The sequence below is a fragment of the Dufourea novaeangliae genome, unplaced genomic scaffold (assembly GCF_001272555.1).
Source record: "Dufourea novaeangliae isolate 0120121106 unplaced genomic scaffold, ASM127255v1 scaffold11, whole genome shotgun sequence".
NCBI lineage: Eukaryota > Metazoa > Arthropoda > Insecta > Hymenoptera > Halictidae > Dufourea > Dufourea novaeangliae.
The window spans coordinates 3124870-3196958 of NW_015373895.1; the positions used below are offsets into that span (position 1 = coordinate 3124870).

At 34.4% G+C, this 72089-nt stretch overlaps 1 protein-coding gene across 1 annotated transcript; it reads right to left on the bottom strand.

The window, feature by feature from the left end:
* Nucleotides 1–35191: 35191 nt before the first annotated feature.
* On the bottom strand, nucleotides 35192–56411 carry LOC107190130 (poly(A)-specific ribonuclease PARN-like). The gene is made up of 11 exons (XM_015578883.1): nucleotides 56319–56411; nucleotides 52639–52852; nucleotides 51737–52012; nucleotides 51389–51671; nucleotides 51196–51317; nucleotides 50891–51117; nucleotides 50731–50801; nucleotides 50501–50645; nucleotides 48938–49130; nucleotides 35748–35836; nucleotides 35192–35277 (listed from the first exon to the last, which is right to left on the bottom strand). Exons 1-11 carry the CDS (start codon nucleotides 56335–56337, stop codon nucleotides 35192–35194), a joined length of 1725 nt encoding a protein of 574 aa, XP_015434369.1. The 5' UTR covers nucleotides 56338–56411.
* Between the last annotated feature and the right edge of the window lie 15678 nt (nucleotides 56412–72089).

Consider the following 72089-nt stretch of genomic DNA (forward strand, 5'->3'; position numbering starts at 1 on the left):
ATTCCGTATTCTTAACGACGACCTATGAGCATATCCGAACCCATTGTTTCCCAGTCTCGAGTTCGCCGAAAGCGCGTGTATATCGCGTATATCGCTAGCGAAAAACAGTCGACATGTTCCTCCGAGAAACTTTTTAGGCTGCTGAATATGGAGAAAGTTAAGTCGTTTGGGAAGGAAGACGCTTTTCTATAAAGTACTTAAAGTGTTTCTCAGTTAACATTATTCATTAAATGCCAGCAGACAGGGTTACAAATAGGGAATGAAACTTGAAAGTTTACTCGTGAACAACTGATTTGTTTTTAAATTTAAGCATGCCAGATTCGTTCTAATGAAATTCCATATTTTATTTGTTACGTTCGAACAGCGTGTCGTGAATAGGTTACTTCGTACTAATGCTCATAATTTTATGTAAATGATAACGAAGGTATAATTATATAAAATTATGGAATAAAGAATTTTGTTCATGGTTAGCTTTTCGTTTGCTCCTTAAAAAGTGGTTATAATGATGAAGGGATTAAAAATATAATATGAATTAGATTAGGTTAGGATGATCATAACAACCAGAGCAGCTTCTGTTGCTAGAATTGGTATACAAGTTAATCCTATATATGAATGCACCCAAGGACAAGAAGTCCTGAACCACTTAATATGGCAGTGCTGTCTCTACAACAGTCAAAGAAAAGACTTAATTAACAATCTTAGAAAACTTAAACTCTCATTACCTCTGCAAATCGAATACTTAAGAGTCCAAACATACAAGCTTGTAAGAATATCATGTAATAAAACTGTATAAAGTTCCACTATGCATAAATCGCAAGGCACAAAATGTAATATAATATGTAGAAATAATCAATGCAATGTAATAATTCTTACTTCTTAATATAAAGCAGATGTAAGCGTCCATTTAGGCTTGAAACGTTTAATACAGACTCCTCTCGATTATCGTCCCAAACCCTGGTCCGCGCTGGGACAATAATCTTATAGGGGGAAACGCTTCAGACCCTCGTAAATTCGTTTTTTGCCCGAAGAGCCTCTGCAACAAAAGAGAAAAGGCAGCAAAATATGCGCTTGACAATTTCCACGACCTGGACAATAATCGTGCAGAACAAGCCAGACAATAATCGAGAAGAGTCTGTAATTATAAAAAAAAAAAGATTAGGTTGGATGTTTACTTTAGCACGTTTTCTTAAACATGAATTATTTCCTTTGTAAGTTAAAGTAGAATTATCTTACAATTATTTATAGAAGATGGTAAAACGCGATGAATTTAAGGTCAGTCATTCATTATAAAGTGTCGACACCCAGTCACGGCATTACAGTCTCAAACTTCAAGATAGGCGGACATTCTACCAGCCCAGCACAAAGTGAAATTAATATATATCTAATTCAGCGGCGCAACCATTTCTTCCCACATTAAACGATAGCTCCAGGCAACAATGTCGACGCCAATCTTCTCTTGTAGTCTTTATTAAGTAACAATTCATCAAACCGCTGTATTCCCGATTCGAGCATCCATCCGCCCGGTTACGACACAGCCGCGTACGGCATAAATAAAAGATCGCATGATCAGCCGTCTGTTTTATCAGGCGGATTTCTCGTTCACGATAAATCCTGCGTTGCACTTACCTAACTATTAAACCGACACACAGTGGTACAGAACGCCTATTTAGGAGTTCAGAAGCTTATGTAATTTTGGTGTAAAAATAGGAATTTCAAAACCAAACTTGGTAAGCATGTATTTAATGTTCATATTTATTAAAAAAATATAAAATTATTAAGTAATGTTTTTTTAATAATAATACTTTTAAGACAACTTGTGATTGACAATGATAACTCCGTAAAAAAACATTTTTCCATTTTGTTTATAAAAAAATTATTATTAAAAAACATTACTTATTAATTTTGTATGTTTTTAATAAATATGAACATATATGCTTACCAAGTTTGGTTCCGAAAATCCCATGTTTACACCTAAATTAAGCTTCTAAACTAAATCAGCGTTCTGTACCACTGTGCAACATGGCGGCCGGTAAAACGCTTGCGATTTTCAAGCCTCGAACACGCTTCATTCCCACCATTTCTCCTCCTCCGTTCGTTCCTATTCTACGAGAATATTATGAAATTTCGCATGAGACGTATGCCGCCCGTAATGCTGAACCAGCGTTACCCGGTTAAATTCGGCAGAGAACCATCCACGCGGGTGATGTCTACTTGACGGTAGCTCAACAACCATTACAATAATAGACGATACATATGTATGCGAGGTTCTGGATTCATAATCGAGCAGCCCAAGCCGATGCTACTTGAGGCTCATGTCAGGCTCGTTCTCTACGCTCGTCCGTATGCAGAGCAGGGACGATTTCCTCGTGTCTGAATGGCATGAATAATATAGGTTTGACGTTAATGGTCTCCATTCAAGGCGCCTCCCATGCCTCTATATGTACATATACCTATATACGCCGTACACTACTCACCGACGCGCCGGTCCCACGTCCTATACCTATACGGTTCTCATGTGTCACTCAGGATCGCCGCGTATGTTACTTAAACTGGGCCTCCCAGCCCCAGGCCCGCGGTACACGTCGAGAATCGCGCTCCCGCGCTTCTAATCCTTCATGTTGCCAGCGTTACGAATGCACACTAGCGATACACACGCTGGCTCTGCGTTTTCATATAATACGGAAACCCATTTCATCCGCTGGGATGGACCTCTTGCTTTTTGTTGGATTTACGTGATCGTGACTTCGAATTGCAACGAAACAGAGATATTTTTGTCGGTGTTCTTCGTAATGGAGAAGTTTCAGGTTTTATCGGAGATCGTCGGGACGTGTTCAATGGTACATATTGGCATTTATCAGCTATGTTTCTTTGGACCCACGGAGTGTCCTTCGTTTAAGTCTTTTGGGTCGTTACAACCATTAGGTTATGTAGTGTTTGTTATTATAATAATTATACAATATATTTCGGGAACGTTCAAATATACAACTCCGGATACAACTATGGATTGTAACGTATAGAAACACGTGAACTATGGATCGCCAGGAACAGATCTAAGAAAAAAGTGCGCACTCCTCGTTTAAGGAGTCTTATATATACATCTTTTGACTGTTGTGGTGGGGAGAAGGTTGAATTGGCCCTTAGGTAAGGGTGACTCACTTAGCCTCCTCCAGGATTTTGGACTTTGAGAAGAGAGTGAAAGCGAGTATAACTAATTGTAAGATGTTTTGGAAGCAGCCGTTCGATTGTGTTTATCAGTTAGGGCGTCTTAATGAATCAGAAGGTTGGTCATCCAACGATAGTATGAAATTCATCTGTTTCTTTCATTTCGAGTGAGTATCCATTTTTCATGAAATTAACTTTAATCGTTAATAAAATTCAATATTCGAACATAATTTTTGTATAATTCTTTCGTATATTGTATAACTATTTCGTAATTATACGATCTATCGAGCAATCTTCTCAGTTTTTTGACAGATCTTAGTTTTTTTCGCAGCTGTTTGGTTTTAAGGTTTATTCTGCCAGAAGTCTGTAATGTTCGAAATATAGTATTATCGACTGAAAACATACTCTTACGCCGTGGGGGTCATAGATGACCGGCAGCAAGATTAATGTATTACGCGTGATAATTTTGCACAATACATATAATCATATTGTGTAATCTTATGATTCTAATAGGCAGTCACTCTTTGGCGCTGAAGACAAAGCTAGCAGAACACGCTCGGCAGTGAACTTGTTAAACATAAAAGCTTCGAGCTTCGAGGTCCGAGCCTTGAAGCTCGAGGTTCATATGATATTAGCCTTAAAGACTGAGTATTTAAGGCTAAGCTTTATAGCTTCGAAGACTCGAGCTTTGTACCCTCACGGCTTCCACTAGGGGAAAAAGCAATGTAGGGTTAGGGCCTCCTACTACTTGGTAAATTTACTACAAATACTGAAATAAATGTTAAACCAAATGTTAATTTCATACAGGTTTCAGTAACTCCGAGAACAAGTGGTAGGAGGTCTTTCCCTTATATCACTTTTTCCCCTAGCGGAAGGACCTCCTGCTATTTGTTTCGGGAATAATTGAAGTGTATGTTAAATTAACATTTGATTTAACATTTATTTCAGTAATTGGAATAAGTTTACCAAGTAGTAGGAGGTCCTTCTCCTTCGTTACTTTTTTCACTAGGGGAAAAAGTGACGTGGGGAAGGACCTCCTGCTATTTATTTCGGGAATAATTAAAATGTATGTCAAATTCACATTCGATTTAACATTTATTTCAGTAATTGGAATAAGTTTACCAAGTAGTAGGAGGTCCTTCTCCTACGTTACTTTTTTCACTAGGGGAAAAAGTGACGTAGGGGAAGGACCTCCTACTATTTATTTCGGGAATAATTGAAATGTATGTCAAATTAACATTCGATTTAACATTTATTTCAGTAATTGGAATAAGTTTACCAAGTAGTAGGAGGTCCTTCTCCTACGTTACTTTTTTCCCTAGCGGAAGCCGAGTTTGCTCGCGAGTAAATCACTAGGCACAGCAGCCATTACGCCAGCGCTGGGCAGCGTAGGGGCACCTCACGCGCCTGTTTCCCCTTCCAACCTATCTTTCGCACCGTGTGCCTTCGTAGAAACAAAGAAGCCCAGACTCTTATCTCTGTCACTCCATGGTAACGGTGGACGGTGGTGGGGACAAGTATAACCTCTCGGGAATCAACTTTGCCCACCACTGCATTACGCCTTTGGCCTAAATGTTTTTCTTTACCTATCGATTTACTTGACCATAAAAGTGAACCCGAAGTCTACTAATTTTGGCCTACCCCGGACAGATCGGTTTCGCGGACACAGAATCTGAGAAACGTTAAGTAGATGTGTTTGCATAATCGCGTGACCCGACGGGTGAGAGGCACTCTCCACACTCTTTATCCGCTGCTTTATCCCGCCGCGCCGGCCGGTAATACCCGTGTCACTACAAGAGTGTCGCTCAAGACGATTCCGACTGTAAGTTACTTACACTAGGTGGACGCTTTCGCGCGAGTCTTTCGCGTGTGTCTAGCTCTAGACAGACTTAGGTGCCTACCAACTTTTATGTCCAACTCCGGCAGACTTCTCTCGCGACCTCGCGATCTCGACCGTGAGAAAGGGCACGACTGTTCTTACAGAGACACCAACGCGAACGGAGACCTGCTCCGCCGTTATAATTGTATCAGCAAGTCGAGAGCATTTTCACTTTAACCAGGAGACGACGGTGACGCGTAGCGTACAGTATGTAACAAAAATATGTAAACTATGACGCGAAATATTAAAACCTATTTTTGTTTCAATTGTACAGGGTGTCCTAAAAATGTCCTCCGACCCGGAAATGGGGCACTGGGGGTGTGAATTGGAACAACTTTTTCCTTAGGAACAATGTAAACTGAGGCTGTATATTCAGCAACCCCAGGGCCGTTCCTGGGTTGTTGGCCGCCTGGGTGCAGAAACAATATGGTCGCCCTTATTAATTTAATATTATTTAATTACTGCTGCGTTTACTTTTATATCTACAGTAAAGTATGTTCAATTAGTTTTTATCTAAGCATCATATGGTACAAAAGTATGTGTAAGTAGTTTTAATCTATATACAGTATGTCCGTTTTAAGTGTCTACACTTGATTATTTATGTAGGTATCAGAAATACGAAAAAATTTTTTGAACATTAAACAAAAACATTTTGAAGATAATTGTTTGTCCTTGAGATAACCTTGGAATGTGTCGTGAAGGTCACCTCTGAATTTTTTAATAGAACCCTACATTTTTTATTATACATATATTCCAATAGCTGACATCAAGATGTATTCAAAACACTTGTATTTGTCGCAATATGTTGTTGAGTTATTAACACTCAAAGTTTACAATCGTTAATTTACAAGAATTAATAATCTAACATAAAATGGCTATCCCTCGATATGCCCTCCATTATTAAGAATAATTTTTTGTAGTTGCATGGAAGTTATAATTTCAGGAAACAAACGGTCAATAAGGGATGATTTAATTTTTCAACAGAATAATACTCCAATTCATAAAGTAAAAATTATTACAAATTCTTTAAAAGAAAATTGTATAATTCCTGATTTATCTCCTATTCAAAATATGTGGTCCGTTGTTAAATCAAGGATAGCAAAAAGTAAGTCGAAGAATATTAACGATTTAAAACATTTAGAATGCAAGTGATACGCACTTCTTTACCTAATTGTTTAACAGAAACGACTTTGCAAAATGGTTACCATTCTGGATATTAAATAATTAAATAGGTGTACTAAATCTATCATTCGAAAGACACATGCTGTCGGCGCATTAGGGTCCTTTAGATGTTTGCAGAATCTATACTTCTGCGAATTTTTGACTGAAACTGTGACATAGCATTATGGAGATGTACGATAAAAGCACACAATAAAAAATCGATTTTTCCACAAATTATTTACGGGGGGTACCCTCAACAGACACAACACACGAAGAAATTTTATTTCACGCTTGTACTTTTTTTTCGTGATACATTATTAGTGTAAGTGGTGAGATTCCTTTTCATCCTAATTAGTTTCTTGTGTATTTTAAATATCATGCTTTCATAGATCTATTGTACTATCTTACAATATTTTATTAAAGAAGTTTACATGAAAGTATTAGAAGTGAGATACGTTAGAAAGAAAATACGCAGCCTGGTTGACTAATATAAACATTGTGTCGTTGTTAGAAATATTTATATATTTAATTACATTGTCTGACCAAAAAAAAGAAATTGTTTGTGTTTCATGTAACGAAAGAATAGAACTGTTAAAATCTAAAGATTTTTTGAGCTGCGATTGGAAGAAACAAGATAAGCAAAAATCAGGATCGTGAAAAAGTGGATATAATATCGCCTATCTGAAAAATATTGATTACATCATGTATTCACGTACTTGTTAGATATATTTATATGTATCTTTTATATTTTTAACTATTATGAATAATTTGTAGGCATTTCGTCAAACTTTTTTTTAATCGGATTATGCTTGAAAATGTCTTTATTATAAAAAAGGAAACACAATTTCAAAACATTTATAATATTACATATTATTTTTGTAGACGATCACGTTTGCATGTTTGGCACAAGAAAATTGTGTCCATGAACAAAAATGTTGAACCTGATTAAATTGCTACAGTACATCATTAATTACTTACGTCCCAGTAAATATTCATGCATTCGCAGAATCTTTATACTTGCTTTCTCCCTATATGACGTGAAATTGTCAGGGTTTACCATCAAATGTTTTCCTACAGATGCTTGGCCATCAGTTCAGTTTTTTATCAGTAGATTATAACACATTCTTCGCGAAATATTATGAGTAGCGATATTACGTGCTAGGTTTCATTAGTTGCCATTACCCTACATGTACATTGAGTATACGAAAAACATTGAATGTATACAACGTGTGACGCAAAACGTTAATGTATTTCAGTCGATAATGACTTACTCAACATTAAGACAATTAAATTGTAATATCTCCAGCTACAGAACAATTCATCTCACAGCGTCTGTTTTCCGGGTAATATCAAGAGAGAACATTCGAAATGCTTCATGTAAGACTGTAAGCGGGTATTCTATAAATGCCGAGAATTTACTCCTGTGTGAATTACATACACAACAATTGTGTCTTGCTTGACTACCAAAAATATTTCATATACTTTAAAACAAATTAGGTCGATAAACAAAAACTCAATGTTTTAATGTTTATTCACACTTCTGTAGACAAGATTAAAGTTCTGTGGGGTCACCGACGACCCCATGGTGTCGTTCTAGGATTAAATCCGTCGCGCTTTCTGTGTTGCCTAAATTCTGCCAGACCTTTGCAGCACGCGTTTTATTGAAAATCCAAGGACTAAGGAATACAGAAAAAGATGTTCTATGCTTTTCATTAAATATCAGCGCTCAAACTGCTATATGCTAAAGTAAATTAAATAAAAAGCAAAAACTGTGTTTCACGCGTAATGCGGGAAAATGTATGTAACGTCTTAAAAAACCTTTTACCATCTTTTCAAAGCTGATACTACTACTTTTCCAAATTGATTGCATAATATCCCTGCGATATGGAACGACAGATTGTTTTTAATTTTGCTTTGGAACAAATGATTTCTTCAATGACAGTATATTGTGATGGTAACATATGGATAACAATTTTTTTAATAAGGCACACCTTTTTTAATGAAAGTTTGAATTTGATTTGAATTCGACAAAGAAATCTACAGAATACGCACACGGAATGTAAAAAAATGTTCTCTACTTTGAAAAACGTATATTGCACTGTTCGCCATATCGGTAAATATAAAACGAACAAAAACTTCTCGACTCTACACATTATATTATTCGGTTCCTTAAAACTCAAATACGAGATTAATGAAACTTGAAAATTCATACCTCATTCAGAAATATTATCATCAATTTTTATTGCCTTTTGTGCGAGAGACACATATACAACCTGTATTTTCAGCACAATTACACAATAATCAACTTTAATCGTTATAGGTTCTTCACCAAAAAATTTACTTTTCTACATTATGTATTACATGAACTCAAAATAAATACTCGTTCATTGAAATCGAAAGTTAATATGTATACAACCGCTCGTAATTTCAATTGCATCCGTTAAGATGCAATAAAACTGAAAGTAGGTAACAAATAGGAAAAAAAATGAACTATTTTGTATATCATAATATTATTTGAAACTGGGGGTAATGTGGTAGCGATAATTATCGATACAAATGTTATTGGAACATACCTTCAACAATAAGGATATTTGAATCTGCTAATAAATATCACGATCGTAATGAATACTTAATAAAAAAGTAAAGATATCCAGTAATTCTGTTCGTGAGTATTTTGCTTTTGACCTAATATGTATCAGAGACAATTCAGAAGACTCTAACTATATTTTAAACACACAAACAATATTGAAGTAACAATCGAGCTGGTGGCAAAATTATTACACGAGTATTGAGTTCGGTTCCAACTTTGTTTTACTACTATAAACTATAGCTAAAAGGCAACAATTAAAGTTGAAAACTAGAGCCAGAATATTTGTATTACATGATATGAAGATATCAAATCAAGCAATATCACAACTTCAAATATCCGAATATTGTGCGTGCGATTAAACTTATGAGCGGTAGTGTACACACAATTAAATCCCTAGAATCCGATGTGTACGTCTTGAAATATCTATCACTAGAAGCAGAATTACAAATTCTTATTATCCTATTCCGTCGCAACATAAGAAACTGTAAGGGTAACGTCCCATCAAAGCAAACGACTAACTTCGCACCCGATAAATAGACCAACGACACCCCACGAAGATTCATCTCCTAGTATTTTCCCAAAGCAAAATAAAAAGGGGGTTAAGAGAATACTGTATGACACCTGGATCGAAGAGCACAAAGATAACAAGGCATCGCATCGAGGATGTATGGAATAGATTTGACTATAGAACAGAAATAAAGACACCTCTTCGACGTGCCTTGATTCGCCTACTTCCCCTGCCATCGTTTCTGGTAGCGTGGCAACGGGAGTAAGAGGGGCAGGGAATCAAAGAAATCCGCCATGGCTACCCGTGACTCACCACCCGAACTCAAGGGAGGGATTCACAGGGAGAATAAAAAAAAAAAAAACTCCTGGCAGAAAGAGGATCAGGGGAGAAGGAAGGAGAAGGTATGACACCGAAGAGAAACCACCCTTCCCGGTATTCGCACAGAATCCATGCGAAATTTCTCGACCCCACTCCCAGAGACAGAATGAACGCGGGCGAAGGGTGGCCTTTCTGCCCGCCTCTCTGGAAGCTCCGACCCTTCCTCTGAAGGTAGGGTAGCGAAAGACGATGCTGACTGGTCATCGAGCCAGCAACCCTAAGCACCGACCCACTCCCGGATAGGTCGAAACTAACCGAGGGACTCAGAAAAGGGTGTGGCAAAATTTATGCTAATCACCGTGGCTTTTAAAGCCTTCGAAAAGCGCGGGTTAAAAAGAAGAAGGGACCCTGTGCGTAGCCTCTCTCCCTGCCCAGCTCCATCGATTTTTCTCCCTTCTATGAACATCGCGATGTATCGGTCGTGATGTGTGAGTCCGCCTGGGACGGCGTGTGGGTACAGAGAACGAAAGAAGAGACCCCGTGTGTATGTGTGCGCCGATACAGTCCCGTCCCTAAAAACTCCACATACACGGGAATCGTTCCGAGCGTCCGTATACACTGACGCACACACAGCCGCGGTGAACGCGATGGCACGAAAGCGAGAGGGATGTGCGTGCGGGGCAAAAATATTGCGTGCGTGGCCCGGTAGTGTCGGACCGACGAAAAACTCGGCCGGGCAAGCGACGAAATTGTACGCGAGACGCGCGATCGGCTGTCTTCCGTGGCGAGTTGTCAACTTTCGACCGAAATTCGTCGTTCTTGTTCGTGGCCCGGTGAACAACTGGCTTCGTCGCTGTTATATTTCCGTGGTTTCCCCGTTCTGGTGTTGGTGCATAACGGAGGAGGATCGCTGAACCACTTGACGTTTTGTCGCCTGCTGAAATACCGCTGCGCATTCGCACCTGCGTCTTCGCCGCGGTCAGCGGGGAACGCATGTGTCGATACGTCGGATGCACATACTGCACCGATGCTGCTGCTGCTGCTGCTGCTGATGAGGAGTGAGTAACCATGCACGGGCACGAACGGTGCCACTCGAAATTTTCCTGACGCTTCCATCGGACGGCTTGGCATCACGACGACAATTGCATGCAACGTTCGTTCATCGGCCAGACTACGTCACCGACCAATCTACGAGATATATCTGGAAAATTTGATTCACATCGGAATTGAAAAATAACTCGTAATTTTTTCCACGTTCCTTGAACGTGCGTTTATGTTCGTCCCGAGGAAATTCGGTGATCTGTAGTTTCGATGCGCCGAGATTTTTCCAGACATATCTTAAACGCGTGTGCTCCCACTTTCGATTGTTTTTTTGGTGTTCATGCATGCGTTTGTGAATTGCATCGAATATTGAAGTATTTCTATAGAATTTTCGTAGATAACCTTTAAGCGTCATCGACGATTTGCGATCATTGTCCTGCCTATGATGCGGTTCGGATTGTCAACTGTGCATTACAGTTTCCTGTGTTATGATGGAATCAACGACGACTACATTTTAGTAAATTTAATCACGATGGAAATAAGTGCCTTGTGCAATAAACAAATACGATGCATGTTATAGTTACGTGATAACCTGTAATCATTGTGACCACATTGGAGTTACTATTACATAAATCCGACATTCTGCAATTAATATAAAAAAAATGAAAGTATTCCGTTGTATACCTTCAAGAACACGAGGCTTCCATTGATCATCGGTAATGCGAGTTTATTCAAAATGGCGTACACCCCCACCACATCGTATAAGTGGCGTCCTATTGCACACGGTGTGATACATTATAAAACGAAATATTGTGCAATATTAGCAAATTTTCACAATATTCAAGATGAATGATACTTTCTACAATTATAGATATACATATATACATATAGCGATCAGGGAGTCGTATGAGTCACTCAGACACGCCATTACAAACAATCAATATCTGCACAGAAAACATTACCTAGTTCGGGCGTCATTGATCAATCAGGAAAATGCAATCAGAACGATAAATACGTATGAATGAATATAAATGCAATACGCGACGTGGACGATGATCAAGGACAAGGACGACGCGGGGAAACGAGGACGAAGGCAAAGCCAAAGGCGAAGGCAATGACGATGGCGAAGGCGAAAGCAAGGGGGAAGGCAAAGAGGGCGAAAGATGCACGAGCCATCTACGCGTAGGCGCATAGCACGCGTGCAAATAGTCGCACGCATAATGTACGCCGCCTGTGTGGGCCAGCCGACGTGACATGTCTCGCATTTACAATTCAATTTATATATTGCCGGTAAGATGGTGGCCACGAATAAATCCTCGCCGGTGAAAGATCTCGACGCATTTCCCCGCGTAGCCCACAACGACATGGCGTCGCACGGTTCATGTTCGCCCCAGCTTTTTTCACATCGCAAACGTTGGAAGTGATCTCAGCAAAGCTTCCTTAGCCGTACATTGAAATTGGTCCTGCTACGACAGAACCGGTACACATGCGAGAATTATGACTGATAGGAAAGTTCATCTATTGCATTAGGAAGTAAAAAGCAATCGATGATATATTTTGAATGTCATTTAAATGCTGAAAACTAGAAATATATTTTCGAAATGACATCAATTTTTAAAACACTGAAGTTATACAATATTTTCGTGGTATGGATAACAATATGTAACTTTATATCAAAGTGTTTTAAATTGTTAAGAATTTATTAAAAGATATATTCGAATGAGTTATTGAATAGGGCAAATGGCATAAAAACTGTAAACCTATGTCATATATAACTGAAGTATTTTTAAAGTAACAAATCAATGCATTATCATATTTTCTAATGAAAAATTTACGGAGCGATTATGACTATGTATTGTCAACTTAGTTATCGTATTTTAATGTGTCGAACGGCTTGTTATTTCGAATTGTGGCAATAGTGATTAATACGAAATATTTTGTGTGAATTATAATTACATTTTGGAAACCTAGTTTATAAACGATACGAAATATTATTTCGGCAATTTGTTTTTTCCCACCACTAACATTACTTCGACAACCTGGAATAAGACCTTATTTGACCAGAGTTGCTTGCAAATGAAAATTATTAGCTTCACTATTACACCAATTAAACCAGGTGAAAGGGGTGCGATGATAGATCATTAGTGCAGAATCGCAGAAAATATCTTAGAGGTGTATGACAGTTCACTCATGATTTATAGTTTAAGTATTTCTTCTGTCATCTCTGCAATTGCAATATTATCATATATTCAATTTTTATAAATCTACCGTACATTAAAATGTAATCAACTTAGTTTTAGAAATACGTGTAATCCGTAAAAAGACATGCACACTAACATGTGAATAAATTCAGGAATAACGAATTAAATGTTCCGCTGTCATTGTGAAAAAAAAAATTCAAATTATACATAAAAAAAACAATCATGAATTGTCACACAGAATTGATCTCGCTGGCTATATTATGTACCCATTTGTTAAAGATATTAACTTCACTATTTTATGACATAGTTGGTTAGAAGTTTTTTGCTATTATACTATATATGCATAACAATAAAAAATTCCATTTGCTACCATCTACTGACCCTATTGCCATCTATACCACGGTATTTCTTATCGAACATGAAGACGATTACTAGAAATATTTTGAATGGAATATAAATTTCAGATCAGTCTAAACGCATTTGATATTTAACATTTTTAATAAAACGCCATCCATAAAAAATTATATGAAACGCAGTAACTATAATACTTCTGAACCCATTAGTATAATAGATTATTACTGAATAGATAAATTTATGTTCAAAGTATATGAAAGCAAAATAATTTTGTTTAGAAGTGAAATGCATTATTTACATTGGGTCCTTCGTTTAAATATGTTTGATGAAATAAAATAATTTATAAAGAAAATTTTAAGAACTCCTGAACCAACAATGTTTACAAAGTAATTTTAAGTATATTGTTAAAAAAGGAAAAAGCTATTAAAATAAATTAATTTATTCATACAAAAGGTACTCAAGTTTAAAAAAAAAAAAGCGATGCAAGAATTTATGCAGTAGGTTATGAAAATAGGATATAGAGCAGAACGAATATGTAATTTCATTATTGCTGTGAATCCACTAAAATTCACAGTAAAATCAAGGACAATTAAATAGTTATGGAGAAACATTTCGAACCATACCTCTTTCGTACATTATGTGTATTTCGCGTCGAACGATCAGCCGGATCGTTCAGTGATTGCAGAAAACGTTCCAAGACTCCGTTTTCTCACGCAGATAAAATCTGATGGCGCGATGCACTCAGGGTACGGAAGATGGGCACACGTGCACACGTACGTCGTGTCGCAATTATTGGCTAAAATAAGTTAATTAATAATTGATTCGTAACCGTGGCTTCGACTCACGCAACGAGTGATCGCGAGTTAATAATAGGTACCTACCCTACCTAGACGGAAGGTACATAGTAGCAGCAGAACTTGCTGCTGGGAATTTTAATCGAGCCAATTACGCCAGGAAATGCGCGCAATATCTAGTGAATCGACCTGGCTATAACCTTTTCACAGCGGAGAAACGATAAGGAATAATTTTTTCAAAAAGAACGTACACATTTCCCACTTACAGAAAAAGAAAAGATCGCGGGGACTAAAAGCGATTCGATATTTCGTCATATAGGTATTATGGCCGAAGCAATGTAATAATGTCTTAAGTAACATACCATAATCTTGCGTTTATTAGAATAAAAACGGTTAAGCATCGTTTAATTTCTGGTCTCGTCGGTTAAACCTAGTCTAGTCGGCTGTGGACGATACAGGGTGTTCCAAAAATGTCCTTCGACCCGGAAATGAGGCACTCGGGGGGTGAATTGGAACAACTTTTTCCTTAGCAACAATGTAATCTGAGGCTTCGTTATCGAGATATTAACGAAAAATATGCAATATTCGAACTTACTGAGTCGTGTCTTTGTGATATGCACATGAAAAACATATAAATATTTGGGGTGTGCGAGTACTCGAATTTCGAGTCAAATAATAATCGGTCGGTTAAGCCGAGTCAAGCGTTCGAGTTCTTCAAGCTACTTAAAATCGAGGAACTATTCGCAAAAACTGCGAGCTACTCAAAAAACTTGAAAATGAATTTTCAGCTCGAATATTGTTCAATTACTCAATACATTACAACAGATCTTTAACTTTCGAGTTACTCGTAAATATTCGAATTGCTCGAATTACTGGAATATTTAGCTATTTACTATAAAATACTAATCTATCTGTAAGGTAGAAAAATATAACAGTCTAATTTAATGCTTCTGATTTATTTTCATGTTATCAAGAAGAAAACATACTTCTTCTACGTAATCAGTTAATAATTTTGTACGGGCAAAATTTGTATCTAAATAAAACTTTCGAATAACGAATAAAAGATAGAAAAATTTTATTTCTTATTCGAAGTTCGAATAAAAAAGTATCATTTTTCGACCAGCGTCGAATGAATAAATTTATTCGATGAGAATTATCCGATGAATAAAAGATACTTTTTTTATTCAAAGTCTCTTATTCGTAGCGTCGAATAAAATTTTCTTCTTTTATCTCTTCTATATAATTAGCGCAATTCGAATATTTACGAGTAACTCGAAAGTTGACAAAGAAAATTTTTGAAATCGACTTTCGGCCAGCTTTTCGGGTCCAATACTGTGTGGTGCAATGTACATACAGTAACGACCAAAGCTAGTTCTTGCTTCCACCTTTAATTGGCTGCACTTTACATACACAAACGGATCAGTACTACAGTTCTATGTAACATACTCCATGACCGTTCGTTTTACTTCAACGTTACCAACCTTTTGAAATGTGGAGAAAATAATTTCTCAGAGCTACCCTCTTGTTTCTCAAGTAATTAAATGTTTTTGTGGTATTGTATACACTATCTCCGATCTATTAGGTATAAATAAATCGAACTAGTTTTGCAATTTTTTTTGTACAGTACGCACCAGTACCTAAAATTCTCCACGTCCTTGTCATGCTGTACAAACCACCCAACTGTCGTCCAGTACCCTTTTTCAGATAAAGATCAACAGGCCTCGTACCGGACCCAGTCGAGGTATTTATAACATAAAAGAGTTCTATAAAATACAATTTTTTTAAATAAAATGTTTTTCTTATTTTCATGTGTTAGTCAAATAAAATAATTGTACGAAATGAAGCAAAAAATATATAGTTTAATGGTTAGTACGTATTTTGCATTTTCCGAGTTTTAATGTGAAGTACGTACATTTTTCATTTTGAACATGAACCAATATCTCATCAACTTTTGTATTTACAAAGATAAACTGTTAACTGCCGATAGAGAAATGATAGCACAATTTATTTTTTTCATTAAATGTACGGTTTTGTTCTTCCAATGTGCTTCCATTTTTCTTTTTGCCTTCGCCATAAACTCTTTGCTAAAGTGTTTCTATTGGTTGATGAGTGTCTCGAAGAAGTAGTAGATACGTTTACACGTGATTGGTGTATTGGTGCTTGCGTGGGTGTGACAGATTTGGAAATAAATATGGAAGAGGAAGCGATACACTCGAGATTTCCTTTCCCGTCGTACACCTGGAATTGCTGGAAGGGTCATTTCATATTAAGCGAATCACTTTTGTGCACGATGTCTGGGATTTTGCGCAAATTTAAATGTTACAGTCCATGTGAAAATAGGGGAAATTGTTTAAAAGATACAGGCCCTCAAGGTTGGCAATTTTATCTGATTTTTACGAAAACTATGTTCACAAAAGAATTTTTATCTCCTCTGTAACTATTACACATACGAATTTAGAATAATATTACGCCTACATCAACTGCTTAAATGTCTTGAACATGGTTTTTACCGGCCCAATAACTGCAGGTCTGGTCGTTATCGATTGCTAAAGGCGAATTCGGAACAAAGTGATCGGCTCGCCACGCGGGTAAAATTTTCCTATCATAAAATTCCGACCCTAAAAGAAACCGTGCTAATATAAGGTAGGCCGAATAAAGTGTTACAAACTCTTACCTCTGGTATTATGCATTTTTAAAAATGGAATAGAGCTTTACTTATTATTAATTTTTTTTTCTGTATATGTAGTTGAGCAGTTATGATGAAAAATTAAATTCAGTTGTGGTTACCTATGGAGACATGTATTATGTTTTAAGCGATTTCGATTCTGTTTATAATCATGTTCTCCTAGCTCTTTGTTTGGTAATGTTCTGTTTAAGTATAGACGAGAAGAAGTATGTAATTAGCAAGTTTTCGGAGAAAACAATTTGTGACATTTTATTCAGCCCACTCTGTATATTTGATTGTTGTCATCTTCATGTTTCATAAAGATCTTCGATGATTTTTTAACACTTTGACTGCCACAGTGAAAAAGGCCGTACGTAACCAGACACACTTTATTTCGTTTTTTAAGTCATGAATTGTCGAAAATATTTGAGTTTAGTTAATAGAGCCTGTAGGTCTTATTTTAAATTATGCTGTGATATTAATTTCATGCAAACATTTTATAACAGTGTTTAAATAATCCAGACACTTTTCAATGTACGTGTCACCCATATTTGGGTGACGTGGCAGTCAAAGTGTTAAATGGCAGCACATATTTTCTACTTTATGGCATAGTAGCTGATATTAAAGGAAGTTCAACGATATACTTAAGATCCTATAACTTTGAAATGACCTAGGACTAAAAAATTTATGACAAAACAATAACAGCTTGTGTTCCTTTGAGTAACGCATTCTTAAACATACGTATATCGATAAACTGTTAACTGATCGCTAACTGATAACTAACTGCAATCTGAACAATCTTGTCTTCCTTACTAGGAAAACATACACATCTGACGTTTGGTTTTAACATAGGTACGTATTTCTCTGGGTACAGTAATAGTGACTGATACACGGACTCTAAGGTGGTCTTCTATTAGAACGACTATCAATTTTTATACATACGTAATTATGGCGTTTTACTAATATTTATGCGTTTAATTTATAGTTTATAAATGAATTTACGGTGGCAATATCCAACACCTCAGAAAATATCTTTTCTGCCACTGATGGCTTCTAATATAACACTTTTGACGGCACAAAGTTATTTCAACAAACTAATTTAATTGCTCACGCTATTGGAATTTGACTGGAAACGAAAACAGTGATTCTAAAATAGTACCTAAATAACAGAATAATTTTTTTTAGAAAATTTCAAACAACTTTAGCATTCTAAATTATTTGAAGAAAAACATTTTTATACTTTAAAATTATTCGATTTTTAAAATAACTCTTCAATATTTTTTTTGAGTAATCCATCATTTGCTTTAAATGCTATATCTGGCTAATGATAAAGTTTCGTTACGTTAGAGACACCGTGGAATCGCCAGTAACCCCAAGGCTTATAAAACTACTGAAAATGCACACAACTTTTTTTTCCCTCTGTTATTTCATAAACTATGTCACATACTATGAGGGCAAACAAAAGCTGAATATTGTAATGTTTCTTTACACATCTGTAGCCAAGATTAAAATTTGGCGAGGTAACTGGTTACCTAACAGTGTCGTTCTAGGGTTAATGCTATCAATAATTAATTTGAATTTCGATCATTCTCATTGAACTATAATTCCATATGAAAAAAAGTATCTACCTATGTAGAGTTTAAAAAGTGGTTTATCCTCGTGAAAAATTCGAATAATTATTAGGTGGTACGAGGGGCATGGCTAACGGCAAACATGAAATTGAGCATTTGAAAAATATTTCTTCGTTCTGCGAAATCTATGAACTAGTTTCACGACTCATTGATAACACGTGTATTTCCAGCGAGCAGCTTGCGAAATCATTGAGAAAATTTAAGAGCATTCCACGATGGAGCTCCGAGCTCGAAGCAGATAAAACGGCGATATAAATTCGCCCGGAGGCACCAGTTGCTCGCTAAAGAGTAATATCCGGTACATGCGCCGCGGCAACTGTACCATCGGATTTTTACGATTCCCAATTAGTCTCGTCGCTTCGCAACTAATTACGAATAAGCCGAGTCTCGACACAGTAAATGTGAATCTATTGGCCGATAAACACGGCGAGGCAGGTAGCACGGCAATCGTACAGAGGCATAAAACGTCTAAGCCTGATTCATGCTTCCAATCTGTCGAGTCTGTGCACGATGTCTTCTTATTCTTTTTGATCTTGTATCTTTTCCATGTACGCAATAAAATGTGTTCGTTTCACTTGCACTACTCTTCTGCAACAGTCGCGTTCCGCTATTAACTGATTACAGAGTCTTCTCGATTATTGTCTCTAACTCGGGTCCGTGAGGAGACAATAATCGTGGACTACGCGAAAGGCTTCTGAAGGGAAACGTGTATTTGTAACGATGGTGGATATGTTGAAGGATAAATGACGTAAAAAATTATTAATTAATTCTTGATACTACAAGTTAGATAGTGGTAAGTGAAATTTAAAATTCATTATTTATGCTTGACTCCTCATATTTGCTACAATATTGGTGTTGTTTCCATGCCAGGAATATTTGATTAAAAACGGAACAATCGGTCTGGTACGAGTAGATGGCACAGTCGCGTAGAGTTCAGCTGACCTACGACACACGATCCGTGTTGATCTGACTACTTTGTATTTAATTTATGATATTTTACAACTCGGAATGATATCATGTGGCAGTTCGTTGTATTCGTCTCAACAAACACTATCATAATATGAATAAAAAAATACAGAGTTCCGTTTAAAAAAATTAACTTGATTTGATATCTCCCCCACTACTACACTTACAGAAAAACTATGTATACCACGTAATGTCCCCCTTTGTGCCAAACAACTTTTGTTCGAACATTTTTTTGATAACTTTAATCCTTCGTGAGATATTCCACCGTTTCCAGTTAAACGAAACACCCTGTATGTATGTCAGTGGCCTTAGATGTCAAGATCTATCACTGCAAATAATGATATGAAAATTTGAATTATATGTACATGATACTTTTTCTTCTTGGAAATGAAAGAATTCTATCATCCAAGACCACTAAGAAAAATTTCTCGATGAGGAATCCCCCAATGGGATATTACGGAGGTCTATGCAAAGTGTAAATTAAATTTCTGTAACAATGAACGAGCTACACGGAGGAAAAGAAACTTGTTAAAAAGCTCGACAGCTCGAGCCAGCAAGTTGTACAGATTCCCACGTAAAAGGCTCAATGGTTTCTACTAATGTGCCGTGCATACGACGAAATATGATTATCTACATACGATTTCAGTTACCCACGTTGTCTTTTCAATCATCTTGTAACAAAAGAACCTGCGACTGTTTGGCTCGGATATACTAAAGGATATGTTAAGAAACTCGATTAGAATTCAGCTGTTAGTGGAGGGGGCTGCTACTTGCTTGAATCTCGTTAATAAGCGAGTCAGGATGCTCCCCCTTGTGAAAAGGAACTGCTATATGTATACATACATACCTCCGTGCGTCCTCGTTTTCGCTATGGCGTCTGGTACGGCACCTTAGCTCGCACCGATGCTCATTTACTATGTGCTTACTGTCCTACCTGACCACTTAAATCACCCCGTCCTCCTGCTTACTTCTCCGTCGTTGCGTCGGGAAAGGAAAGAAGGGTGGAAGAAAAGGCCGATTCAAGGAATGCCTCAGACATCGAGCATACTTAATGCGATCTCGAGCAACACCCTTCGTTGGACCTAAATCGATTTAGTTCTGCACGGTTTACATTATTTCTCGTGTCAACTGACAATAAGACACTTCTTTGTCCGCTCGCTATCGAAACTCAGTACTTGGTGTGAAACAGCGTTTGGATTCACAATGCTGAATTTAAATACTTATACTGGCCACATTCCACTCTTTTAGACTGACACAAATGTGCTGGGAATGTTTATGATAATCATATTGTGACAGACTAATTTATAAAGAGACGAAAAAATTAAGAGAAATGTATTTCTCCTACTGAAAGTAATGGTATTGTTGATTGAAAACGATGCATTACATATGCACAGACAATCAGAACTTAACTTCTTTTCTTTTCTTACCCATGCATTTGTTAATTTTGTTCGTTTCTTAATTATCAGAATAATTTCTAAGTCAATACAGCTGTATTATTGTTGCTATAATTTCGATTAAACATATTCAAAATATCTTTATTTTGAGACTGAATTCGTATGTATAACATACAAAAAATCAATATAAACATTTGATTTAGTAACGAGGATTACAAAACATTTGTCTCAAAAGTGTATGAAATTAAAAATAGCTAAATAATTTTTGTTGATGCGAACTGAACGTTCATATATGAACTACATTGATGCACTCGAAATTTTGTTATCCATATTTTCCAATTCCTTAATTTATTAATAATCAAGGATAATGTCACTTAAACTGAAGATTTCTGACATGTGGTAAAGATTATCAATCACAATTTTTTTAAAGGAGTCATGTTTATGTATTGTGCAAACATATTCATGATTTATTTAATATAGGCATATGATCACGATACATACAATTTTTACCGCAGGATTATAGATAATTTTTATTGAAAAAATAAGGTAGAATTATTATATAAATCGTTCTTGTCTAAATCTTTCCTAGAGAAAAGCATTTCTCAACTATGTATGTTTCCAAGTCACTCAATGGATATATACATATAATACAATTTAGTTCATCGCAATACGAAATGAGAATTCTTGAAACAGTCTAAGAAAGTCGTAATTGAACCATAAGGAGAGAAAATACAAATATTTAGACAATCATCTTGAGGCATTGCAGACGTTTTTCGATCACTTTTATTATCATTAATTGTGTTAAAAAAAACTAAAAATGCTGGAATACCTTACGATGCTTTATAGTAACGATTCATTCCACGTTTAATAATCCTATATTTCCTAAATAGATGCAATACATGTTTATAATATTTTTACAAATGTATTGGTACATTCAACGTTACTCTTAATTGTACTAATTCTTTATGGTATACATTTATTATTAGCTTCCTGTTTTTAAAATTCTTTCGATAAATTTTTGCATTTTTTCTCTTATAAAAACTAAAGAAACTTCAAAGTCTGCTTTATGTTGAAAGTTAGACGTTCTATGTAGACACAGTTTTCAAACATTTCTTTAATAATTTTGTCGAATGTTTTAGATTAGGCTGATAATGGTAATAATAATAAATATAATACAAATTATTCAAAAATCGATCAAATATATATAAATGTAAATAGGTTGTAAAGATGTTTTACTACTCCACAATATCGGTAGATTTGATCGATTTTTGTATAATTTGTATTATATTTATTATTATTACTAATGCGTACAAGGTGTCTGGAAAGTATATCGGAACACATGGAAATATATTTCGAATATATTCTTCTTTTACATGACTTTCAATGAAACTTGTAACATGAGTCAGAATCAACCCGGTATCGGCCTTCTGTGCACCGCTGTTAAATCTGATTACCAACAGGATTCCATTATTTCATCACGGAATACTAAAACGATCGAGAAAGATTTAAAAATCACCAGATAGTAAATACTCTAGTAGCAATTACTGTTAGCATTTTGATGGGCCTTTGATGCACTATTGGTTGGTCAACAATTAGAATTGTCACCCTTTTTTGCATCTAGGCCAACAATCATACCCAACGTAGGGCTCACGTCACTATACTACCAAGGGCCAACTGGAGGTTTCTTTCTGTAATCTACAATAAACCTACAATAGGAAGACCGTTGGATATTGGCAGCAAATATTGGCTATACTACACTTCCATAAAATCCTTTACAAATATTTGAAGGAGTATAACACTGGAAATAATATTTATAATAATTACTTGTTATAATAATATATGTATATTAAACAGGTAAACAAGTGTTTTACCATCAAAGTTTCCTTTACAATTTATACATTTAGTTAATTATTACAAATAATTATTATAAGTTATTTCCAATCTTCTGTCCTCTGACTCTACTTTCACAAAATGTCAAATGTCAAACGTGCTGCACAACAGTAACAAATTGTGAGTACATTCATAAATAAGAAAACAAAAAAATCAATTTGAAATGTAATAACAAGTTTTTGGTTGTAGCAACGTTTCTGAAGTCTTCAAGACTATATTCAAATGTTGGTCAACTTTGGGTGGGCCAATGTTGTATTATCATTATAAATTTCTTGTTAATTAACCAACTATAATAATTGTAGGCCCAACATTGGATGTTTGTTAGCAAATTGTCATAACTTTTTGAAGTAAAAACACCAACTATATCCCAACTAACTCCCAAATATTGGATACCGTTGGTCAACCATAAATGCTACTAGGGTACTTGTGAGATACTCGTCGTTGAAGTGCATGCGTGCGTCGGTTCAAGTCTTATCGAACACGAGTTACAATAAATAACAACAAACGGAGCTCGTTCTTTCCGCAAAAAGTCGTCCCACGATACAATGGACCGGGTGAATTATAAACGGTGCTCTTTCTGCATGCGAACATCGGGTCTCGTAAATTTCAACGAAACGCGGACTCCTTTCAGACAAGTTGTCGAATCATTGTATACGTAAATCGCTCGGTCGGGGACAGCTCTATGAATAACACTTTGGCATGGTACAAGGCAGACGTAAAGTTGCTCGGTCAGTTATTATTATTCTTAACGTATAATGTAATAAACAAGTATAGGGGCAACTGACTGGTGACATTATAATTACGCGGCATTTCGATGATATACGACGTGGAAGGAAGGAAGTCGCCTATGGAATGGTGTTGCCATTGAATTACAACTGTCTCGATCCAGGGCTTGAGTTCATACCGTGGGCAAAATTGCAGTGCATCAGGGTTAAGTCGTTAGATTACAACTACCGTGTTCGCTAATACCACAGCACAGCCTGAAATGTTACGTCACCGTTTACCGATTTATTGTATGATTCCGTTAGTGGATCGTTAAGCCTTCAATCGCGATGAAACCGATAGGATTGGACTTAATACATATGTACTGTCCCAAACGATCACGAAACCTTGAGTTTCGTAATAACAGGATACTACGATTAGAAAACCGTACTTTGAATCTTTACTTGCACGATTTGAATTTTATAGAACAAACACATTAATATATGTATATTATGTTTAATTTTTATGTGTATAATCTATTATATAATATAAAGAAATCTTGAAAGTGCAGATGATGCGTCTTAAAAATGAAACACGGTATGTACCTACAGTTTTCAAATGTTAAACTGTTTATGTTATAAAAATTGTCGAAATGAGATATTCAATTTCAGTTTACTTTTAATTATTAACTTTAAAATTATTATTCTTGTATTTTTGTAATATTACACGAATAATAATGTATAAAGTTGAAAATACAATATTTCTAAAATTAACAATTCTTGGAAATTAATAAACTTGGACTTTGTTCTATGTAAAACGGGAATGGGTTTGAGGATATCGAACTATACTAATTGTAAGACTTTGTACATTTTGACCGTTCCAACGACATCCATTGCTCCGGTTCTATAAAGCATTTATCCAATTCAATTCTTTCTAAGTTCTATAATTTTAAATCTTGACTATTTTCAAGGTGCTTCTAGTTTTATCGTACTGAGATATAAATTAATCGTCTTATTATTTGATTACTTATCTTTTCAGTGTAATAAATACCCAGCACACAGGCTGGTCGGAGCAAACGTTATTGGAATACACGTAATATTTATTACACTGAAAATATATGTGATATTTTTAATTGAAACGTGTGTTTTTCAGTATACACACTCTACTGTGTGTATAAAATATTTACGACAGATATGCATACATACATAGTACCTGTAAGATTACGTAATACATACGTAAAAGCTGAATAAATTTAAATAAATAATTGATTAAAAATGCGGTTTATGTACATTAAATAGGTATATACGATATGCTGTAATGCACAATGAAATGGTTACAATAAAATGGGAATGCTCGATTGAAAAAACAAACAGACGCCACTGAAATATTTTTATTTCTTAACATTACATCTACATACTTTTATGAATACAGTAATACGTATATGTATACAGGGTGTCTCAGCTAACACGATCACCTCGAATAATGACTTAACAGTACACTGTATGAAAATTTTGAGGCGTGGAACTTAAATGGCATGAAGGAGCATAATTCCCAAACGACCGTTTTGTTTCTTAACATTTGTCAGTAACTGTACATTCCGCCATTGAAATAATAAAAGCGAAAACATCCACAAGCTTATCCCCATTTCAATATAAAAACGTCACACCAGAAATCCAAGTCACATTTATATACATCCACGAAAACGTCCCAGAAATTATTCACCTCTAATTCAGTTAATACATTTCTTCGCAGAGGAATGCTGACAACTACAAGGAGGGTAACAATGCAAATATCATGAAATCAGGAGCTGTGAGAGTAGTAATCCAGTTTCGGGTGTTGCGACGTGCAAACGGACTAGCTAAAGCTGAGGGTGATTTGGGCCTTAGTGGTCCTGTGGTGGCTGTGTATGAATCCTACTGGCCTGCTAAGTCCCAAGTTGCCCTCAGCGCAGACTCCAATAAACGAGCGCGTACTTACTTACACGTGCAGTGCCGACGATGGATCGCCGGCTTGTGTTTACCGAGGTTGCCTACCGTTGCCCCGTGTCGAACAAAGAATCGCGAGATTGTTCGACTAATTGCACAGTGAAATCGCGCCGCGGGTGGCGTTTACAGTTCCGTCGTTGAAAAAACGTTTCGCGGCGAGCACGTATTTATCTGTCCCGAGTTTCGTATACGTGCTTATCCCCCAGCGGAGGTTCAACAAGACCGAATGAACTTACGCAAACATTCAGAAAGGATCCTCGTGAAATTTTGCGATTCTCGTTTCGACCAAATCACACCGATTCAGAATTTGTCGTAAGGATGTTCGCAACGGCTTATGTATCGATTTACATGCAAGATTCCACGATCGTTAACGGAAATTGACTGGAGAATGTATTTCTACAGAAAGAAGGGGATATTGTGTTTCAAAGTTCGTTCTTCAAAGTGAAATAGTGTAGATGGAATATGTACGTACATCATCGGAAGAAGTAATCTACGGCGAAGCTAATCACCAGCATCGTCTGTTGGTGCGTGTTACAGAAGCTTGGCGTTCTAAATGCACCATGGGGCGTTAGGACGCGGTGGACGAGTGAGTACGTTAATGACGACTCCATAATAATGTTCTTCGGCTATTTATCGACGACTTAATAACATTAGCATCGTATGATTGCAACAGGGTATGTTATTCTAGATTGCTATCAGACCGCGATAACTCGTAACAACCGATGACTTTCTGAGAAAATTGGGACACGATCGAACAGGAAGCGTTTAAAATGATTACCCAGTGCAGTGCTAACGATTAAGTATTAAACGGAAACCAGGAGTGGTATACGGCAAAAATTCGGCAGGATTAGTGATATCCAAGTACATATTATGGAGTCCCCAAGGAGTGGTGATCGTTTATCGTCGAATATATGTATCTATATAATATGTACGTACACCCACGTCCATAAATCATCGGACACTTATGCTACTAAATGTGAAAGAAGAAAAAGTTAAAGTTAAAGAATCGCTTAAATTATAAAATACACCACTTCTTATTAATTTGACACACCGTAGAGAAAATGTAAATAAGTGTTGTGAGCAATCTTAAATATATATCTGATTAGTGTGTTCAGTTCATTCAGAAATATTCATGCAAATGAATTGGGGCACTAAAACAGGGAATTTTTTTCGAACGATTCTCCCCTCATTTCACTGAAATCCGTTTGTAATCACATCCGTTAGTTTTTTTCTAAATTTTCAAGCCATAATTTTAGTGTTTTTAGAAATTACTACAAAGTTTACAGCTTACTATTATATTGTGATTTTTCTTAAGGGGTTGTGCCTACCTGTGAGCTTGAAAAAAGACATGTACTTTCGGAATTTATTTTTAAAAAACTTGAAGACTTTTTTAAACATACGTCATTGTATTCCAAAGTGTACATTTTAAAGTGCTTATAGTAATTTCTTCAATGCAAAATATGAATAAATAGGAAAAATATCAGCATTCTCCTGGGGGCGTTTTTATTTTAGGCGTTTTGCGGTGACCACTGTAACTTCGAGTTCGTTTATCAGCAATAAAAAATCCGAGCAAATTTAGTTAATATATTAAATTATCCAGTGCCCAATCGTTCATTATCCTGAAACATTAATTTACGACAAAACGGCGGTTGTTCAAAGTCAAAGTATCGAGTTTTGCCAAAAAAATCGTTCATTTTTGATCTATAAAATAAAAACTACGGAATGAAATACAAAAAGCCACGATCAGGCACTAGATTTTTATGTATAGAATGAGTCCACCAAAGCTGAATCAGTTCGGTGCAGCGGTTTTCGAGATATTTTGGTCACCGATTTAGAAAATGTGGTTTCGAGAAAAACACGTTTGAAGTTTGAAGTCAGGTTTACAACCGAATCAATGCAAATTTATTATATATAGTTATTCTTAGTATTACGGCTTCATATAGCTTTGTGTATTTACTAACACAACCTTAAATTGTATTGGGGAAATGTATTGATGACTTACGCACCCCTAGAAAGGGATTCTACCACTTTATATCTGCTCCGAAACTTCCAAGACCGTATACTTTAAATGGACGTAACACCTTAATTTTGGTCGGATCAGCCTCAAACTTTCACACAATATTTCTATAATTATGTACTGTAAGAAAATATTAAAACCCACAAATCGATTTTTTTTTAATTTATAGGTAGGCATAACTCCTTAAGGGGTCAGAAATTTTCAAAAAATCGATTTTGCACTTTCTACATTTTCTTTAAGTACATCTCGAGAATATTCTGTGCAAGTTTCAAGGTAATCCAATTAAAAATGACAGAGTTACCCTTAAGGGGTCACGCTCAGTCAGGAGGCCGAAAAAGAGTGTTCTTTAGGAATTTTTTTCTCGAAAACTATAAGACCTTTTTCAAAAAATGTGTTTGTGTTTCGAAGATTGTAGTGTCTAGATTATAAAGTAATTTTTTTACTTAAAAAAATATTTATTAGTAAATGAATGGTGAGCGATCTCCCTGATGTCTCTTCACAAAAAGTGGTCTGCCGTGATCACTGTAACTTCGTAACGGTTCATTTGAAATTAAAAATTTAGTAAGATTTATGTAATGGAAGAACCAATGTTGTCCTTGAATGAAGGATTTTTCGAAATATTGATTAGGAACAGAATGGCGGACATTTTTCTGAAAAAGTGCGGAACGAACAAAAGAATCTTTCGTTCAAGGACAAGTTTTTCTGAGTTGAAATAAGACGCAAAAGGCTTCATGTAAATCGACACAGTAGTTTTCGAGAAATATTGATCACCGATTTGAAAAATGTAATTTCGAGAAAAACGCGTTTAAACTTTCAAGTCAAGCTTACACTTATATAAAATGTTCATTTTTTAACACCTATAACTCTATCATTTTTAATTAGATTACCTTGAAACTTGCACAGAATATTCTCGAGATGTTGTACTCAAAGAAAATATAGAAAGTAAAAAATCGATTTTCTGAAAATTTCTGACTGAGCATGACCCCTTAAGCAATTCTGGAAGATGTTCAAGGTATGTTCAATATTACAGAAAAATAGCATAAATTAGTGAAATTTTTCCGAAGAAGTGTCTCATGGACGGGAATGTATGTAACGCGTGTAATCGGAAAAAAAATCGAGTCGCCGAAACATGGAATATACGGAGTAGTAACGTTCCTAAAGGTACCAGAGAATCGGTTATCCAGCAACCACCCGCTATGCGAACGATGTTCAAGCATATGCTGTATCGTTTGAACACGCTGCTCTCTACGACCGGACACCATTCTTGTAGCTGTTGCGAAAGACGGTATGCGAGAGACTTGTGTAGGTCGCACTGACGACCATGCAACAGGTATTGTATTGGGTTGGCCAGAAAAAGTTCTAGATTTTTTATTTTTACCGCGAAATTTACGTAACGGAAATAAAATCTGAATGTCCTCATTTCAATGCGTCGTTCGAAAGCAAAAGCATAAAGACTGGTTGTATTTATCGTATTTAACATAGCCTCGAAATGGAAGAAAATAAGACGTATTTTCGACACATTATGTTACATTACTATCGTGAAAGTATGATGCAAACCAGAAAAATAAAACATACGTAGTGACGGTGCTATCAATGATAGAGGATGTCAATTTTTGTTCGCCAATTTTTCTTAATGGAAAAAAATTCGAAAATCTGGAGGTTTATAGAACTCAGCTGTACTAATTCTTTGTTGAAGAGAAATGAGAAGTTCTTCGAGGGCGGAGTAATGAAACTGCTTAATAGTTGACAGAAAGTTATTGAAAAAATTAATTTTACGAGCAACAGTATGCGTCTTTAATATAATGCATTTACACGAATTTCTGCATTTAACGTATAATTATAATGATTTAATATAATTTCTTATTAACAAACAAGTTATTCGTGGTGATATTGAATGTGCAATATGTGGAAATATTATTACATATAAGAACTTATTTATGAATTTTACCATGCATTGCACTAACAAATTTTAAAAGGTAGTACGTGGTCGAAAACAATGACAAATAACACGCAACTTTAAAGTGAGCATGTTGAAAAACACATGGTTTGCTAAAACACACTTAGATATGGTAAAAACTTGTCGATATATTGCATATTTTGTGATAATGAAACCATCACGACAACACCTAGTGTGTGATAAATTAGTGAAAAATTTTTCTGTGACAAAATATTTATTGTGACAAATTTTTGTAGGGAGGTACCTATGTAAATTAATATGTATATTGGTCAAACTGTAGTTTACATATGATAACGTAAAAATAAATAAATCTGTAATATTTGTGAAGTTCATAATAACTTTCCCAAAGACAATATTTACGTATAAACGAAACAAATATTACGGATTTATTAAAACTGCAATGAACTAGTAAAAATTGGGAAAAGTCGCTTTACCTTTATATTCGTTATTTACATATTGATTTCTAATTTTTCTTTTTTCAATGCTCAGTTATTATCCGACTGGTTACTAAAAGAACAGCAACAACTTAGCGGACCAGGTTGTACACTATTCTGTAGAAATAGATGAAGTCAAATTTGGCGAAAGAAAATTGAATAAAGGTCGCATTTAAAAAGGCCAATCGATATTTTGAGGCATGGAACGCAAGCAAAATAAATTTTCATTATTCCTATAGAAGACCGGCATTCTGTAACTTTAATACCGTTAATTTGAAAATAGATCGCTGCTGGATCAATTATTTATAGCGATTGTTGGCATGGATATACTAATTTCAGAAATGAAAATTATACACACCAAACAGTTAATCATTCAAGAAATTTCATGGATCCAAACAGTCAAGCTCATACCCAAAATATAGAGGTTGTGAAGGGAAATGCGTGCTGATATTTTCAGTTTCGGCACTCGAGGTATCACTATGAACATTACATTGCTGAATTCTCATTTAAAAGACTTCACAATTTCGATAAACGTAGTGATATTTCTTTTTTAAATAATGAGCAAAATGTATTCAATAAATAATTATTCAACGTACTTATATTTTATTTTTAAACATCCCATATTAAAATTTGCAGAATGAAATCTGCTCGCAACCTAAGTTTCAAAAAAGTTCCCAAATTCGTCTATTGTTTTGGGAGAGGGGCCACCAACCAACTCCGAATATTCTTTCTTGACAATCTAATTCATGAAAATCGAATATTTTATGAAGTATATTAGTAACCTAAGCTTCACAAAAGTTTTCTGCGAATACCTAAAAAACTAAGTCCGAGCGACTGGTACATGTATAGAGAAAAGTTGTTCAGAATGTTGACATTGACAACATATGTCAAGGTCAAGGTCATCGGAACTGGGTCCCCTTTTGTAAATATTGCATTTACCGAAACTTTCAACAGATATTTTGTGATTTATACAATGTTTTATCGAGCATTCACAAGTCAACAGAAAAATGGTAAGTAGCTCATTTTAATCAGAATTTATTTACCTGTTTAGATATATATATACATTATCCATAGGTTGCTTGCTTAAGTAATGCCATGCCTTTTTCCTGCCGAAGGACAAAACAGAGTAGCAAACGGTCGGACAGAACAGGGGGTACTACACTGTTTCACTCAATTTTCAATATAAGGAATTTCATTCAAAATATTGTAATGTATATCTTTCCTCGGTATTATCATCTAATGAAAGCTGGATACAGTGTGAAGATTGACAAAATTGATCTCACAAATGGTGCTCCGGAGCTGCCAAAATAATGTAATATGTATTTGTAACTTCTATAGTTAAAAATAAAATAAGAATAATAGAAATTGATCTCTTTTTAAGAAATGTGTGTTTAAATGTGTTTTAATTATAATTTTGTTAAATTGTGTCTTTAATAGGTTGAGTGCTATGTCATCGGTGACTGACAGTAAACTTTCCGTTCAGGCCGCGTCGGTGAAAATGAGCAATACAGTAAGAGAGTAACATTTCTTTTAAAATTTTCTGACATTCGTATTCAACTATCGCATCGCTCGGTTAACGGCATCGCATACCGTAAATAGAAAGGTCATCAAATGCCGAGTAATGAATTGATTTTCTGTAGGTACACTATAATTAAAAAGTATTTTTTTAATTTCGATTATCTCTTACTTATTGTGATAGTATTATTCAGGTAACTTGTACACACTTGTATATACGGGAGTATTGTTACGTGGACATACAATTAAAATTTTTAAGACAGTTCTTAGTCATTTACAAGGATACGTATATCAAGCAACAATGACTACGCAATTTAATTTGAAGAATGAATAATTCGGAAACACGTGTCGAGTTTGTTGTGGCAGGGTTGGGGTTTCTATGCGGCATGTGCCTTGATTTTAAAAATGTAATGCCCTTCGAAACCTCAAAAATGTCCAACACTTGTCAACATCAACAAGAATGCAAGGAAGATTTTGATATTAATTATGTTTAATAAATGTAATATGTATGTATTATAAAAACGGTTACTCATAGTTTAACTTCCAATTTATTTATATTCGTCTTTGTTACTAATTCAAAATAAAAATCTTATCCGGTTTCATTACATTTTCACAAAATTCCTGCCAAGGTTTTGGTGAGCTTTTCCAGGTAGATCGCAAATATTACAAATTATTAACCTTGGAACATTAACACGGTGTCGCCGGTGACACCGCCAATGTTTAATTCGACCGGTATAATCGAGCGTGGAAAGGTGCGCAATTTACTGTACCTTTCGAGTAAGTAATATTGATTAGAACCTAGTAGAGTGCACTCCAGGTTTTTATACGGTGATGTAGAAAACATGTATGGTAAATGCAAGTGTGCATTATGTGCTGAACATAGATTAGCTATTTGTATTGATTACTTCAAATGTAACTTCTCAATACAAAAGTTCAAGTTTATCATAACCTTGTAAGTATAAATTATACAAACTGTGTTTTGTTATTAAAAATATATGTTTACGTTTTCTTAAGTTTCAAGTAAAAAATATATATTACAGTTCTGCTTTTTCAGCATCTGAAATTATTATTGTGAGCAAAGTAGATAAGTTGTAATTATAAGAACTAAGCTATTGTTTTTAAAAATACTTATAATTTTTATAATATTGAAAATGAATTTAAAAATGATTTACAGAAACAATAAGGTGTAAATCTTGTAAGATGATTTTCCACAGTTTCTGATGCAGCCCATCGAAAATATAGGCTTACCGTTCTCTTTTTGATATTTCTTTATAATATTAAAAATGAAAATAGTAACCTGATATGAAAAACATGTGCATATGCTATTTCATTTCTGTTAGCACGATCATAAAGTGAAACATATCATCTAATAAAATCCAATAAATTCTATCTATTAAATCAAATTATATTTTGAATATTAGTAATAACATTTACTATATTAACATGATTAGGAGACTTTCACTTTTTCTAACAGAAACAGATGTAAACGTTTAAATCTGTATGTAATTTATATGAAAACAAACAAAATTTATTTTGAGTAATTTTTCCTAAACTTTACTAAAAAATAAAACAGTATAACGAATGAATTATATGAGTTTGTCATAGAATATACGTTGCTCACCCTGTAAAGTATGCAAATAGAATCAATTTGTCACGAGTAAAATAAGAAAAAAATAAAATATGAAACTCACCGATGTTAAAAGCTTGTCCACCAATCGTCTCCTCTGTAACCTATTGAGACCTCTACTTAAAGGCGTGTTATAACTGTCCTCAGTTCCTTGATTTTGTGGTTGCAACAGCATCCTTCGCATTTTATAGCTTGAATCTCGATCTTCACACTTTTAACCGTACGCAGGTAATTATTAAATTTTAGACGTTTGTAAGTATAAATTTATATTTGTATAGGCTAATTTATAAAAACCGAAAATTAAACAGAATTTTACTTCGATTACTAAAAGTTCTATTACGACAAAATGAAATCTGTATTGAAGTTTTCATACGAATGTATACCTACAATAATTATAATATAATTCACTAAAAACTTCATAACAAATTAGTGTTACAATACTGTAAACACGAAACAACGCGACAATGAAGATTTTGTTACTCGAAACGAAAGAAACTTACATTGTTTATACTCAAATATATCTATGCGTGAAAACTAATATAAGTTGTTGAATATAATTCTGATAAATCTCCCGGATCTATGATCAAACATTTGCAACAGAAATCGCAGGCAATACATAAATTGTGTTTATTAAGTACGTACCGCGCTCATAACAGTGTTTCCTTATTTGTTAAACATTGAACATCCCGTTTAAAATATGCACAATAAAGTGATTTATAGTCGATTCGATAGACACACGTCACGAAGATGATACAAATTGTTCTAAACTCGCGATAGTATTCTCGAAACGTTGGAAAAGGTATTGCGAACTAATTCTCACGGTGGACAACGATCAACTGAACCATGAAATCAAACTTGAAAATGTAAACACTGCATCGTCAGAAATCTTGTATATTTATAGGTACCTGTTGAGGTCACTCTACATGACAGTTATAAGCATACTGTTAATATGCCAAATGTGAAGCTTCTGTTGTGCGTTTGAAGAAATATGTTATTATTATTTCGTCCCGGATAATACGACAAAAATTGTCGAACAGCACGTGTTTAATATCATGGACCGTTCTTTTATGTACTTAGAATTTAAGGGTTACACCAGTGTAACAGTGAAAGAAAATTAAAAAAATTTGTTTCATATTTCTCACTACCTTATAGAGTACGCACTCGATTAATGCACGGATTAATGTTCGGGCTGTGGAGGCCATTTCCAGAACTTATGCATTAAGTGGGAACAATAGAGACAATTTTTTAAAAATCAATTTTATTCTTACACTTTCTGAAAGATTTTAAAAATATTGTCTGAGTATTTCAGAAAGAAATTCGTAAAATTGGTTGAGTTATAGCCTTTCCCGTGAAGCAGTTCTAAGCACTCGGATCGAGAGTCGCGCAAGTATATGGATTATTCGGTACATAATTATTAATTAATGATTAATAATGACAAAAATATTAGTTATTAGTAATGGCAGTTTTTTTAGTCTTTGAAAGCCGACCGGTTAGCATCATACTGATCTTGTGGTTGCATTTTTGTGCTTTTCTGTGTTATCATGGATAGAAAAGGTAAAAGACGTTAAATGTATGATTTAAAGTAAAAAATAATTATTATTAACATTGCGCTTATAATATTTGTTGATAAAATTAATGGATCTCACGGAATTTGTTGTAGTAAATCTTAAAAGGTCGAAAGAAATCAGTTTTGTGACTATGTATATTTCGTAATTTTTTCAGATCCAATAATTAAGTATAGTAGGATCATGATGCCGAGGGAGCAAATTTTTAAAATGATTATTACGCTAAAGTGGTGATTCATTGTAACAGGTCTTTTATTGTATCAATCTTTTCATCATCATGTTTAGTAATAGACAGTCAGATCTACTACATAGAAAAAATGTTATGTATACCTGTATTTATAGTGAAGGGCACTTAATGATACAAAGCGATTTCTAGGCGGCACATCACGCTTTTAGAATTATAACACAATATGTAACTACAGTATTTAATTATGATTAACCACATTTATACTTCTACGTTCTCCTCACCAAATCTGATTCCAATTACACCACGGCCGACTGACTGTATTCCCCTAATTATCAGGAGAAAATGTATTACAAAGATTTAATTGATGTGATAATGCAAAGACATTATTGATCCATTAATTGTCATACATTGGATCTTTCGACAACCTGAATCCAATGAAAATTTATTGCAGTAATTCTGATTATGCAATTAGCACTGTTTACAGATCATATTTCCTTCGTTCTTTTGTATGTAGGTATCTATATACATAGAAGAAAATAATTATAGATTTCTAACTCACTACCAAAATTATAAAACGAGATATGATACAATAAAATATCATCGACCAGTTTTAAAATGTTTCAATTTATTCCATTTATTCAGTTCCAATCAATCCCAAGATGCCTCCGTGAAGGGCTTCTTCTTCACAGAATCTTCAGCATCTCCCTTGTCCTTCCGTCTCCGACGTCGTTTCCCTGTGCAAAGAATTAAATAACATTGGTTTATGCGCAACGACATAACCCTTCTAATTTATTAATTAACTCTAAATCCTTTACGTTCAGAGCATTAATATATTATAGTCCTGTATAATAGTTAGTAAGATAAAACTTCGAAAATAATTGAATATCGGAAATTCCTTGTATCAGAATGGAATGGTTTGTATTTTACTCATGTTGTTCTTTGAAAATTAAAAATACATCGTAGCACTGGATATCTCGATATTACGACAACAAACTTATTCTAAAACAAAGTTATATTTCAGAAGAAATTAATGGCTATTAATATTTTTCTTTTATTTTTATTTCATCTTCGCCGATATTCTATTAAATACTTCATTGTGATACAAATAATATCCCCTTCGCGTTACTCTTCAGCGTGGCTCTCGACTGTTCTCGAAGATAAGGACAACGGATGATGATCTCTAGCAATAATTTAAGTTCGTTACCTGTGGCCACTTCCCAACCATTGTCATCCTTCGTCGTCTTCGCGCCATTTGTTGAGATAGAGTTTTCTTCCGTTTTCGACGCGTCAGTCCTGCAATAAATACAGTGAATTAAACATTTTCAAAATCACAAATTTTCCCATTTCCTCTGCTTACTATATAGAGTGTAAGCAAACTTCAGAGAATTTTCTAATCTAGATCTTTAAAAAAATCGATTTTCCTTGTTGCATCCTCTTAAAACATAGGTTTTCGAAAGTATGCAGGATTTTTCCGAACTCGTAAAATGAATGAAGTAATAGATGTTTTAAAGAAAATGGCACACAGCCCGCAGCGTGGAACGTACAAAATTCAAACGCGTTTTTGTCGAAATCGTAATTTTTCTAAAAGGCTAAATCGATATCTTAAGTTCTAATTGACTAATTTCACATTCGTAAAGATAAAGAAGCTCAGACTGTTCTCTCTGTCACTCAATAACAGTGGACGGTGGTGGGGACAGCGTTTAGCTACCGGTAGTCAATTTCGTCCAGCGTTGATTTAAAGGTTAGTAAAAAATAGTACACCATACACATATTTTAAAAAACTAAAAATTTAACAAACAGATCTTTAAAAAATTCCTCCAACAAGGTTTGACGCTCCGACAAAAACAAGAGCGTATCAGCAGCCTTACAAACCCCACCATGTTCGTTTCCAGTAAACGTGGTCACATTATAAGATGATATGGGCCGACCGTAATTTTAACATTAAATAATTCGTAAACTATTGGTACAGAATTTCAAGCTCTACCATTGCGGAGAGGCTCATCAAAAAGTCAGTGTTACACCTCGGGATTTTCCCTCGTTTGCTCGGGCGTTCTCGGGTCTGCTACCGGCGAAACCTCTTGGGACCTATCATCCCCCTATGGGCCTTCTCGTAACGGCTTCAACCCCCACACTCATGCTCAGCAGAAGCCTCGTGCCACCGAGAAGACTGCCCACAAAGGGGCACCACAAGCTCCGATTTAACCACATACCACCGACCCCTTACACCACTTGAGTATAAAAGAAAGGAGAAACAAAACCAGACAAACAAAATATACAGGAGACACAATACACCAGGTACACATCAGTTAGGACACACATTAGACGAAGAGTTAAGACAACATAGAACTCATTGTAGTATTTAAGTTTGTGTGCACCTTTAAAAAAATATTACTGTAAATTACTTCTATCGTTAGTTGGCACTACCTGCACAATAGTTCAAGCGAGCGTAAACCCGAATTTTCAACCTGACGAGAATCAGAAGGCACGCTCTAACAACGATGATGCTTAATTTTTGTTTCCTTCCTGTACAAGAATATTTTGTATATAAAATAGCACGTGATCAGATTCTAAAATTAGTATATAAGTATATCACCTATTTTATTAGTCTACAAAAATGTGTACATTATTATCAAATTTAAGAACGTTTATTATTATTACTCTAATTTAATAAACTCCATTAAAAAATTTCCAACAAATATGATACGGAACGTTGTTGAAAGTGCACAGCATGTATCTACCACATTTATTCATTATGCGCATATTTCAATTCGAGTTCTTCCGTCATGTACGTATACAACAACGGAAATCTATCAGGAGAATAATGCGCGAGGTTTATCTGGCATGAAAAATACCTATACAAGACCCAGATACTGCTAACAAATAAGAAGAAAAAAAACCGAGATCAATTGCCTATACCCGTACACTATCGACCGTAACAGTACGAAGTATTTATTCGATGCACGTGTTGAAGCTTGCTACGGAAATGTAGTTGGCCGTAGTCACAACTTATGAATATGCAGCATCACGTGCGTGCATGCAGAATGCTCATCTGTACATCGTCGTTAAGTATAGCTGATCAGCGCAAGAATGCCGGATACCCTTGCAACGAAAGTTTTCATCCAACGCCCGCCTTTCGCAAAAACCATCAACGATTTCATCGATTTGAATAACCGAAGTTACGTAACAAATCGCTACAAACTGCTCAGCCATTCTTCGCAACGAGCGTAATTAAGGCCATACTTTAACTTCACGACAAATTCACAATATTTTTAATGCATTTAAGAAAAGTACCAATGAATACTGATGTGTAATATTCAGACCAGGCAGTAATGAATTAAATATGCATTGATTACAAGGTTAAAAAAGAAAATGTGTTTTATAAAGATTATTGTTACATTAGAATATTAATCAAATCATAATATGAATAAACCAATATTATATGAATTTTGAAGTATGGAAATAGACTCGATTTCTTTCTGATCATTTACTGGGTACATTTGCTTTTTTATAATAAAGCTTAAATAGTATTACAGATTGTTCTTACAAACCTATTTACACTTCCTTCGACGACAATTTTTAATGGCTTAAACGTAATGCAGTGTCTCCAAGAACTACCCTTGTATAATAATTACAAAAATAATAACAGAATACGTGTACATATTACATTATCCATTATTTATGTATAAGAATAACGGATAAAATTTGAAGTTACCGTGGCACAACAACTGGACTAAGTTAACCCTCAAATACACTGGCCAAATCTGGCCTATACAACTACACCCGCGTTTGTACTCCGCCAATGTAGTTAAGGGTTAATCGACAAGTTTACCATTTGTAACAAAATAGGAATTCGTTACATAATTATATTACCGAATAAAATCTGACGATTGAATGTTCTAAAAAGTGAAGTGTTCCGTTTTAAAATTCAAAAGAATTATTATATAAAGCGTACTGATAGAAATGTCAAAAAAAAAAAAAAAAAAAAATGAAATACTATCGTAAAGAATCACGGGCACTATCTATCATGGTAATGTAAATATAAACACATCTCAACGCAAATAAAAAAAGAGGCTCAAAGACTTTCCTCGAAGAAAACTTTTAAGGACCATTAATTAAATTATTTTCGAAAGAATTTGATTGTACAAAAGCTCTTGAAATTGATCATACGAGTATATCATTGTTGGAAGTTTAACTATAGATTCGAGTGTGCCATGAGATCATAAAAGGTGGAAAAACACTGTTCTAGACACAACAGAATGTTCCAAGAATATTTCATTGATAAGAGCTCACACAACAGTATTTTTTTCATATTAAGTTATTTTTCCAGAAGGTAGATGTCATGACTTAAAAATGAGTTTACCGTAAACATCGTGATCACTGTTCCAGAAATTCATTCAAGCATTCTCACACGCATTGTCACGACACTCACAGCAACCCTATAAAACACACGGGTCGGACACGCCGGCAACACGGTATTAATGAGGCGCCCACGTGCCAACCAATTACTACGTTCGTAACTCTCGTCATTCCACGGAATGGTAACTGCATTATAACTACAAACCCAGCAAGCGACCCATGCTTTTATTGCATCTTGTACGAAACCTTGCACTTCATGTAGCGGATATGTATCTCGTATTCCTGTGAACTTCCGCGAGGGCATTAAATAACAAGGAATTCAATGCGAGCGTGGCTCGAATTATTCCGGGGCATTCCGATAATTATTCAGAAAGCAGATATCCCTTTGCGTTCTTGCTTTAATGTACATAACTTTGCCTTGAGTGTATAAACTAAATCGTTGAATCATATAATCTTTATGGATTGATTTAGAAATGGATTAAATTTATAAATATTGCAATTATCTTCGTGTTTTAGATTTTTTTTTCATTACAGATATGAACAATTATCAGTTTAAAAATGGGACTTGACTTTAACATACAGAAATCTCTTTTTTTCGTATTGTTCAAGGAACGGTATAACAATTTTCTTCTACTCTTCGCCGTTCTTAAAAGTAAATCAACAGTCCACGAGACAAGATTACCCAATGTTTTTATAATAGATTAATAAGCTCCAAAGTATTTTTTTTATGACTGAACGTTAATTTATCCAGCAGTATCAATTAGATATTTTTGAATAATTTTGTTATTTCCCTTTTAATAAAACCATTTTTTTTATTAAATCGGTTAAATGTTTCCCCAAGCTACATGAAAATAAAAATTCCCGGCAACGAAAAATCAGGTTATTTAATTAAGTTTTAGTAACTCTTTATGTCATGATACTTTTCTTTTATGAAGCTGATTCTAGTAACTAGACCAGACCGTGGGTCTATTTTAAACGAAGATTTCAAAGAATCTAAGAAAATAATTTTTGTATGTATAATGGGTCTTGCTATGTACTGTGACACAATGTTTTGGCAAAATACAAATAGTACTTCTTTTAAATGGCACCGCGTAAATTATGTTTTTTGCATAAATCATTTTTTGTCATTCTGCTAATAAAAGGTATACAATAAGATCATCAACAATCTTAATATTTACGAGATATTTGATGCAATAATCTATAATGCGTCATTTTAACATTGTGTACTTTAACAATACAATAATTTTATAACTGGTGACATTTTTTTCTCACAATAGCTTGATAAATACGCGAAAAACGTTTGTTGAATACCCTATGAGCACGTGGTTCAGAATCTCAAATTTCATAAATTCTGTGTGTCTGTAAATATGTATACAGTATCTAACTAAAAAATAAAGGGATTGGCAGTGTATTCATTTACATATCAATCATATTTCTAAACATCGTTCATTTTATTCAAATTATGTTTATTCAACATTAACACAACGTTGGGCACGGTCAATCTATGTATGTATAGATTACTGGAGATCTGCTTTCAGAATCGTCTTGAGTATCTTTGCTTATGGTATCATATGCTTATGGTACTGCGACCGTACGTGAATTTTCGGCCGAAAAGCAAATAACACAACAATTTCTAAATTAATAAATTAGATTTTTTAAGGTTGCGGTTATAGCAGCCCTTACGGATTAAATCAATAACATTGACAGAAACTAAAAATAACCGATAATTGTACTACAACGAAGAAAATAAACGATACACCTTGTTCACAATTTTGATGCCTATAACATTTCAAGGTATATTAAAAATCTATAAAGTGATTTCAGAAGTTATCAAATATACTTTGTATAAATGAATTTTCCGATGATACAAACGATTTTTGTAAATCGAAAGTCAATTTGAAAGGAATGCAGGTAGCACGATACAACAGAGAATGTACATGTCCAGGAAAAAAGGTACTGACAGGAGAAAAGAAGCTGCAATAAGAAAAAAGAGGCTCGAAGCATGTTAAACTCATTATAGCCGCGCTCCCGAAGGTATAATCCAGATACAGCGGCTATGTTCACCGTATTGCTTGCACAAAAGTATTTGCATTATGCATGGAAATCTACTACCTATCTCTTACCAGGTTTACCTTTTTTTTAGAACGTAAACGTAATGTCAGATAATATGATCAGATATCTTCCTAAAATAGGATTAAAGAACGCGTGGTATACAATAAATATATTTATGATATCTGCTTTAAGAAAACAGCTACAACGTCATATAGCTCAGATTCAACAGGAATCACAGATTATATTTTTTATTAAACGTCAAAGGCTGCAGATTTTATACATGTATTAGGGTGAATCATATAAAGTGTCATTTTCTCAAAAATGATAGGAACTGAATTATTTAATATGCTAAATTATTATGTGAAGGGTAATAACTGTCGTGTTACCGAGTTGTCACCACCATTTTTGTTAAAAATGTGAATATTTTTTCAAAGTGAATAGTCATTCTGTAGGTCAATCTCTTCAATTTTCAAAGTTGCACCGTCCACCTATTTTCAGGTTCAACTTCTTTATAATCTTTAGCAGGCGCAAGAATTGTATGATATTTTATGATTCCAAAATAAGCATATTATTGCTAACAATGTAAGAAAAACATCAAATTTTTATATTACACATATACAGGGGTGAAAAAAATATTCACAATTTCTACGGCAGATAGTACTCGCCAAGAGATAAAAATGTCCTAATAAACTTGCGTCGAAAAATTAATATTTTCAAATTTATGTCAATATTATGTACCGTATGGATTTTTGGGATTGTCATACCGTCGTTATTTTGGTGATTGCAGAAAAATGAAACTTATTAGAGAAATCAAAAAAAAAAAAAAAAAAAAAAAAAAAAATTAATAACAAAAACAAGCTCATCGGACCACTAACCTGTCCGTAATTGGCTACACTTACCCTAGTGTAGCCGGTCAAAAAAAAGATTTTTTTTCTTGCATTTTTTGTATAGTTTCCGGTCTTGAAAATGTGTTACTAAAGCATTGTAGCAAATTTCGTATAACTGTCGAACCTCCAGAAAAATAATACGTGTAGAATATACTTCTGCATATCGTTTGGTTTATAAACTTTTTAATATCTTCAAAATGACTATTTTTCCGGACCACGAGAAATACAAATTTTGTAGTCAAAATCATACCTTCATTTTCAAAGTTCTGTAACTTTATCAATTTTTTATTTAAACTATTTATTTTAGCCTAAACGATAGCCACAATTCATGGAGAATAAAAAACAATGTTTATTTCTTTCAAGCCACTAGAATTGACGCAATCAATGCGCCCGATGGGACAAGTTTTCCGCAACATAACCTGCTTGGCTATTTAGAACTCCTATAATTGTTAATAAAATGTCTTATAAAAAATTGTGTTTTTACTTTGAACATGTAAGTACAAAGGACATATGCAAAACCCAAGCTTTCTAGGTTTGATAGTTTTCTTTAAATTAATTTACAAAAATCACGTTACCTAGAATACTCCCTTAAGCATGATACGAAATGTAGTTGATTATAACTGAAAATATTTGAAAATATTGAAACATTTTATTAAAACAATATTACACACACTACATTTGCTATGGTGAAAACTATTGTAGTTAAACGTGAGACCGTATGTATTCCGTCCTGGGAGTACTAGGTGACAGAGTGGGTTAGGCACACATGTGTGAGAAATACGTATTAGCGAGAGGCGTTCCTATTCTACGGTAACATAGCCTGCAATAAACAAGCTTCTATTGTATATATAATCATAAAGTCGTTAACACTAGAACTACCAATGATAAATATATATTTATTTCTAACGGATCGATAAACGTGGCAAACTTTTGATAATATACAAATTTAAAAATGAACCAATATCTTCACTTTTATATTGTAATACATGTTGTAAAAGATTTGAGAAAATGCATTGTTGTAACATTTTAATTATTGTTATAAGAGTGTACTAACCAGTCATTTTGACTTCTTTGGTAGTCTAGTGTTAAAAATAATTCTTCTCTTTCCTTATCACACAATATATCATAATAAATTTATCCAAATTTATAAGGCAATTTTTGTATAATATTAACATCCGAGACTGTCTCCTTCAGGGTGATAATCATATTTAAAAGTGTTCAAACTTAAAAGAATTAAACATAACAGGAACAACGTAATATAATACACACCACGGAAAGGAAGCTATCTTTGCCAAAGGAACGGACGATCTCAGCGAAAATTACTTGGTAATAACGTGGCTAAGGTGTACGACGATATACAACGCTATTACAGGATATTTCTGCAATAAGCCATCCCGATTTATCGTAAACGCGTTTGATTCTTAATCTTTTTCCAATTTGCTGGCGCTATAGAAGGCGATGGCCTCGATTCCTTGTATCCTTCGCTGCTCGTTTCGAGGCGCGTAATTACGCGAATGGTCAAGCATGATAACCTGTTTCACAGCAATTAATATATACGCACGGACTGGACAGTCTCTTTTCTTTTTTTTTACATGCGAGGCAGATATCGAAATTTATTTGACAACCGCGAAAATATACGATTCTTAATTAATATTGGTTTGATTGCTGGAAAAATACAAAGTGTCGATGGAACAATAAACGTCACCGTTACGACACTGTTGGAATTACCAAATACTGTTAACGTATCTCTTTCTGCGCATAATTTTACCCTCGGCGAAAGCTTAATACAAATCCGTGTGCCGCGGACTCGATAACCGTATCCACGGGTCGATCTATTTAATGGTCGATCAATGTAATAAAAATATGCATGCACGGTACAATGACCAACCATATTCTTCCCCCGCCTTGACGAATAGGAATGTATATTACGATCGACTCGGTTCGACTTGTACCGGCACGGGTGAAATAGCTATCTAATAATCTCTTTAATAAATGAATCTGAATCGCAATAAATAACATTTAATAAGAGTGCTGCGTGTAATTTCCTTAAGGACCGCGAAACGGTAAGCAATCTAGACAACCGTGGGTTAATGTACATATGACTGATATTAATAGCTTAATGGAGAATCAGGATGATCTGCATCGTAAATTGTCATTACGTGCCGCGAATTGCTTCGATTCGCAGTCTGTTCATTCAAATTACTAAGGTTATTTACCTAGCCAGATATGCAAAGCGAACAGCTTCTTCCTTACCGGTGTTCCTCATTCAGCGACAGATAAGGAATACCGGCTGAAAAGTTTTAATTACGCCCTAGACTTACGCATAACAGACGGGAATATTTCTATCGTAGTATGTACTTTGCATTCGAATTATTGTACAGGGTATAATTAACAGTACTTTTTGTACACAGGTGGAAAAGTGAGCTAGGAACGAAAAGCCAACATTAAATTCCGTTTCAAATTTGGTGAAACATTTGAAAAAGATAATTTAAAAAAGCTCATTTTTATGCTAACAGTGCTCGATTGACACGCTTTATTTCTAAGCGTTCCGCAGTCAAAAGATTAAGACAAATAGATAGGCAGAGTAAATTGAAACGAATTCAACGCTTTGCTTCTGAGAAGTCCAAACCCAAAGTGAACGAGGCGAATGATTATAACAAACAAGTATGTTCACAGTTAATAAAGGAATCAGGAGGGTATCAAAGCTGCACTGCTATGTACCCACAGATGCGGCACGCGAGCGACTATCGACAATAAATTACTGGTTTTCGCGTGACACAAAAGCTCCGTTCAGGGGATAGAAGCTGCATCGAGAATGGAAAGTCAGGACCGGCCGTGGCAGCTTCGGATAAAAGTCGCATGCGACACAGAAGTAGTCCGCAATGGTGTTGGCGTGCATTCGCGGAGTGATGCATTGGTATCGTGAAGTGATATATGCTTATGGGGCATGCGGGGTTTCGAACACGCACACGCGAGGCCACATAAGAAATACACGTGTGTCCTGCTACAGCGTGTTCATTATGTACTCGAGCGAATCATAAAGCAAGCCACGGAAAAAACGAATGAAAAATCCTGGAAAATTTTCCGGTGTATCTCTTAACGGAACGGGACCCACGTGTACACAAGTGTCGACTTTTCCAATCGATATGATTTTTATCAATATGATTAATTATAATTACAAAGAAGACTGAGAACGTCAACAATCACATTTGCTGCAATCTACCCATGGTTATTATAGATAGAGACTTTTAAAAATTAACCCATATATTCATTTAACGTAGACGATTATAAACAATATATTTTAGAATAAAATTTTTTAAAACTATTTTTAAAATGCTCTTAAACAAATACTGTTCATTTTCATTTAGCTAGAAATTAAAAGAAATATAGTTAATGTAATAAAAGAAAGTGAGTACAGGCTGGGCTCGAACCTGCGGTCAAAAAGTTCCTGCAGTTTCGCAGTCGAGCAATCTGCCGCTGCACCATCGGTGGCTGTTGGTATCTGACTAAATATGTTCATATATAAGGGACATAATGCAGTGTGAAGCGGTTGTATTTTGTATTAATTTAATATTTTTAGTTTATATATTATTTTGCTGAATATAGAAATACGTCAATCGTATACCATAGTATACTTCTTTAATAAAGGAAATACAAAAATTCAAAGTATAAGGTACTTTTTCACGGAAAAATATCAAAAAATCGGTTTTTGATTTTTTATACCACGGCACATTCTACCAAAAAGACGTAATATGTTGCTACTGTGAAAGGATACATGTCGTGCCGTTAAAACTTCAATAAGAACATATTTTTAATTATTTTTTAGCGTTTTTGATTTTTTACAACTAGTATAGGTACTCAACTAAAACATCGCAAAAAAATCTTCAATACGCGGCCCCAATAAATACTATCTGTCAGATTTTTTACAGATTTTTGCGCATCATTAAAGAGGGAAAATAAAGGAAAACCCGACAATCCTAATTTTCCCTATTACTAACCTCCTGATCGAGATAGAGGGTTGACACTTGGCACAGACTGTTTTTTCCTGGCAAGCTATCGAATGGTATATCACAAGTCAAAATCGGTCTAAGGGCATTTTTGAACCCTTATCGTGCTGTACCCTTTATTAAAAAACTAAACTTAATGAAATTCTTAGAACCACGGTTTCTATTTAGGAAAAAATTGTACTATTACACAGGTAGATACACCCATACCTCGCTTTACGGCCTAGATACGTTCCGGAAACGTTGGCCGTAAAACGAAAAGCCGTATAACGAATCAATTATTTTGATACAAACCCATACAAATTCAATTGGATCTGCTCCAATTTTTTATAAAATAATATAGTTTTTAGTTCATAAAGCATTTTATTCTTTTTCTTTCCTATAAAAATGCATTTTTTTTGGCCGTATAACGAAACATTGTGGGCCGTAAATCGAAAAAGTGCCATAATTAAAAAAAGCCGTTATAGCGAAATGCCGTATAAAGAGCAGCCGTATAGCGAGGTATAGGTGTACTTATTTTCTACTTCAATGAAACATAATGTTAGCTTCGTTAATTAAACACGAAGTACTAAGAAGTATTACTTCCATAATTTATAAACAAATAGAATTAGTAATAAAGCTCCTAAAATTATGTTAGACGCAACAGAAAGAGCCGTAGGAGTCTGTGAATAATTTATTACAATGGACTCTTGATATATTACCGCGCGAGGTACTTCTCCATGCGTACTTTTATGTGCACATATTCGCTTTCCCACCTGTTGCGTAAGTCGTCTCTACCAGCACGATCCAGCTCTTGCGCAGGCGTTGGAGTCGGAACTACGGCGGCAGAATTTAGCATGGAGGGGGCTCTCAATACATTACCACTTCCGAGAATTTAACTCCCCTACAGCCCCGACCGCGGCATAATATCAAGAGTCCACTACGTGAAATGTTTTAAAACACTGTCTCTTCTATAGAAACCAAATCTACGGAACTATATTTATATAAATACTTACTATTATTTTATTTATTATGTCGCATCACGCGAAAGGAAGTTACTAATTTCATAAACAGACAATTAAATACTAAAAAAAAAACTCCAAAATCTTACTTAAAAAATATCCAAAATCAATGGTTAACTCGGAACATGGGAAGAGTATTTTGTTCTTGTAGGTGAAAATTGTTCTAGTTTTTGTCGGAATTCCGTCGAAATGAAAATAACGAATTGGTTATAACATATTTTTTTATCTTTATATCAGGTCGAGAATTTTTCTGCGACGTCTGTCCACATGTTCATTTTAACTGATTCATGTGCAACGTGCATGGCATTTGCATTACAGACGCGTCCCCGTTGAACGACACGACACATTATTCGAAACTTGTTGCATTATTCTAATCAAGACCCTAATACTGGCACGCTTTTGCTTTTATTCGCATCTGGGCAATGCGGCTCGTTTGTACCCGTAATGAGCATGATTGGGCGCGCCTATACGTCGCCGGGATTCGATTCTACGGAGAGTTTCGAACGATCCTTTCGTTCGAACAAACAGTTTCGTAGCGGGGCACAATTGGTAATTATTATATAGAACAGACTAGACCTTGCCGAATTTACGGACCTTGATAAATGTTGTAAAGATTAAATTCCCAATTATAATAACGCAATAGGTATAAAATTTAACACGAATTGTAATATTTTTTTTACTTGCTAAAGAAATTGAATATCTCTGTTACGTTATGTAAATCAGTCATGGCGATATTCCAGCTGTATATATACTATAAACCTACTCGTTACAGGTTCACTTAATTTTTTCTTTACAATTTCGTGGTAAATTTTATCTTATTCATCCTAGTATTATTTAACAACTGATGCAACATGATGATACCCTTGCAGTATATTACAGAGGACACGGTAATCATTGTATATTATTTTCAAATCTGCAGTCACAAAATAAAATAATTTAAAAGTTGAAACACGTACAGTTACGGAAGTTGCTTTCACCATTTATTCAACTGCTTCCGCCGAAGATCATACGTATTGGAACTGATTTTTCTTCCCGACCCATTCAAGAGTTTCACGGGTCCATTAATCAACGCTTCGAAATCGTTTCTCACTACGTATGGATCGGTTTATTGATATCCGTTCAAATCAACCCATGATGGGCAAATACGGTTTCATCGACAGCGATGTGGAACTCTGATTTACTGGCGGCTCTGCGGGCGGACGCCGCGTCTGTGGTACTCGGGAAACGAAGAAAAAGGGATGGGGCAAAAAAGCGGGGGAAGGCGAGACACGTGTGTAACAAGCGTCACGATCATTAATTCAAAATGACCCCTATGCAAATCTCTCGTGTACAGGAAATCCTAAGAAACCGCCTAGAGCCTAGAGTATCAAATGCTACCCCACGACGTCCATACACCACGCTTCTTTCCTTTTCTCCACGCCGCTTAAAATTATTATCGCGCGTAACTTATTCCGCGACTGTCGATAACGTGTTCTCTTCCATCTTTCGCGTCCGATCTCGCTACTACTTCTTGGAATTTAATTCCCATACTCGTAAACCCGGCACCCTGCAGTACTACCAATTTCTGCATCGTGTCGGGAGCTCGAGAAAATAATGACCGGAGATGGACCACGCAATTCGCCGCTCCTGTCGTGTCACTGTACCGTGTCAAGTAATCGAAAGAAGAATTTCGCTGCAGGCACGTTTGATAAACGTGAAAATTAATCAACGGAAAATACGGTTATTGTATCGAAACGAAAAGAAATATTGATATACAAAATTTCCCCGAGACATGACCAATATAATCCAATATAATGACCATAATAATCTAACAATACAGAGGAAATCGATAGTAGTGGTGTATGTTTACGTAATGTAAATACTCATGCTCTCAAAATTGTGGCAACGCTCACGTAAATGGTATTTTATAGATATAAGGTAATTATATTTTAAGGAATATAAGAATACAAAAAGAACACTTCCTTCTTTCTTATAAGCACAACAATTGGTGCTTTATTAATATTTGTGAGATGTTAAAACTATTTATTGACAACAGTATGTCCAGTTCTAATACCAAGTAAAAAGTTAAATATATAGATGTTATCAGGTACTTACTCAGAGGTAGATAATTTTCGTTTGCGTTCTCTTGTGTTAAGATTCGTCTCCAACGATGCTTGATATTCCGCATATTTTTGAATCTTGTACGTAGTTGCTTTATTCAGAGTTTTGATTACTACGCTAGCTTGTTCACGACGATTTAACGCTACATAGGCGGACATATCGGACAACCAGGACACGTACACGCTTCCTACACAGACACAGGAATTAATTTTATACATACAATTAGTACTACATAATGCCGTACATGGTAAAATGTGAAACGAATTAATATGGCTACAACAGAAGTTACTTTCATATACAAGGTGTTCGATAACAGATGTCAGAAAAAAGGGGTAATTTATATGCTGAAGTAGGACAAAAATTAAGAGTAACAAAATTGCCGTCGACCTTCCGGTTTTTCGTTACGAGCATTTACAAATTAAGATGCAAAATGTAAAAAATCAATGGGGACCACAAACATATCTTGTAAAAATGAGGAAGAAATTCGACAATATTCGTCGATGCTACAAGGACCTTTGGAAATTCTTGCACAGTATTAAATTTACATATTCTTCGAAACTGTCGCGGGCCAAAATCCAAAAAAATCTGCACACACACACCTAGCTAGTAGTCACCAAAAAGTTCATAAATACACAACGAGTACCTACCTATCAAAAAGTTTGCACATACATAATGAACATCCACTAAAAAGTTCGTACATAAACAGCGAATTTCTATTAAAGATCTTACACATACACGACAAGAATTCACCAGTAAGGTCACGTACACACTGCAAATGTCCATCAAAGTGCTTTACTAACTACACCTTTGGATTGGTGGAGAGTAAGATAAGAAAGGCGCTGCAAAATTAAACTTAACCTTGCAAATCAAGATCAAATTCTTTTCCATTGCATCATATTCTACTCGTTGTGAAAATAAAAAGTCTCAAAAAAACTATGGATCGGAACCCAACCGTCCTCTTGGAAAATGATGTTAAAGTTTCATTAGCATTCGGACTCACTTCATTTACCATCCATTTTTCAATCAGATGCAGGGTGCATAGCATCTGTTGTCGCACGTAGATACCCCAGATACACTATTACATGTCCCATATCTTTCTTTCTTTCTTAAGACGTTCACAGTTCGGTGTCTTATATATCTACGGGGCAGCTCTAGACACGCACGTCAACTGTCCCATCTAATAAAGTCGCCTTAACAGCAGACATGTAATGGTGGATCTAGGTTATCTACGTGCGACAACAGATGCTATTTATCTTGCATCTGATTGAAAAAAGGTAAATAAAGTAAGTGGTGAGTGAATGCTAGTGGAACTTTAACATTATTTTCTAAGAGAACAGTTGAGTTCAGACCCATGATTTCTTTTGAGTCTTTTTATCCCAATGAAAGAACTTCACAGTATTATTATTGAAAAAAGGAAGTAGATTAGACATTATTACATAGGTCATTTCTTGTTCTGTTTGAACTGTCTTACCATCCAATAAAATATTTCAACTTACATTTGGGTCACTTTCTATAATTACTTGTAAGATATGGAAATTACTGTAACATATCACTCACCAAATGGGCTAAACAGTTGAGAGATATCACTAAGCTTCCACTCTTTTGGGAATGTCAAATGGAACACGTGATCCCTGCTAGGATTTGCTAGACACGAAAAAATTAACAGTATTAATACTAAATCATTAAATTTAACAATAAGTGTAATTATATACCGTATAACTATCCAAGAAACTCACACTGAATAATGAATAAAATTTAATGACTTACGTATAATGAAATGAAATTTACTTGTTTAAAAAAGGATTAAGAAGAGGTGAATCAGACAGAACTATTGAAACTCCAGGCTTCTGTATAGAACCTGCAATAGCATAATGTATTATGAAAAAATTAAAAAATTACAAGAAGGATTTAGAGGATTTACTTGGAATAAGCATGTTATCTACTAACCAAGATAGTTACATAATGCAATAAAACATATTCCAGTGATGTAAGCGTCGTAGCCTGCCTCGTGGTATTTTTCTGCCAACGTGATATAACTTCTACCATCGACAGATTCTATATCTGGAATCTTAAACGGCGACTTGCTAACCCTTTCTAGTAATACATTTAAATTCGACGATGGTACATTTTCCTTAAACTGTTGCGATTGGCAAAGTACTTTCGTATCTAAAATTCTATTAAAAACATCTTGATAGAATAAACAATATCTACAGACTATATAAAAAAAGTTGTAAGAAATTTTCAAATATTACCTTGGAAATAAGCTATGAACGAGAGATTTAAATTCCGTGTAGGTTTCTGGTAAAGGTCCGAAAAATTTATGTATTATATGACAGATGTCCAGTAACATGTTATGACCGACTATTAATTTCCCCTGAAATAAAAATATATTTCGAGATGCATTATTATTATTTCAATGAAATAAAAACCGTCAACAATACTTACAGACTCAGCAATTTTCTTTAAGACTGTACTGAAACCAACTGCTTCTTTGATTTCCAACTTTTCTCTCTCTCTTCTCTGAATTTCCTTGTGTTCCTCTTCTTCTCTCGTCCCTGACCTTTGTACTATAAGACTGTGTCCAGAACAATCCGATTTGCTTTCAACTCTCAATTTATTCGGCCATCTTACCCTTACTTCTTGATGTACAAGTCGCCTAATAAAAGCATTACACTTGTCTATGATCAATTCTTCCGCTTCAGAAGCTAAGAACTCGTCTATCCTCGTGCTGAAATATCCCCAGTTAAAAATCTTCCGCTATATCTAAATGCACAAGATTGTTGATCGTTTTACCAAATTTCTTCAATTTGAGGTCTATCGTCATCCGAAATGGGTATCAATTCTGGTACTTCGTCTCTTGCCTTCTGCCTCTCTTCTAATCGTTTCACCAACTTTTCTTCTTCGCTCGTCGTTAAATAAGGAATACCCAATTTAAAAAGTTTATTAAAATCGAACCCTTGAGTAGTTAAGAACGATATAGAAGATGCTTGACACATAAATCTGCAGTCTGGAGCTGCGCGATTCAAGGGTCGTGGAAAAACATAAAAGTTATACGATCGTTGACTGTACCTTTAAAAAAAAACATTATTATATTCTTAAAAGAACCTACTAATGGATAATAATTTCGACTAGAAAATTCACTCTTAATTGCAAAAGGTAACAGTATTATATGTACTCCTTAAATTGAAAAATAATCAATCTTTAGTTCCTTAATTTAAATAATTTAACACAATTGCAGCAGACTAGTAACTAAATGCCTCCTGTTTTATTAAATAATGATCACAGTGACTCGTATTGAAAATTGAAATATGTTTGTTAATAATGACAGAGAAAATTTGAAATTACTGTCAATGACCAGTGACATTAACCATACAGTGTGATATTTTGAACTGGGTTGGGTTATAATTGTGTTCTAAATAAAAATGAACAAAATGTTACAGAATGTTTTTTCATGATAAATATGTACAGTGAACGTATCCATTCTATGACACAGTATTGGAAATGCACTTTAGTTATTAGTTGAAATGATATGAATTTTTTTCATATTCAATCAAAGCAGAATTATAGCCCAGTTCAATTACCATGTAATTGTGAGATCACTCCACATATACACAAATAACAACCCAGCAATCACAGCATTCAAATGTGATTCACTACTATGGAAAAATACACATAGAAAACAAACGATAACATACTTGTGATTTTGAGTATCAAATGTAAAAGCAGACAGGCCGAATTGTACAAGAAGAAAGTCCATTGAACCTGCTCTTAATTTGGTATAATACTGAGCAGGTGTGTCAAAAGCACTAACATTAGGTCCTGAATTGAGTCCTGTGAATTCTCCATCAATTCCAAGAAATGACGCATTTTTTAGAACATCATCCAATTCCGTCAGTACCTCTTGAAAATCTGAAAATTACAAAATATTTTTAGAAATTTTAAAAACAGTACTGATAATATAGTGAATTTATTGTTTGATACATTGACCTTACAAGTATATAACATATATAATTTTCATCAATTATTCTCAAACACAAATAAAAACTTTACCTGCATTAAATATTACATGTTTAAAAATTAAATTTCATGGACACACATAAAGCTAATTCTTTTAATGATAATACATGATTGCTTTATAAACGTTATAAATATAATTAAATATTACGATTAGTTCAAAATCTTGTATATAAATTAAACTTCAGTAAAAAAAACACGCAGTAGCATTGACTACGTGCTGCGATTGGTAGCTAACGTTACCCCGGGAGCTCGGCCGGCAGACTCGCGCTCTAATTGGTCGTGGTTTTTCGTTAATATCTCGTTAACAAAGCCTCGAATAACATTTTTTGCTAAGGAAAAACTTGTTCCAAATCACCTCACGAGTGATCCCTTACTGGGACCTACTTTACGTTTGTTACACCCTGAGTATAATATGGGATAGTCGAGAATACCGATTCGGGAACCGATCGTCTTTCGACCATTGTCAACCGATATCGGCAATGAACGGAATAAACGGCAAAAAACTGAAAATGTTGCATAACTGCACGCTACAATTACGTTTGAATGTATTTCGATAAGAGAGAGGTAATAATTATTCATTTATTCTTAATAATTCTTCTCCTATATTCATTTATTATAAAAAATAACAATTTTTTATTTTTATAGTGGAGCGATGCCACGAGTAAACATCGAGCAATACGATATCACCACGACCGACAATACTTTATCGTGAGGTAATCATTTAAGCGACCGGAAGCGACGGTATCAACGTCGACAACAAGATCCGTTACTTCTACGGTGAATGGACGACTTCAGCAGCCGACAGTTACTTGCTACAACTGCAGGGATGTAGTGCATATTTCAGAGCAAGGGGTGAGAGTCGTAAGCTCTGTCCAAAATTCAAAGGATCGTTCTGGATTCATAAAATAAATACTCGTAAACGATCGATACGAAGTCAAAGATTTACGACATGAAGTCATTTGTAGGTGATAATTGAAACAGCGAGAGAGGACACGGCCATGGTATAAGCAATGGGGTTGACTGATTATATGATTGTATCATGCCATCGGGTCGATAGTGATGTCTAGCCACTACGGAACGATGATGATTCCGATATCATGATAATAATGAGATTTTTGCAACTATTGTATGATGGAATTGTGCCATTAGGCCGACGGTGATGATCTAGCCACTGTCGGATCATAATGAATTCATTTTGAAATGTTGGTAGCGGTTTATGGAAGGAATTTAATGCACTAGGCCGTACAACCATTTTGAAGTGGTGCAAAAGGTTTAAAGAAGGTAGAACATCGACCAATAACGATCCGGGCGGCCGTCAGAAGCCAGATTCTGTGACTCGCGAGAAGTAATGAATACAGGAAGACAGACAACCAACAATACGAGAAATTGTTGGAAAATTTAACTTATCGTAAGGTACGTGTCAATCAATTTCGATGAAAATTTGCCACGCAAGAGACCGGAGAAGTGGAAAACTGGCTCGTGGACACTGCATCACGACAATGCGCCTTCGCACATTGCTTATAACTCCATGCGGATGTTTTCGGCAAAAATCATCAGCATACCCGTTATTCAACAACCATCCTACACTAAACGCCAAATAAGACCATAACTGTTGTACATATGTATAAACTATAGGGGAGAAGGTGGTAATATGGACCAATTAATATGTCAACATCAAAATTCAGCTTTATATCATAATTTGATAATTGGGTAGAATGAAATCGAAATTAGTAGATTTTTTTAATAGAATCCTGGGGAGTCCAGATAAAAAAATGGAGACCTTCAATCCATGCACGAATCGAGAAATACAGAATATATTTCTTGAATAATCTTCCAACTAGAAACATGAGTATCATAAAATGGTAGACACATAATCATATACGATTTCTAATATTGTCATTAGTGGCAAGACATTTTCTCGCTACACCTGCTAATCAGGTATCCAGACAGTGACTATTTTGTATATCTGGAAACACAGTAACAGCAACACAAACAAAATTATTACCACACAATGTGGAAGAGCTATGTTTCTTAGCTGCTAATTTCAAATAAAAATATACTGTTGCATTATACTTAAAAAATTTGTGAATGTATATAAAAGTATGTATCTCGTTCCCATCATGTTCTCTCTTTGTATATTTAAAAATTATTTCACATTACGTATTTACATTATTCACATTATTAAATGACTGACATACTACATATGGACTTATGCATATCCATATACACAATGTGTACTACGAATACGATGTACCCTGACATGAGTCTACCTGTGATTTTATGAGTAACCAATCAACTATGAAATTGTAGCATGATATTGTCAAAATCCTAGACCAATCCGACTTGACTTCTTCCAACCTAACTCGAACCCGTAATCATGTTTACTCATACCATATCATAAATAATAATTTTTTCAAGTTTCTTTTATGATTTTGCTACCTCAAAATCTAAATTATGTGTTTCTAAATACAAAATTGTTAATAAGTTCTTTATTGTCTTATTATTTCATACATTTTTGTCACATTCAAAACTTTGCCAATAATTTTGTGACATAAAAACATGTAAGAAATTGTTAAACTTCATTTTTCCATAATTATTAAGCATAATTTCATTTCATTTTATAGTTTCATTAGTTAGAATTTGAACTATACATTTTTCAACACGAAAATATTGAAAGCTCTTTTATTATATTTTTATTACTCATATTTCTGTTAGCTCTTTGCCTGTGCAAAAAATTTGTGATTCCCTATTATAACACTATCAATAATAAACCATGTTAACCTCTTCGGCTTAAATATGTCTGTATTAACACTCTACCTTAACAGATAATAATTCAACATCTGTAAAATATTACTACGCTCAATAGCTTCACTTCTTCTATTAGAAAATGAGCACTATAATAAATGCTACCGTTTTATATATAAGGATACCACCGTTAAAAGAAATACAATTACATTAAAGATCTGCTTCCATAAACTTACATGGGTATTCACAAACTATGGGAATTATCATACATTTATATATCTCTTGAAGAAATAGCTGTTTTTAAAAAACCACAATTACAAAATAGTGTATATATATTACCTAAAACCTGCATAAAGTTCATTCAAAAAGCATAAAAGCATGTGTGGCTTAAGCACGTAGAAAAAAAATATACATATACCTTAATTTTTCCTTGCATTTTCACGCCTTTTTGTATATATAACTCAAAGAAACCACAACATGCCCTTAGAGAGAACCTCAATATTAAAAATTGGTTTCAGTGAAAGAACTTTACAAAATCATGTTGCCATCCACCTCAATGACATATATAATATGTATGTAAGTAGTATGATATTAATTTTTATCGGTTACTCACTCAATCGTGTCACTTCCATTTCTTAACCTTTTCTGTTGTTTATCCACAATCAACTTGCAACAGACATTTCTAATTTCCTTGAATTTCCTACCCGGAAGCGGAATTAAACACAGAAACAAACGGGATCCACCGATCCCGCAAGATTTGACCAGGTCACAGTATAAGTATAATCAGTATGGTCACTCCGTGTCGGCTCCTTTGACGTAGCGTCAAACAGTCGCCATGTTGGTTGTATAGCGCGCTAATATTTAAAGTCTGAAAAAGCAGCATGTGAACCTATGAATCAATACTTTCATATTATATATATGTATAAATAACCGCAACTCATATTTTTGTAATGAAGTATTACAAAGTTACAAATATGATTGTCCTGTAAATTCATAACCTTTACTTCGTAACCTTACATGTTAATAATTTATTTTTTAATATTTGAGTTTTTTTTAGTAAACAATCATGAAATTGACTGAAAGATCATCGTTTCTTTACATGAGTTTTCGGCACCTGCCCGTCAAGTTCATAATTTTTTACCAAGAGAAGCTCGAATATTATAAAATGAACAATTAAAAGCGCTAAGAATTTACCGGACAATCTAATATAATCTGATTGAAGTAAAGCTAGGTGTCCATTTGATGGTTCCTTACGATAGTTACTCTCGAGAGTAATAGTGTTGCGTATTGTTGCGTATTCGCCTGTATCGTTGATTTGGTTTAAAACGCCATCTATATATTGTATATTGTATGTTCTTTTAAAGGCGCTAAATTCAAGTCTTATAGTTAATTGATTAAATGTGAAAATACAATGTTTCTTAATTAGTTGTTAAGGAATTGTTCATAGAATAGGTGAAACGCTCGTTTAATTTGGGACTATTAATTGTTGAAAATGCAAAACAAAATACACGTAGAATACGTCCAGGGCTAGTTATATTACTCGACAGCCGTTGGCCAGCTGATACAGCTGATGTGGTAATACTTTTTTTAAACTTTATAAAAAACAGAAGGCCAAAAGTTTAATTTTAGCATGTTGCATCATCCCTTAAAGTTTCTAACAACCGCAACCGAATACCCTGTATACTAAACTGGAACAATTTAGATTGTTTATTTACAGAAATTATCAATTCTTGATACAGATCTATATTTTATATTATCTTACAATACTTATATGACAATTTTGCATTAGATGGTTACAACTTCAAAATTAACATTTTGTATTGTGCACCTTGCTTCCTTATCACTCTCCTGAGCTTGTGGTCAGTCGCTACTTAATTACCACTGGGTGTAATGTGCGAACCCCGCGGTCGTTAAATTTTTATCATTCCTTTTTTAATTTAATCCACTGTTTCTTTAAAACGTTGTCCACACAAATATTTCGTTGTGCTTATTTTATTCCCAATGCTTCGTCAGGCATAATCTTTCATTCCTATTTTCATTTACGAATGGACTATCCTAAATACAAAGAACGTTAATTAAAGTTGCAATGTTGCATTATTGCTGTTAGCTTCTAGTACAGCTTCTATGAAGTCGAAATTATTTAGCAACTGATGTATTTGCTTAACTTAATATTTATTAAAACTCAACTCGGCTAATAGATACATATAAATACAAACCAACTAGCGCGGATATATTATAATTTGCCTTCGCGTTTTAACTGTTTGTCAGATTCTGTCCTTTGAGATTAGTGTTTACGTTTTTACTCCGTTCCATCTTCGTCCTCCCCCTCCAAGTGGTTGAGTTTTACAAGAAGTGTTTCTGCTTCAGAAGCCAGTGAACTTTTTCCCTACGTCACTTGATTACAGCTGACAATTTTTTAGGATTTAGTTAACTAGGCGTTTGGAACGTGGAAGGCTACAGCCAGAGACCCTGACCCAGAGGATACACACACACTTTCTACCCTCTTTTTTTTTTGTAACAGACAGAAACCTTCCAAGAGCGTACCGCTTCCGTTGTGGGCGGAGTGTTGGCAGACGATTCCCGAGACGAAACGCTATCTTTTTGATTCGCCTACACATACATAATTTTCTATTCATACCTATAAACATAGCACTGAATTTTGAAGTGTCATCATTAGACTGCGGATGTTTGTGCATTTATAGCAGCTCTTAACTTGAAGAATGCAATAAAATATACGTTTCAATACAGTTTAACGCTATTTATGCGTTATTATTAACGTAGTATAGCCTCAACTATAGAATTCAAAATTCTGCTCCATTTTAATTTTTAGATATTAATATCTAAAATTTTGATTTTGCACAAACTTCCGCAGTCTAGTCATCATACACCGCTTAATTATAAATGAACACGATTAACACTCTAGCAAAAAATTCGATCACGAAATAAAAGCTGTTTGTCAGTAGGTATGTAAACATGGTCCCTGAGTCTGCCGTTGAAGGTGTCAACCCAGCAAATCCAAACAAATTTATGGAGTTACATAAATTCACGAATAAAAACGGATTAAATGAATATTCCATCGTTCGTTTGCAGACATTTATCTTTATGAATTAATTGTAGACGATGTTTTAGATTTAAAAGTAAGGATAAATAAAGAAATATATTAAAGTCGGAAACTTCTAATTCATCAATAACCAATTGACAGGCTATGTGTAATAGATGAATTCACGACTTCTGTTTTTAACTCAATTAATCTCATGTTTGACTTAAAATACTTTTTAACATGCACATACATTGCAATATTGTTTTCTAAATGATCGTTTCAATTCCGTTAATTTTATTCGAAGAAAAAATGCGTCTAATTGATAACAATTATCACACATGCGGAGGAAACGAGCCAAAAGGGGACGAAGTCTGCACGACGAATAGAATAGTTTTTATTCCTTTAATTTATGCCAGGTCAGAGAGACTAGTTGAGAGCTAAAAGGAGCATGCTGGATCTCTTAGTTGGCTCGTTAGCCGGCGAGTTCTTTCTTCTTTCATGGGCTGCTAATTATCTGTATAGCTTCCTGGAGACCTGCACCCATTACGACAACACACCCCGTGGCCACCAAGTCGCGTGCTGAGCTTACAAATTCGATAATCGCTTTTCTCGCGATAAGTCCTAATTTATGGGGGTTTTCAACGATTCTAAGCCCGCAACTGTGTTAACTTCTGGACAATGAAAAACACTGTTATTCGCAGTTAGTCATTCGCGAAGACTATTCTCGTAAAGCAGCGGCTGTTCTGTATTCTACTATACATATTTGTGCGTTGAATCGCACCTTGTACGTCTTTACAATCTTTGCTTCCACTAGGACGTTGTCACAAGATTGGATCTTCAAATGCTATAGTGAGGTTAACTGTTTTTTTTACTCGATCAAACTGTATAGGTTAATCAATAAGTAACTTACATCCCACACCCAACCCCTCCTTCAATTTTTTATTTAACCCTTTCATTCCTAGCGCCTAATTAATCCAGCAGCCACGTAATGTGCCGTGGATACTGGCGTCGGTACTTTTTGGGAATTTATAATAAATCTATTGATTACATCAACCTGTATCATATTATCATTAGTTGGTCAGGCCTCATACGTAGACCTGATCGCCGAAGATTATCCACGTGCAATGTGTGATTGACAATGATGACTGCATCGAAAAAAAAATAATTTTCTTTTTGTTTATAAAAAAATTATCATTGAAAAACATTACTTATCAATTTTGTATTTTCTTTAATAAATACATGCTTACCAAGTTTAGTTTTGAAATTCCCATTTTTACACCCATATTAAGCTTCTCAACTCCTAATTCGGTGTTTTGTACCACTGTGCGACGGTTCGACAATTTTGCTTTTTTTACCAATTATCGATGAAGGGAGACACTTGCTGAACTATGCTCTGTGTGAGGCTGCGTTTACTTTTTGAACGTACCGTGTACATAGATCATGCGCCAAACGCTGGGCTTACAAGCTCGATAATAACTTATACAATCAGCCTTGATTTATTGGATACTCGTCACAGCACGCTGCGAAACTATTCTTTCTTCCCTCGTTTTTCCACGCACTTGCTTGAATACGATATTTCGTTGACGCGTTCTATCCGTTTCTTCCGCATGGAAATGCGATTATCGTCGACTGTATTGTAATATTTTGCGCGCCGGAAGTGACAAATTATTTACGCGTTCATGGTCGCGTAATCTCCTTCAACGCCAGTCAAGCTTGACGAAATTAATTTCATGATTTACGTGGAGCCCTGAAAAAGTAGAATTCCACTTTCAAACGGAAAAGCTCGCGGAGATTCACCGTTCATTGGTGATTTTTAATTAGGCACAATTCGATTATTTGGAAAAGTTTCTATTACATTTTTACAGAAATTCACGTCTTTTTACGATTATGTTCATTTTCGTATATTGTTGCGTACCTAGGATTTTATTATACAAATACAAAATTGCATACTTTTACACTGTTACTTGGAAGTACGAAACGTGATAACTGCTCTTTGAGTAATTATTATATTAAATTATCACAAAAAATCATTTTAATTGATTTATATAACTAACAATGGTCACTTTTATAAGATTAAACACACTGGGGTTATTCCATGCCAAGTCGATCCCTTTTTGTACTCGCTGTCAGGGATTTTGTTCAACATGAAATATGTCGTAGTCCGCGTGAAATTAAGGGGGTCTAAATCATCATTTTTCCGTCCCCAAATTTGTTTACAAAATATAGACTCCTGAAGTTTACAATGCTTGCCTATTTTTCGTGACACAGTGATGTACTTAAGAATTGACATCTCGGAAACTATTTATCGTATTGAGTTCCTCCTTGGATTATTTTAATCTAGAAGAATTGCACTACCGTAATAATGTTTTTGTTATATGAAAAATTGATTTTGGAATACTGAAATTTATAAACAAATTCTTTTTTTGTGATTTTATCTTCTTGAAATCTTACCTAGAAAATAAGATCTTCGAAAAAATGGACTAATTAAAATTAGCCACACAAGGGACTGTAAAAATACTGCTCATTTTTGTAAAACTCGTAGAACTTTTGATAAAAATAAGATAGATGTATGCATCTTTTTCGTGGCTATGACTAATTATAAGATATTGCAGAATCAGGTAAAATTACGGAAAAAATATCACACACACGTTTTGAATTTGGAAATCTATGTCAAACTTGACATTTTTTAAACAAATTGCGATTTATCCGTTAGAATGTATGGTTGAATTTTTTCTTTGACTTATTATACGTCATTTCCTATAGACTTCTACAAGCTAAATTCCAATCTGACCGCAGAGTATGTCTGCCCCCTTAGGATTTTAAGAAAAATGCGATAAGAGTAAAAAGTCGATAAAAATCATGATTATTCTGGTTTACATGCTTTGATAACAATTTGATAAAAATTGGACTTAATTACACCTATAAGACATAAAAACGTCACTGAATGTAATACCGTTCACATAATTACTTTTCGTGAAAGAAGCAAGTAAATAAACTTGTTTCAAATTCATTTGTAATTGAATGGATTTTAAAACGTACGATTAGAAAGGTATTAATGGAGTACAAAATTTAATCATCTAGCGGTTATACAGGGTCTGATAAAAAATTTCGGGCACTTTATGTATCTGTAAATAATTTATTGCTACTCTTAACAATAATTACGTATGATTGGCTTCAAAATAATCTTCTTCTGTTCTTATATACATATTTGAAATCTCTTTTTTCAGTTTTTGAAAGCGGCGTAGTAAGCTGCAATTAAGTCTAGTTCTTCCTGTGATTTCTTAATTATTGTCTCTGGGGTGGCCAAACGTGGCCCCTTTAGCATACGTTTAAAGCAAGGGAAGAAAATGAAAATTTCTTATAATTAATCACAACTGAGGACGAATCATGGGCCTGTGTTTATAATAATTTTAAGAAATTTTCATTTTCTTCCCTCGTCTTAAACGGGTGCTAAAAGACCGACGCACAGCAGTCCCAAATCGTCAAATGTAGGCCAAAATTTGTTGGGAGCATTTCGATTATTGAATTGCGTACTCTGATAATATACCTATGGAAGGGCCGAAGAGCCAAAGATCTATCTTTTATACCTACGAAATGGTGACACTCCAAACTTCGCTTTCGTTCGTCACGTAGTTCTCGTGTACGTGAGTACGATATCAAACGGCAAAGTGTAAAGTGAATAACTTCAACAAAACTCAATTAATTTCAATTCTGCAAAATGGATGCTGTTCCTGGAAGTAAATACTATAGAATATTTATTAGTACTAACATATCTAAAATTGTTAACGGTTACGTTGTGCGATTGCAAAATTTACCAGTTTCCGCCAACTGTATTTGTCTGCTACAGTAGATGCCTACTTTATCATTTTAGTGACAATATCTGGAACATTTCTTGCCGATCGGCAGTACGAAACTTCTTTAAATGTCATCCAAACAATAGAAAAACGTCATTACTATGTTTACTAGTTCGTTATTTATCGTAAGCCAACACATTGTTTATTAAGAAGATTACTTTAAAAAATGTTTTAAATATTCTTAAAATGATTATTAGTTCTTGATTTTATGAAAAAAATTGTTGTACAAGATACCAAAAAGAACCAGTGAGTAGGTTAAAGTTCGACCTGAGCCACCACCAGTGACGATCGTGTTTATATCCATGAGCGAGTATACCCGTATTACGTATACATTTACCTACTCTTCTATACTAATTTTCTATAAACTAAGAAGTGAAAATATCGAAAGCTTTCTTGTCTTGTGATATGGGAGGCGAGAATGGAAACGTCACAGAGGATGGCGATGCTGACATACATACAAAAAAGTGAAGAGGGAAATTCGGTAGTTCCCTCGCGACAGTGCACTAAAAAATGTAATGACATACGTACATATATAAATGGATGCCAAGCGTATTTTTTAACAGTATCTTTGAAATGAGAGCAGCAACCAGCGTGAAAGATAAAACGACGAACATAGAATCCATTAATGCGAATGAATTTATTGCATTGTAAAATATTCACAATAAAGCGTAGATAAAATCTGTGGAGTGGCGAGACATAAAGCAGCGGTTACAATCTCGTACTGGTTTGTTTATACGTGGAAACTGTTAGCACTATGGTCAGTGGTTGACACGTTCGATTCCCGAACTTCCATTTGCGCTCGATGGAGCGCGTAATGCTTTCATGTTTGATGTATCGACGTCGCGCAAACTACCGGGGACAGCTCTTTCGATTTTTGTTTACAAATTGGAGGAAAAAATTGATACCGCAAGGCATTTCTGTACGATTACTAATTCTTATACAGTATGAATTTTCTTACATAAAAAATCATTGATTTTAAAAAGTTTTAATTTCATACTACTTCTATAATTGTTAATCAAATATTTTGGTACCAAAAATTAACTTTTTAAGAGCATGCTTTCATTGTATTTTATAAGTACCTATATTAATCATCTGATGACCTGTCATACGATGACTCATCTTCTCTTATTAGAGATACTTGCACTAATTTTGGGAAATCACAATTCATAGAAATCGATGCATTCAGCATCCGACTCCTCCGAGCGGTGTTTTAGCCTTATGAATTTAAATAAGGGGTTAAGATAAAGTCTCTATAATAAGTTTTAGTAAATAATGATCTTAAATTTGTGAAAGGATATTCAATTAATTGTCCTCCTAATCACGTTAATATAATGAATGAACTAAAAATAATCAAAATATTGTTTGATTTAATATATAAAATTTATTAGAAAATCAGAATTGATATTAATAATCCTATTACTCCCGCTAATTTATTAGGAATTATTCGCAAAATAGTATATGCAAATAGAAAAGATCATTCTCGTTTAATATGTTCTGGGGTATAGGGTTTGCTATTATGAAATTATCAGGATCTCCGAATATAAATCGATTTGTAATAATTAATATTCAAAAACTTTTTAGAATTAATATAAATCCTATATCTTTAATTGAAAAATGAGAGTAATAATTTTAATTATTTATATTACGATTAATTCCTGGCGGATTATTTGATCCTGTAATATGAAGGAATAATAAGTGTAAAATTACTAATAATAAAATGGTAAAAGGTATGATGAAGTGAAATGTATAAAATCGATTTAACGTTGCATTATTAATTGAAAATCCTCCTCAGATTCAACTAACTAAGTAACTACCAATGTATGGGAAAACGAATAATAAATTTGTAACTACTGTTGCTCCTCAAAAACTGCTGCTATCGATATTATTAAAATTATTACTTCGATTGTTCATACTTGATTTAGTTTGTATGATTCACCCTGAATAACTTCTAAAGTATGCATTGTATGAAAACATGTTTTATAGAAAAATTGTATGGTTTGGAGGGATACATTATGCAATGCACATATTTTTTTGTAAGTGGAGGCGTTTCGGAGATTTGAAGGTCAACTTTCTTTTCTTAAATGGAATGCTATATTTTTTTAGTCAAATTATCGAAGAGCGTTTTAAGTAAAAAAGGACTGTTTGTTATTACCTGTAAACTTAATAATTAATGAATAATTTCACTTTGTTTCTTGAAAATGGTCTATACGTAATATCAAGTTGGAGATTCAATACCAGCAAAGATTTCCATAAGACCGCGGAGTTTATAAGTTAGCAGATAAGATAATATAAGGGACCTGGAAGCACTTGTAACCCCATAGGACATCAATAAACTCTCACATACATGAATAAAGTATTATTGCTCTTATTATAATAATTATAATGGTTTTAGTAATAGATGTTATCGTAATTCAAAAAATAGTTTAATTAATACATTAATTTTGGGGATTAGAATGGATTTTTTTTTATAGTCCTAGTTTTGAGAAACATGTAATTTTAATTTACAAAATTAATGTTTTAAGTAAACTACATAACTAATATTATGTGATTATAAATTATTTGTTTTAATATTTTTAGCCTTTTTTTATTGTTTGTGTATAAACATTATTTTTTAATCATTTTAATTAGAATAGAATTTTTATTTTTATTAATTTTGTTATTAATTTTTAATATATTAATAAATGAATTATTATTTTTGTTTTATTTAGTACTTGCTGTTTGTGGAAGAGATATTGTTTTTTTATTAATAAATAGTATAATTTACATATTTAATAATCAGAGAATTAAATTTTTAAATAGAAAATGATAATATTGTTTTTTATTTATATTCATATTTATAATTTTTAGGGGTAATATTTAGAATGGTAGTGATAATGGTGCAAGTATTTCGAAGGAATTTAAACAATAAGCAATGTGAAGATTTCATGGTTTTCACGTCTACCAAAGGAACAAGAAAATATTCAAAGGACATCAAGCTAATTCCTGTAATATTCTCTCCCGCTTCGGAGCTGAATAAGGTTCGTTTGCAAAGAACTGTAACCGTGCCGTTGCCCGAGCAAGGTATACGAGAGTTATGCAAGCCGGGTTGATGATTTCAAAGTTCTAAATGGACGTGAAGTGGTTCATTTACAATTGAAAATAGTGAACGTATACGAAGATATGATGCAGTAAATTCAATGAAAATTTAGGTATTCACTTCCGATTTAATTCCGTGATCAGTGCCACTTATAATTAAAGAGTGACGTTTCCCAACTGCTGTTTTTATTTTGTCCAGGGTAACATTCAATTTTCTTTTTCAAAACTAAAAAGTCATAAAGTATTATTTTTGTAGTTTATTAAGATTAGACATTTGCAACATTATTATTGATTTCACAGTCATCATTCACAGGTTCATGTCGGAGATATTCCAATGTGTTTATAAAAAATTATTATTATATATGTATACACACACATGCGCGCGTGCACACATATTCAGGGTGTCCTCAAAATTGTGGTACAGCCTAACCGGGTAGTATTCTACATACAATAATAGTAGAAATAAAAGAATAACACCTTTTCATTTAAAGCTTCATTTTTGAGATAATTGAATTTGAATATCTGTTGGATACGCGTTCAACTGAATAGGACTTGGCTAGCGCGTCTGTTCATTGCATTCCGTTTCTACTTACTATCATGAATACACGCGTACAAATTAATTTTCAAATTTCATTTTCTCGAAAACAAGACATCAAACGAAAAAAATGTATTCCCTTTTTTCGACTTATTCATTCTTATAGAATCACCACCCGGCTGGTTGTACCACGATTTTTAGGACTCCCTGTATAATACGTGAAATATGAAAATTAGCTTCACTCCTAACTGTACTATTACATGTTAGTACAATGTAATAATTCCTTATTTATCGTCTTCTTCGAAATATCTATAATTTCGTTAAATTTACGAATTCAGGCAAAATCTCCTGCAAACATACTTTCGAATACCTATACCTTAAGAAAATGAAACAAAAAAAATCGATTGTTTAAAGAGGTTTACACTAGAAAACCCCGGTCAGTTACCAGTGACTACTAAAACTCCCGTAAGCTACCAATACCTTGAGTCAATTACCAAATGATCTCTGGAAAAAATGTTTCATGCTCGTGGTGCATTTTCGAAAGAAATTTTTCCGAATACCTACGAAACGAATGACGCGGTGTCCACTTCCGATTGCAAGGGCATAATCGATCGGGTTATCTCTGGCGGTGGTAGACGTTCTTTCGACCGGGAAGACGACTTTTGACCCGACGGAATAATAATTCGAGGCGTGCAGCAGAACGCAGGCGTGGACGACGCTGCCAAAAGAATGGATTTGCACTTGGCAGGGGACCGAGAGACAACTTCCTGAGAAAGTTTCTCGAGTGGCCGGCCACCCATCTATCTCTTCCCCATTCGGTTTCCTCTTGCCTTTCTTATCTCTGTCTTTTTCCATTCGGTCTTATCGCTTTTGCTTCTTCGTTTGGAAGCTCAAAGAGCCGAAGGTACGAACGTGTCTGGAAAAATTCCCTGAAAACTAACCCCGACCAAGGAACTCTTCGCTTGGCCAGGACTTCCGAAAATGGACATCGCGATGGTAATGCTTCCGTTAGTTCGAGTTCTTTTGCTCCGATGAACGTCCATATGATTACGTCTTCGTTATGTCTCACTCGATGGAGACTCGAAGGTTGTCCGTAATTAATATACAGAACATGCATAGCTAAAGTAAGGCTATACCATTGAAGGAATCAGTCAGTACTTATTATACAGTATTCACAACTATTTAAAAAATTTATATAAATATAAATGTAATAAAAATAGAACTTATCTCTTTTACATTTATTAACCATGATATAATTGATGGTATAAAAATTAATAATTGAAAAGTGCAATTACTTCTAAAGAAAAGTTTTTTATAATGTTTTCGAAAATCTAGGTCTATTTTTACTTCAGTATCACGTATTACTCTCGTTGGAATTGCTTGGAGATCATGTTGTGTTTACAGAACTTTTGATAACAGTTTTAATTAAAATTAAATTGGACGCAGATTTTAATTTAATTGAAATAACGGAAAACTTTTCCGCGGAATAAGTTATGCAGAAGTGACATTTTACCCAGTACCATTTTATTCAGTCATTTCGTGTTCCCATAACTTCTACATTGAAGTAAATGAAATAGATGGTGTTATGTACTGTGACTTGAACGAGGAAGTGTTAACAATTATTATCAGAATCATAGAACACTGACATTTCAATATATTTATTAGTATTTCGGAGTGGCTGAAGTCATAAGAAAAACAACTTAAATTATTACTAAGGTCGATTAAATAAATGCGCTTACTAACGTACAAAAATATCAGCGAATCCCAAAATTTTTCCGTATTTAAATGTAATTATGAATATTTTTACGTTTAACAATAGAATTTCTGTAAAATCCTTCACATAGTTCTCTCAAAATGCATAAACATTAAAATTTTATTTTCCAAATCCCTTATAAGTACATTGCGGATATTACAGACATCCATTTTCATAATCTATTTTACAGAAGTAGAATACACAAGGAAATGTATATGAGAAAATTGAAGGGCAATCTTCAACCAGAAATACATGCATGAAAAATTGAAAGGAAGTGGAAGAAATAAAAAAGGTGCAAGAAATATACACACCGTATTATTTATACTCACCGGATATTGGCATACATCATTCTAGAAGAAATAAAGATCGAAAAGACAAGAATAGAAGCAGGCAAAGGGGTACAGAAATACGATGAGAAGACCAAAACAGAAGGTAGGAATAAAATAATTATTGAATGTTGGATACAAATAACAGGGAAAAAAGAAATAAGGAAATCAAGTCGGGAGAAAAGAAGAGAACAATACTACAGAAATAACGTAATGGATATAGACGAAGTAGAGGAAACAGGGAGAGAGAGAAGAAAGATACAGAAGCAATATAAAAGAATAATAAAAGGCAGATACAATCAAAGATACAGAGAACTACGAAACTACAAAAAAAAACAAAATATCTGACGACGGAATACGGAGATAGAGATCCAAAACTAATAGCAAGGTTCAGATACGGTAATGAGGAGAGGGGAAAGAAAATCTGGGAAGACGACGAAAAGAACGAATGTAGGTTGTGCGTGCAAAATAAAGAAACGCTAGAACACCTAGCGGAAGATTGCAACGGCAGGATAAAGACAAGAAAAACGTTGTTCGAATCACTGAAGAATACGGGTAATGACCTTGAGAACATTTTAAAAAATCATCGAGTTCGGAGGGTGGTACTTTTTTGTAAATATTTATCAAAAGTGGTCCTTTTGGTTACTCAATTAAACATAATTACGTATTAAGCTCACAACTTCTTATATGTATTGTTTAAATAAAGAACACGAAATTATATAGAAAAATAAACAAAACATTTAATCTTTTAAGGAAGTTTTATTCTGTAAGTTGGAATGTATAATTTTTGTCACTTGCTGCTCAAATTCAAAAACAAATATTGTACAACACAATCACTGAGTGAATGATTGTCGGGAGATCTACTGCACAACGCTGAACGAATCTTCAAGGTCGCGCGGCAGTATATCAATATCTACGTAATTTAAACATTTGAAAAACAACATATCCTTTCCGTGTTACATATGTATTATATGTAACACATAGCTGAGCCTGTTTAGGCCTCCATTTAATTAATTTTTGTGTTACTGTTTTTATTTAATTGTATTTATGTAAATGAATGAAGAATGAATGTGTGTCTTTATTATGTGCGTCATCTTATAGAGAATAAATTTGTTCGTTACTTAATGTAATTACTACATAATCAGCATTACACTCACAACTTTAGTAGAATATTTTATTAATATGGAATAAATTTAAATAAACATTCTAGATGATACAGCGTTTGAATAGAACAAACTTTCTACATAATAATGGTTCGACAAATAAAGATTTCATTGCACATATTATAATAATTCTTTCCAAGAAAAAAAGTCAACACCTACTGATACTGTATAATACAAAATATTTCTGAGAAAAAGTGCTATTGAATGTTAAAAACATTTATAATAGTTTTAAGATAAATTGTGAAGATAACACGTAAAACATATAGAAATTTAAGATACGTTTAAAAAAATTAGGAGCATAATTCTAGAAGATTTGCACATCTTTTGTAAACCGTATTTTGAAAATTTATTTTTTCGAATTTTCATGAAGATTTCCACCGCAAGAATCGACAATTGCTTCGTCGATATGAAAACCTCGTTCGTTTTACGACCGATCGTTTTCTGTGCCAATCCGATAGAGATATTATTGCAAAGCATTTTCGCGAGAAATCCGCTCGCTGGTTGAACGCCTTGCCCGTTCGTTAAATCTAAAGCGAAATTAGCCTAGTTTGTCGCGATTCTGCCCTCATACCATTGGATACTCGATCACGAAAAGTCTTTGTCGAAGCAGAATCGTAAAATGGTTTCCCATTGAATGAAAACGTTGGTTTGCTTTTGTTTTTAAAGAAAAATATCAAAATATACTATCGTCAATTTGACCACCATGTATAAAGTAAAATAAATTTCATTTAATGGCTATTACAAAAATATTAACGATATTGTTGAAAGGTACAATAAAAACACTGTAATTTTTGACATAGATGTGAAATAATAATTTTGAAGGTAGAAATAATGATAAACACTTATCAGTATGACTCCAGTTTGGTAAAAAAAAAAACTTCAATCTGTGGGATGATTTTTGTAAGAATTATTATGGTTTACAGTACGGTTTTTCGAATTGGTCCAAGTCATTTTTTCATCTACATAATATCTATACGCTCTAAAGGGTCCACCAGTGTATGCCTAGAATGTCTTCACAACAAAAACTTTATAAAAATATGATGAAAAATTGGTATAATTTGAATAGCATTCATAGTTAACATCAGTATACATCCTAATCTCCTCATGATGCATAACTACTCGTCGAAATTGTAAACAATTATCTGTTAGGGTAATTCCTTGTACGTCGATAGTAGCTGATGTCTGACCAATTATAAATCGTTTCACTGATTTCGTACGAAATCACTATATCTGTCACTTGTTTTTATAAATGGGATGTAATTCGAAGTGGATAAAATTGTATGTAGGTTTGATTGACTTTTCTGAGAGAATCCACATAAAAGTTTTTCTAAATTTAAATGAAATTAGAATACACCCCATTATACATCAATAATGGCAGGAAAAACAGTTTCCTTACAGATTAAGTAACTTACCTTACGTTATTTTTCATTATTAATTTATTACAAATATAGCGTCAATAAAATTCTAAAATCCATTCATCACGTCGTAATTTCTTAATGTTGAAGATATGCCCTTCATTTATTATGCGCCGTTTAGTTTTCCAATATTTCAGTGTTACTCACATGGATCCATTCAAAACCGGGAAAGCATAATAAATACTTCCTAAAATGTACTAAAGCAATTTAGGATTTAATTAAAAACGCGTTTAATTAACTATGTATGTTAAATTAATTAAAGGAAATGTTAATTAAACTGTATCTTCATTTATAAGAGTCTTGCCGTATACTATTATACAGTGAGAATCGAATTCACTTGTAAAAGTATAAACGAGTGAAATCCGAAACCTATTTAGGAATATCAAATCGGTTCGACGAACAACTGTCGTTACAGCGAATGTGCGGCGGTAGCAATTTCCTTAACAAAGCATATCTTTTCCGTGGTGTATCGTAGTGACACTTAAATCGGTATAACTCGCCGGCACGTTCAATTATATATCGGAAGCAAAATTGGCTTTCGGCTATTTCGGAAACAACCGCGAGCTTCACTCGTGCGGGAAGTAATGGCTTTGTCGTATCCGCGTACGAAACTACCAGCAATAAAAAAAAAAGGATACGATTGCGAAATGGTGAACGCCTCGGTTAACTGTACCATTACCGATTGCTCTTAATCGAGCTTATTATCTATCGATCCGTTCGCGTTGCCTGTTCACGAAAAATGCATTGCAGGAGATTTCGTCGTGATACCGTACGTGTGTTCGTGACGATAATTACGTGCAATTTAGAACGTCATGAATTGAAAATGGTGACTGAGTACTACCTTTTGTCAACGCGATAAATTTAGGGGTTGATCGACGATTACGGGTATGACAAATTTCTTGGGTTTCTATCTGGGTCATAGAGTCGCTGTTTTCGATTTTATAACTATTGAAAACTATGAATGATTCATTCAATGGATTGGAGAATCAGAAGATAAACGTATACTATAACACAGGTGAATTCTATTTAACCCTAGAACGACACCCTTCCATTTTTTGGCGTTAGTAACACCGTGGGGTCTCGAGCAACCAAAAATAAAATTTTAATATTTAAAATACTATTTAATATTTTCGAACTATTCCTCTGTAATTCTTTTGTAAACACCTTAGGAAATAATAACTGCTGAGTGTGATTTCTGTTAAGAAAAATAAAGGAAAGGTAAA

What these genes read in the sequence shown, in the direction of transcription:
- LOC107190130 (XM_015578883.1), bottom strand. An exon ending in TAAAGAAAATTGCTGAGTCT is followed by an intron (nt 51,318 to 51,388) that starts GTAAGTATTGTT and finishes TTTTTATTTCAG; the next exon opens with GGGAAATTAATAGTCGGTCA. An exon ending in TTAATCCTTTTTTAAACAAG is followed by an intron (nt 50,646 to 50,730) that starts TAAATTTCATTT and finishes CGGTATATAATT; the next exon opens with ACACTTATTGTTAAATTTAA.